Here is a 72,089-nt window from a genome sequence, read left to right as displayed (position 1 = left end):
AATATCAAGATTTTTTTCTCTAATTAAAGTTAGGTGATGGTTTCAAGTGTATTTGATAATCAAATTTACATTTCCAACTTTTACTTTGAAAATTGTAAATTTTTAAAACCATATTTACTTGGTTTTATGTTTTAAAATTTTGAACCATTATGTTGTGTGAGTGGTTTGGAACAGGGGAAAGGGTCTAAATTGCACGAAGACAAAATTTCACGAGGACAAAAAACTGCACGAAGACGATTTGGCACAAAGGGTCAATTTTGCACGAGTTAAATTTTTGCACAAGAGTAAAAAATAAATAAATAAACAGAAAAATAACTAAAACATAATTAAATATAAAAAAAGTTACTGACCGAGAGTAAGGGTTAGGGGTAACAGTGGTAGTAAAAATAATTAATAAAAAGTAAAAAAAATAAAAATTGATTAAAAAAAACTACTGACCGAGGGTAAGGGTTAGGAGTAACAGTGATAGTGAACAAAAATGTAAAAAAAAAAAATTTACTGACCGAGGTTAGGGGTGATAGGGATAATAAAAAACAAAAAAAAATATTTTAAAAATAAGAAAAATTTATAAAAAATGAAAATAATTAACCCGTGCAAAATTGTCTTCGTGCAAAATAAACCCTTCGTGCAATTTTATGCCCTCGTGCAAAAGTATCTTTGTGCACTCGTGCAATTTTGTCCCCTCGTGCAATTTAGACAGCTACCCTTGGAACAGATACTTTTTTTTTCTTATAATACACAAACATTTTTATGTTTAAAAAATTTTGCTCATATAAATAAATAAAAATATTTTATAAAAGTTTTTGTGCAAATTTAAGTTCATAGGAATGAAACTTTAAGTTTTACTTTTATTAAGTTTTTTTATTTTGGATGTGTATTCATTGTAGTTTTGTTTAAATAATACAAGTTTGTAAATGAATAATAATTGTTGTTTTTCAATAAATCTAGTGTCAATTTTTTTCTCAAAAGTTTAAAAGTTATGTTGATTGAAGATGACAATTCTTCATTTTTTATTGAACGACAAAAAGCGCTCACAGTATTTGGTTCTAATACCTGGTGCATGAAAAAACCTTTCGGTTATCGAGTAGCACACCACGGATACCTTTTAACGTCTTTCCAGGACATTGCTCATTTAAATAAAATGGTTTCTAGTTTATATACCAAACTTAACTGATAATAAATTCAAGTTTTTTTATTCCAAGAGTGAAACCAAAAATAGAGTCTAAAAAGTATAAAAAATTTTAGCTTTGTCTGATAATTATTTAAAACAGTAAGTTTTTTAATTATTACCAAACCTATTGTACAACTTATTATAAGTTTTTTTTAATCTTTATGCTTTCAATTTGCTTGCAAGGAACTTTATCATATGATAAACAAATTAAAACAATACATGCATTCAATTGTATAGAAATGATAAAATTATATAAGCTCTTAGGATGAAACCTGTAGGTATAAGTTTCATGAAAGACTATTAGAAATAGTAAGATAATACTTGATTTAAAGAAAAACTTTGAAATTAATTGAAATTAGTTTTCTAAGTTTTGTTTAACCTATGTTTACGCTATGTTCTTTAAAACTAGCTTCATAACTTTACTATCGTCCATTATATACAGTATTTATTCACGAATTTGATATTAGCTCGCTGTTAAGTGTCTTTTATAATTTATGAGTTGCACATTATAAAACTTGTGACGATTTGAAAAAAATAATACATATGAACTAGTATAAACAAGTTAGACCTTTAAGTTTTATTTTATACTGAAAAACAACACAACAGTTTCAAAAAACTAAGTATAATTTAAATTGGCAGCCAGTACCTTGGTATACAAATGTTTTTTTTATGTTTTATTAATTAAAATGTATTACTTAGTGTAAAAATCAATGTGTTTTAAAATATTAAAATGTTTTAACTATTAGTTATAACTTATACTGTATTTCTAGTACTTAAAACTTTCTTTGCTTTAATTTTATTCAAAGTCAAATGTTTATGTTAAAAACACCATCCTGACTTTTCAAATAAGCCTTTTTTTCATTTAAAACCATTTTATACTGTATAAGGCATAATAATACAATTCTACATCCTACCTATAACAACTTTATTTGGAGACAATACATAATAAATTTTGCATTGTTTATATAAATTTTAATTTTGTACAACAACCTAATTATCAATTACATGGTATTTAAAATTACATCTTTATTAGGTTTTTATCAATTTTTGCACAGTATGAAATTTTGATATTTTTTAATTGCAGAATAGCAGTTTGATAATCCGTTCAGTGGTAAAACTTAGTAACTGCTCGTTTTTGTAATAAATACGTTTTTCAATGTTTCAATTTTCAAATTTAAACAAATCTCTGAAGAACAGCATCTATCTCACTTTCACTTAACTAACACACATTTGTTGTTTATACTTTTATGATCATTTGCTTTTGTACAATCTTTAATCTATCACTAGTAAGATTTTTTCAGTTATATAATTTAGAAGCTTTTCCGTTAAAATACTTTTTTAGATCTACAGAATTAGGCTTGTCAATTTAGCCTGAAGCTCATAAAAGATTTTATAAAATATTTCGACTAAACCTTCATGAAAACGTTGCGACTTATACAAATATGAAGTCATACTGAAAAATTTATCGTTTTTAACTTTGTTATTTAATTGTTACAAAACGATCTTGACTGTTGTTTTTTGTAACTCTTAGAAAAATTTTGAGTAAAACAGTTACATGATACTAGTTTTAGTTTAATAAGATCCTGATAATGGTTACAACATAGATCTCTTAAAATAAAAATGTTGTGTTTGAACTGGACAACAACGATCCTAATCTAAGTCGAAATTCAAATAGTAACTCTTTGGGCTTTTAACTATTCTTTTATACAGTATTTTTTTTTAAGAAAAGTATAAAAACAATATTTTAAAAACTTTTTCTAAGTTAGCGCATATCTGCTATCGAAGAAAAAAAGGTCATTTTGGCAGAGCATTTTAATAAGTAAAAAGATTTGCAGTCGGTGAAAAAGTAAACTTTTAATTTAGTAAACAGCCAAGACCTTTTCTAATATTTTCTTTCTTTAATTCAAATTTTACTACCTGTTTTAAAGTTACTGGTAAAGTAATCTTTAAATTTGTATTTCAAAGTTATAGATTATTTGTTATACTTTTAATTTACTTAAGCTTAATCTAAACATGCTATTATTTTCTCAAAAAATTATTTAGCAAACCAAATTTTGTTTAAAGAGCTAGCCAGAGCATTAAATAAAAAAGAATTAAAAAATTATTTACCTATCATGAAAACTAAGTTAATAAATGATTAACTTAGTGATATTAAGGAAAAAAACAAAATAACCAAGCTCCTTTGTACATTAATATAGTACTACAAAGACTGACTAAAAGTATGTATTGAAAACATAAACGTTTTAGTGTACTAAATTAACTTCGATAGTTTTTAAAGCATTCTGAGAAATATTATTATTAAAAAAATGAAGTTAGAATCTATTAAAGCGAGCTTAAGGCTAGTGTTTTATAAAAGTACGTTGAACATAGCAAGTTATTCTTTGTAAAAATATAAAACAAGCGTATAAACTTGTGTTTAACTATGAATAAAAATGACATAATTTTTCATTTAAAGTGTGTTATATTTCTTTAATATAAAAACTTAAGTAAATCAAAAAAAAAAATTTATTTCAACTCATAATGTCCATAATTAGTAATTAGAATCATTTCCTTAACTTTTAAGAAATATCCTACTGATATTTTAGTAAACTTTATCTAAAATCCCTATTATTTGAATTTTAACAATTAAAGAACTAACCTGACTAAATCTGATAAAAGTGTTGTTTTTAAACACTAATAATAAAAAAGTTAACCGCCTTAATTATGTGTAATATTAAAACTATATTTTCTTTTAAAATTGTACAAAGTACAATGTGCACGTTGATTATTTAAGTAATTTTTTCAGAATATATTTAATTTGTTAATATTTTCAAATACATATGTTCATAGTATTTAATTTTAATTCATGATATTAAACCATGAACTTTAGTATGTAGACAAAACGTAATACTGATCTTTGTTTAATCAGCATAAATGTATTTAAACGTGCAATTCAATCTTTGATTGGTGATAAAAAGAAGATAAAGAACTTAGAAGTAAAAAATAAAATGTAAATATTATCTATAGCAGAACTGTTAAAGAACAATCGAACCTTAAAATGTGGTGATAGTTTCAAAATTTTTAGGCTTAGAACTTTGAGATATTGTTTAAGTGGGAACGGGTCATAATTGCACGAAGACAAAACTGCACGAGGGCACAAAATTTCACGAAAACAATTTTGCACCAAGGATCAATTTTGCAAGAGTTATAATTTTGCACTGAAGGTCATTTTTGCACAAGAGTAAAAAATAAAAGAAAAAAACTAAAAGATAAGTTAATATCAAAACAAAGAGAAGAAAAAAATACTGACCAAGAGTAACAGTGATAGTTAAAATAAAAACAAAAAATTAAGTTATAAAAGTTATTATAAAAATAAAAAAAGAAATTTATTGTTTAAAAAAATGAATGAATAAAAATTAATTAATTTAAAAAAAAGCTACCGACCGAGGGTAACGGTTAGGAGTAACAGTAATAGTAAAAACAAAATTAAAATTAGTAAAAAAATTTTAAAAAAATTAATCCGTACAAAATTTTCAGCTCGTGCAAAAGTGTCTTCGTGCAAAATTAACCCTTCGTGCAATTTTGTGCTCTTAGGCAATTTTGCCCGCTCGTGCAAATTTGACAGCTACCCTGTTTAAGTGTTGAATATACTTGAAGCTGTGTTAATCTATTTGAAATTAGACAAACCTAAGTTATATGAAAAATAGTTGATGTTACTGTTGCCTTATTTAGTTAAAATTTCAACACAAGTTGCACAACACTTGGATACCTTTTAATGTCTTTTCTAGGACTTAACTTAAAAATTAAGTTTGTACCAAATATTATAAGAATTTCATAAGCTTAGAAAGAAGGTTTTGATGACCTTTTTAGCATGTAATTAACTTAAAATTAAGTTATTTCTTTACTCTCGAAATGAAAAACTTATATATTTTTGTCCTGGGCATAACCTTAAACTGTTCTGGTGTATGACTCGATAATCGAAAGATTTTTTGTATACCAGGTCCTTGGACCAAACTTTTTGAGCGTTTTTTTTTTTAAATTCAATAAATAATAATATTATAATATTACAACTTTTTGAGTCTTCAAGTAGTTTTAACCACATTAAACTAACTAACTGCTTTATTTTGAACTTTTATCTAGAAAATACTAAAGTTTAGATACAGGTGGCGCATAGGTACGCAATAAAGACACAATAAACATTTTTATTCAAAATTTGAAAGTATGGTCTTTTTATTTTCAAATTACAAAAGTCAGCTAAAGTTCGAAAGCTTTTATGTATAAAAACAGTATTTGGTAGTTTTTTTTTTTACTTTTTTTACTTGGCGTTATTACTGATTGTCAAAAAACTTAAGAGTATATTTAATTAACATTGATATTTTAAATAAACAGCTTTTTATGTTTGAGTTAAAACTTTTAAAACCTTGTGTTTTTAGTTTTTTCAAACCACAAAGATTACTATATAAGTATCTTATTTTGGAAAGTACTATTTTTAAGTTTTAACTATTTACAGTAACTAACTAAACAACTGTTATGTATTAATAATAACCATTAAATTGCTATATAACTACGGTCGTTAATAGAAATTCGTATTGGTATATTTGTTCTTTGAGGTGTAATCAGAATAAGAAAGTTTATAACTTCTCTACAAGTTTGCACTGATTTTGACATTAACTTAAATAGATAGTTATAGAATACGATAAAAAAAATTGAAGTGTTAATCATTGTGAATCCTGTGGCAGTTTGTATCTTTTTTATTTGTTTATCAACCAGCTGTAGTAATAATATTGACGCAAACAGGGGCGTGTCTAGATTTTTTCAGTGGGGCACAATTGTTTTTTAATAATAAAGTACTTTGTGAAGTAGCTTTTAATAATAAGTTCTATAAAATTAAGTAACTATCTTAAATTTCTATTTATACATAGAGTTTTTAAGCTTTAAACAATTTGATAATACCAGTAAAAAATAATTCAAAACCTTTGTAAGTAACATTCAAAGTTGCCAATAAAAAACTTTTTTATCTTCAATTCGCTCAAAACCATTTCAAAAGTAAGCAGTAAGCTTTGTAAATACTTTGGTACTTAATAATACTCAAATTATTCTAGTATACTTAAAGTCAGTCTGAGCTAAAAAAACCGAAAAATAGCTAAGTAAGAAAAAAAGAAGCTTTTTTTCATGATATTTTTAATTTTGTTTAATAAATTTTTATATGTTTGGGTAAGGTGGGTTAGGGATAAAGGCATATAAAATAATTATTTAAAAAAATTTGATAACTCAAATTTTTTCAGCTCAGACTGTTCTTTAAGTATACTTTCCCACAAGTTGTTATTCTAAGGGAAAAAATTAAACCCACCTACCAGAAAGTTCGACAAAAGCATATTTAAACTTTATAAATCGTAAGCAAAAGGTTGTGTGAATGGATGAAAAATGTTAGATATTGTTTTTTTTGAGTCAAAAAGTTTTCGTTTTTGTAACATTTAAGAATGTTATAAACCAATACATCACGTAAGACAATTGAGTTGAGCTTGAGATTCAAGCAAAATAAATTTGATTTCAAAAACAGTTTTTAATAGTTATAAAATAATTAAGACTTGCAGTTCTTCTTGTTTTTTCTAAGAGGTTTCTAATTTATTATTTAATGAATACTCAATATTTTTGTTTACAATTGTTTTAAAACGACTAACATTATAAATAAGTATAATTTTAATATAGCTTTAAATAAAATTGTTTTTAAATATTAGAATTGTACACCAGGTCCTTAGACCAAACTTTTTGAGCGCTTTTTTTATCGTTCAATAAACAATATATATTTACTTTTAAACTAAGTCAATAATAATATATTCTTGGACTAGTATATTTAAAGTTCAGTTTGATTTGGAAATTTTCTAAGTCAGCAAAGATTTTTGTCATGTTATTTTTTATCTTTAGTTATTAGAACTTTATTTTTTTTATAAACTTTTATTATTTTTGGGTAAGGTGGTTTAGGGATAACAGTATAAATAAAAAAGTTAAAAAGCTATAAAAAAAATTCTGTCTCAGCAAATGTGCAAATTAGACTGACCTTTAAATATACTAGCCGAATGTTCTCAAATGATGGTCACCACTATTACCATAAAAAACTGCTGTAAAATCTAATAGCTATTGGTAAAATAACACATAAATCTAAATTTAAGGGTTCAATCTGTTTTGTTAGTTTATTATAAGTAATTATATAAAAGTTAAGTATAAATTATTTTTGAATATTGTGGATGTATTAGTAACTAGTTGCCAGATTTTAACCAGCTGTAAGCCACTTATGTTAAAACAAACAAACCTTTGGAATAGCAGCGTTAGCATTTTGGTAACTTAAAGGTAGAAACCAGGTTGAAAACTACAACACTTATAAACTTTACAGTGTAAATTTTGTATGAAATTATTTTTAAACAATAGTTATTGACAACTAGTTACCAAAGCATGTTTATAAGTTTCTTAAGAAATTTTTATAATTATTTTTTATTAGTTAAATGCTTTTAATCAAAAACTAAGCTACGTTACTTATAGAATGCTCAAGCAGACTTGTAAGAACAAACTATTTCCATATGTTTCGGAATTTCTCCTAACAAATTTTATGATAAAACTAAACGTTAAACATTAAAAAAACATGCTTGGCTGAACAGCTACAACTAGTGTAATTTTATTTCTGGCAAGTGGCAACTATTTTGAGCATAAGGATGACTATCAGTTTCTTAAGTCTTCATAACGAACTATTTGCAGCTTAATTTTAAATAAATAACAAAATTCAGTACTTTTGTTCTCTTTTTCTTGTATTTTTTAGTTTCATTTTTTGGTTTTATTAGTCATTAAAATGTTCTTTTTATTATAAACTAAAAAGTATAATACCAATTGTGGCGATGGGCGTAAACGAAAAATGTTTTAGTATGAAAATTCAGTTAGATTAACAAATTTTTGTTAAGCATTCAAAATTGTTTTGTCTTGGGTTATAGGAAGTTTTTTTATTATTATTTCTAATATTATTGTAAAACTTAACCCTGCTAATAATTTTTAATTTGAAGGGCGAACATAAGTAGAACTCCATATTGTTAATGTTTTGAAATTTTTGAATATATCTCTTCTTTAGTTGATATTCCAGTCAAAAACACCACAAACAGTTAGTTTTTGTTATTTATAAAGTAAATTTTACCAGTACCCTATCATATTTCTCTACTTATCAAATTCTTTAATGATTTGTACATAATTTTGGTTTTAATCTCAGAAATAATTTACTATATTTTTGTAGATTTATTTTAAAAATCATTGTTAATTTGAATTTAAATCATTTTGACAAGCCACTTAAAGTAAATAAATACGTTAAGTTTAGATTCAAATTTAACTTAATTATTTATTCATAATAATAAATCTAGCCATATGTTGTACCATGTGAAAGATTTATTTTGATTATAATTTGTTACCACCATATAATTATTATATTCAGTGCCAATCTTGTTTTGATTATTTCAAGGCTTGCTTCTTAAGATTCTTATTTAATAAAATATACAATATAACACATTATACAGTAAATGTAAAATGCTGTTGAAATTAGATTTGAAAAAAGATAAATGTGGGTTTTATGTCAAAAACAGTATTAAGGTAAGGCAGGTTATATTATTGCCACATCATTATAAAAATAGTTTATATATTCTATTTAGTGGATTTGCCTTAAGTCAAACTACAAATTTTAAGATAATACATATAGTACTTTTTTAACATTTGATAATTTTGACATTTAGTGTAATCTTAATCCATAAATTATATGTCAGTTTTAAAGGGTTAGTATTTTTAACAATGCAAAATTCAAAATCTGTTTCTAAAAAATGAATGAACTCTGTGGTGATATTTTTAAAATACTTTTTACATTTTTGTAATAAATTATTATTAAGTCAAATAACTAAACTCTAGATTAAACCATAGCAGAATATCACATGTTCAACTGCATATTTCAGTTTTATTTATAATTTTAATCTTTTACTGGTTATTGTTATAAAATAAATAAACAGTAGGAGTTTTATTTGTACTATGAAATTGGTGATGGTAAGTCAACCACCTGTATTAATAAAATTTAATCTAATGTTTTTAACATTTTATCTGAATTCCAGTGTCTTTTGCTTAATATCTATGAGCAATTTATGGTGGTAATTAAATGTACTTTTTTCTAATATTTAGGGCTGCCACATTACGTGGAAAAATAATGAATTTGACAATTAAGGCAAAAAAATAAAAACCAGGAAAAACCTGGAATGTTCAAAAAAAAGAAATTGTACATAAATTACTAAAGAACCTTTAAAAACTTAGAATTTTAAACAATATTTACATGATAAGCATTTAAATATTGATTTGAAACAATGATCTACCATATATTTTATTCTACTTAAACTTTTTTATTTTAAAAAGCATTTTAAACTGAAAATAGACCCAAAAATTAGTAATATTACAAATTTAGATAAAATTTTGAAAACCTAAATTTTTTTTAGAAAAACAAAGTGGCATTCCTGAACATTTTATTATTGGTTTATATTTAAACAACAGTCACTCATAATCCAAATAAAAGTTTCTAAGAAATGATGTTAAAAACGTACTTAATTTTATTAATACTGATGGTTAAATTACCATTATCAATTTCATAAGTACTATATTTGGATTGGTATGTTTTTTTTACTATAATCACTTAAATCTAACAAGTATCAAACTTAAATATGGAGTTGAACATGTGGGATTCTGCATGAATTAACTCATAGTGTATTTATTTAACTATGAAATTAATATTTACATTAAATGGGAGAAGTTTTATATAATAAAAGTTGTTAATTGTTAATAGTTAAATGAAATATTATTTTAAAAACACTAAAGAAAAGACCTTGAAAACAATTATCAATAAATTGTAATTCAATTTAATTTAAATAATATTTAAACTGTTTGAGCCATGATTACATTTTGTGGGTATTGGGTTCTGAAGAGATAAAAATGAAGAAACTATACCACAATGAGCTCTGATCTATAATTTATATGAAGAAAATTAGATTAAATTAATCCTAAATAAGTATATTAACACAGTCATGCAAAACGACGCCGGTGAGGTAGTAGATATGTACATCCCAAGGAAATGTTCTTCATCTGGAAAGATCATTGGTGCCAAGGACCACGCTGCTGTCCAAGTTTGTACATGTTAATTAATAATATAAGTATCACACTTTTTTTTATTATTATAAAGTGGATTCTAATCTCTAAAGTTAAATAATTTTTTTTTTTTGGTTTTTCATATATTTTTTTTTGTAATTACTAAAACCATTATGACGTCAAATCTACATATCTTTAATTTTACCAAGTTTTAGGCTTGTTTTTATTACTTGAAGTTGTATTTTAAAGTTATTTTGTTATTATTCTGGTTAACTGTTTTTGAAAGAACCAAAATTATTTTCTCACCCCTTGACTTATATTTTTGGAAATATTTCCAACACAAACTTATTTTCTACACACTTGTTTTAATTTTTTTTTGCAAAAAGCACCATTCCTGATAAGAAAGATAATGCACCTCTCAATCAAATCAGAATGCAAATGACTATCAAGTCTGCAATGTATTCAATAATAAGGAAAATTTTATGATATTTAAGAAATTAAATTTTATTTGGTATTAGTAAATCAACAAAAAAGTATTTTTTTCAAATGTAATTTGTTTCAGCCAACCCATGGGAAATTTTCAAGGAATTATTTGTAACATGATTAATAAATGTATTGCAAAAAAAGTAATTGAGAATTTACCTTTTTGGCTTGTTCAACTTTTGTCTATATAAACTTGAATGAATTATCACTATTACATTGTAACCAGACACATGCCAGTGATTATATTTTTATAGTATTAAATAAATACCTTTTGTATATCTTTTATGTTCATATTTAGTCTATAAGTTTATATTCTATTAGAAGCATTAAATAAAATCATCCAAGTTCATGCTAATGTGATTTTTTTACATTATATTCCTGTTATATACAATTAACTTCATGTTGTTATATTTTTCTTATTATGAGCTTCATTAATTTTAAGTTATAAGGGATACTAACTTTTTTTACAATGTTTATATCTTATTTAAGTTACTTATTTAAATCATCATAATACATATTGGAATTCTTTTATTTAAATTTTTATTTACATTTTTATTTGTAAGTGATTAGATTCTATTTGTTAAATTTAAGACAATAAACAATAAATATGTTAAAAGAGATTTTTTTTTCAAAAATATCTAGTTCTCTCAGTTGCTTCTCTATGTATACCATTCATAGATCAGGTTTTCAACAGTTCCAAGTTGCCACACACTCAGGTTCTCAGGATAACTCATAATATTTTGAAGTTTTTTAAATGTCTAAGTATGACTCAAATTTTTTTTTGATTAGAGTGGCAACTTTCATGTTACCAACACGTAACTTATGAATTTAAATAAAACTTTTTGCCCTTAGTTTAAGCAGCAAATCATTCTAATACAACAAAAACCTTAGTTAGCTTACTAATATAAATCCTAATTAAAATGTAGTACCCTTGATCTTTTCTTTATTTACTATTAAATAGTTGTTTTTATTGATTTCAGTTTTTTTTTTGCTTGATATTTACATTTCTTAAAATCAGCTCAGTAGGGTTGAATAAAACTTAGAATCATGGAAACATCTGGAATTTGATAACTAAAGCAAAAAAAAAACCTAAATAAACCTGGTAAATTAAGCTATTTTTACATACAAAACTTTGTTTAGATACAAAAAGTCTATTATGTAAAGTAGTTATTTTCTACCAGTTTAAGTTTTTTTTTTTAAAAAACAACATTTAAGGAGCTTAAAAGTTTCTTTTCATTTTATTTAATACTAACTAAGAAAGTTTTTCACCCTGGGTGGCCACTAAACTTAAATCCTGGATAAAATTGGAAACTCTAAAAAAATCTGGACAAACCTAAATTTTGAACAAAAATCACTAAAAACACTAAATAATTTTATACATCTAAACAGTGAAATTTCAATTTGACACAAAATAAAATCTATCATACAGATAAATTTTTTTGTAGTAGACAAAAAAAAAAAATACACATTTAAAGTAACTTTACAGTATCTTTTCAATGTTATTACACCATTTAACACAGTTTTTACTTAAAATTTAACTGTAAGCTAAAAATAGACCCAAAAAAAATATTGTCCTGGATAAGACGTTTAAAGGTATGCAAGTGTTGTACTACTTAATAATAGAAAGGTTATTTCTTACACCAAGTTTTGGACAAACTTTTTGAGTGCTTTTTTGTCGTTCAATAAACTGTTTCAAAAACCAAGAAGAAAATTTTCAAAAATCAGTGGCCACTCAGCTCACCATAACCTCAATTTATAATAAAAAACCAAAAAGCTTATACTTTTTAAAACCTAGAATAAATTAAGAAAACTAGTAAAATTTATCAAAAAACTTTTGGCAACCCCCTGGCTAAGTCAATCCTTCAAAGTATGTTTTAAACAAAAAGGAGTCCCTACTGATTAAAAAAAGTTTAAATTCAAAAGTTTGGTTAGTCTTAAAGTTAACTGTTTAGGATTAGTTGATTACAGTATTTACCCCAAAACTACTGCTGATTTATAATTTTGTTGTTTTTAAATTTTACATGTTATTTAAACATTCAATTTCAAGTATTTGATGATATTTACTGTTAACCAGCTTGTTGAAAAATTTCCTTAATAAGTTATATAAGTGGCCACCTTTTTATCTCGTTTTTAGATAAATTATCAATACTGTTAAAAAAGATATAAAAATACTTGAATTTAAAACCAATATTTTAAAACACCTTTTGTATGGCATACTTTATAAATTCAAAATGCTAAATTACATGTTGCTATATAACTTTCTTGTTAAAACATATTATCATTTTTGACGTTAATTAATTTATTCAATAGGTGCCTTATTCTCATAACATGTATATTGTTAAGTTGATGCATAATGGTATTATCCTAACAGATGACCATTTTTATGGATAAAGCTAGTTAATATTTGCGTATAATTTATTTACCAGCCCATAACAAACAAGTATAACAACAGATGGCCATTGTTGACGTTGACGAGTCCGGACGCGCCCTTCCATCATGCAAGCAAGTAACCATCTGCGGTGAACTGAGAAAGATGGGCGAATCCGACGATTGCATCAACAGGTGGTGCAAGGGAAATGACATTGTTAACAAGTTAGTCATTGATTGTTGTATATTATCATTGATTTCATATATTATGTTTACCAACAGTTTTGATATATTTTAACATTAACTAGTTAGTTTACAATTTATTTATATTAATATATTGCTACACATCATATTTATATCAATTATCATCAACTCACAGATTTCCTGCTCTTATAAATTTTTCATCTCAAACCTTAAAAGTTTCTTTGTTGTTTGCATATATTATGTTTACAAATGGTTCTGTTTCTTGATTCATACATAAATAATATTATTGCTTAAAATCATTTAAAATACTATGTTTCAATTAAATTTAGTTTATCATAGGTTATAACATATTATAATAATAATTAATATACTGAATATCACCTAAGTAAAACGGAATTGGCTCCTTAGTCATTGCAATTTTACAATTTATTGCTAATGCACCAAAATTCCAAAATAAAAGAATTCTACTAGTTTTAGCATTTGGGTAGTAGAAATTGCCATGTTAGCTTCAAACCAAGAGTGTGTGGTGAATTTGATGGCTATCTGGCATTACAAAACAGTTTTGTCAATTGATAATTATTATGGTGGTATTTAGTTGTATAATTTTTAATGACATATTTTATATTATTTATTTGAAGCAATGAATTATTTCTATTTTTGAAATATGTTATATTTTAATTATTGTTTATTAGATAAAATAAAAGTAAATAATTATAGATTACTTGAATTATTATTTCTGCAATTGTCTGCTAATTTCTTTTTGGGTGATTAAACAGAAACTATTTGAAATAAGTTTGAAATTTCTGTAACAGTTTCAAAAATTGTTCATTTTAGAGATATATTAATTAATTCTAAAAAATATTTACGCCTGAATGAATGTTTAACAAAATTTATAAACATAACATTTTACCTTAAGTTATAGTTCAAAGCTAATGAGTTGAAAGAACGTTATATTTTTTTTTATGCACTTCTATAATAATACTTTACTTATTTTAAATGTCTTTTTTTTGAATTTATCCTATTTTTATCTATTGTTCAAGTTTTATATTTAAAAAAAATGTTTTAAAAGCCAATAGTTGATTTACTTGAAATAAGCTGTGTTTGAAAATTTGAAGAAATGTAAACAGTTCAGAAACTTCTGTAATATTATTGTTGATATAATTTGCCATGTTTATCTATTGTACAACCGTAATTTATGTTTTAAAAAGTCCTTAGTTAAATTACTTAAAATAAGTTGTGTTTAAGAATTATAAGAAATGTAAACATTGAATAAACTAGTAAAAATATTTTATAGTAATTGACATAATAGCAGTTTTGATACAAAATTTTATATAATATATTTTTTGAAATAAATTAAATTTATATTATTTTGCAGGAACTTCTAAGAGGTTGGGGATCTTTATACAATGGAATACTAGTCAATTTTCAATAAATTTATAAAACACACACCGCTTTGTTTCTTTTATATAAATATAAGTTTAATTGTAGTTTCATTTTACTCAGTTTTATAATTGTTAACCCGTTATAATTTAATGTTAATCAGTTATTTAACAAGTCAGGCCTCTCAGTAATATAACTACGACAAAGTTTATAGTTAAAATGTTTTTTTTTTGTTAAGGTTAAGGCGATCAAGTTTATATTGCTACTGTATATTCAACAATTTTAGTTAATTTTTTAACAAATTTCTGTTATGCAACTTAAGCTTGATATTATTGGACAATGCTGTACGATAATTTATTTTTTTTTAAACCATATTTAATTTCTACCACGCTAATGTTTTTATGGCTCTATGGGTCTAACATTTAGATATGGCCATTTATTAAAGCTCAAATCGTACTTCAATACTGCAAAACGCTAGAAAATTTCAGTCTCGTAATTACACGTACGGAAAATTAGTTGAAAGCTTGAAAAAATCCTTTATTTAATGCAGTCGTTAACTTTCCTTGTAGTTTAAGAATACTAATTATTGCTAACTTTAAGCCTTTAAGAAAGAATTATATAGTTAAAAAGGTCCTACAATTTGTACCACTAATAATGATTACACTGGGATGAATAGCAAAGAATAAAATAAATGTTATGTTTATTAAAGAATTATAGGTAAATAAATTACTTAATGGTAGAATTGAGACGATTTTATCTTGCTCATACAGTAAGGTACGATTTAACTCTAACCCTTACCTTTATCATCTAGGACTGTAAAAGAGTTGTAAATAAATACCCGCTACATTAAAGTTAAGATTAAGTTGTTTTATATGTCCTCTCATTGGACTTATACACTTATGTTTTGCAACAGACCTCAATTTCTACAAGAACTTTGAAAATATCTTATTAGGCGATCTTAGTTAATAACCAGTGTGTGCACGACTATTAAAATTCTAAAGATCCACAATTAAACATTTTAAATTTGTCATAAAAAACTGTTGGTCGATCAATTTCTACAAGCCATTTATTCTTTTTGCATAATAATTTTTGAGTTGTAGCTTAAATAAGGCGAGTTTAAGATATCTTAAATATTTAAGTTTTTCGAAAAAGTAGCTTATAGATATAAATAAGTTCAACGTGTGTATTTTTATACTTATCAAATTTATATTCCTCTTTGGTATAGTCTCAACTATTTATCAAGAATTTGAATTGTCACCTTACCAGTAAAAATAAATAAGGTTAGACTGATAGATTTTCAAACCGCTGACAACAAAAAATGGAGTTTCTAAAAGGGGACTAGTTTTGAGAAACCCTTATTTGGGACTAGGCTAGAAATTTCAAAACTAGATGACACAGTATCCCTATTATTTAGATTAGCTTAGAAGTTTTAACGTTATAGCTTATTGAAAAGGCTGTTTATTAATTTGGTTATTTTGGACTTAATAACTAAATATTATAAATCTTAGGTTGTCATGTATATGGTACAGACCTATTATTTCCAGTGGGCTAGTTCGCTTAATTTTAAAACTTACAAATTACGTGGAATCATTGAAAATACTTGGTATTCCTACATGCAAAGTAATGAAATTTAAATACGAAGAAATAATTATTCTAACTTTATTCTAAAATATAAGGTCAACGGAAATTTTCTATTTTTATCTGAAAGTCTTCGACAATCTTGAAATAAATTTAAGCGTTGATTGAAAAAGTCAAAATTGGCTCAACTTTTTTATACTAAAAAACAACTATTTTTTGAAACAGATTCACAATTTAGTTGTATACTCAAGAATAAAATTGTTCTAAAATTTATTTTAGAGATTTGATAGTATTTGTACTAATAAATTGTTAATATATGTAAACTAGATTACTCTGAAAGGATATCACAATTAAATTTTTTCATACTATGTTTGAAATTTAGAAACTTGAACTGACGTTTGAAAAAAACTAGGCTGACGCGTAATACATGGTTGCCACTTTACCTGGAATCCTTGAAAAACCTGGAATTTGACAATTTAGGCATAAATAATCTGGAAAAACCTGGAATTTGAGAAATTTTGAAAAAAAAAAACTGAAATCACCTGGAATTTTTATCAAAAAACCTGGAACTTTTAACATTTTCAACAGTAAAATTTCGATTTGACACAAAAATCTATCATATAAATAAGGTTTTTTGTCATCATCGAAAAAATTTTTGATTTAAAAACACATTTAAAGTAACTTTACAGTATGTTTTCAATGATTTTATATAGAAATTAACTAAAAACTAAAAATAGACCCAATAATGTGTACTTTTAAAAACCTGGAAAAAAATTGGAAATAACGAGTGGCAACTCTGGTAATACTTACCTTTAGTTTTATAAGCAGTTAAAATATTATTAAATTATTTCTAAACTAATTCATCATTTTGTAAGAATCACGCGTTTCTTAACAGAAACGAGTACATCACACTTTTTCCTGCATCAAAAAAGATCATTATGAGTATATTATTAAAGTATTGGATTTATTAGGGTAAGAGTTTACATCTCTGTTAGTTGGTTTATTTGATAATCAAATAATAAAGACTGACGTCAACTAAAGATTAAAATTTTGTCACTGTTAAAAAAAAAGTTGCAAACCAAACACTTGAGCTTGACGAGCCGGCCCGCGTTTTGTAAAACTCCCATCCCCAGTTTAGACTCTTAGTTTGATAATAAAAATTTAAGGCTGCTGTAATTTCTAAAACAATGCTTATGATTGAAATCAATTGCTAAATGATTTGTAACCAAATTAAAGGCATATTTCAGTTAAAAAAAATCTTTGTGGATATTTTGTATTTTTAGATAAAATACGTGGTTAGCTTACCTTTATGCTACTATTGTAGTTAGCCGACCCTTGTTTTAATTTAAATGTGTACTTAGTTCGAGTACTGGTTTTCAGTTTACAGAAATTCAATTAGTAATTTTGAAACTTTAAAATTTTATTTGATAGAACAATTAGGAAAGCAAATGCTACTAAGCTAACGACAGCAGACCAATAGTCTGACCGCTTTTCTACGTCTGTTCTTTCGATTAGAGAATTAAAAAAAAAATTAAAACTACTAATACTGTGGTAATATTATTAGTATTCAATGGCTGAGAAATGTTTGAAAATCTAAGAGAAGTTTTTGAAAATAGGACAGTATAAGATTAAAAAAAATAATTTACTTATTTAAAGTCCGATACACAGGTTGCTTATTTACATACACTCCATTCTATAAGCTTAAACAAAAGTTCGAGAATGATAACCTTGTTATCAAATAAAAAGTTCTTATTAATGAAATATTAAACACGATTTCTATGAAAAATAGTGATGCTTTTTTTCAAATAAACTATTTATTTTCTATTTAGGGTAGTAATAAAAGATCCTAATCCTGACTCACAACTTATTTTTACATACAAAACAAAACTTTTTTTAATTCAATTCTTCTTAATTTTACTTTTAACTTGATACTCTGATAAAATTTAAAAAATGATCATTAAGTGCTTTTAAATAGCAAAAGACTTTATTTAAAAGTCCGTCTCGCTAAAGATCATTCAAGTAAATATTGCCAGCCGACTGAAAAAATTCGTACCCCTTGATCTATTTGCTAAATACTTTTTTACAAATTTTGATTTTACACACATTTTTTACTGAATTTTCGAAGATTTATAAATTACAGTAGGCAGCTGAAATCTTTTTAAAATAATTGGAAACTATTTGAAACACTAGTTTTCCTGTTCTTTAGTTGAAAAAAAAATTGTAGTATAATAACTGTGGAGCATAACACCTTAACATTTTTTATATTACTAGTGGTATAGTTATTAAACAGTTACTATATACTAGTTAAACAAGTTATGATTCTTTCGGTTGGTAAATGTATGCTTACTTACTAGTTATAAGCTATTTTTCTGTTAATAACTTTTGTAACAATTAATTTCAAAAAAAAAACTACCAAAATTAATAACAAATAATAATTTTTAAAATAAATTAATACATCTATGGTTTTTAGATAGTCAAACTTGTTATACACAGTGTCCGTTGCAAATTCTTCACTTTTAATTCATTAAAAACCGACTAATTCAACAACCGGTCTGAAAATGCTACTAGACTGAACTCTATTTTTAAGTCCTGGTACTACTTTAAGATATTTTTTAGTTTTTTTGCGTATAAGTTAATGATGGCTGATTTTAAATGGTATACTCTGCACATATTTCATATTTTTAAATATAAAAACAGACTTTTATATCTCTCATTTTTTAATTAAAAGTTATTTAAAAACCTAAAAGAAGTTATACACCTTTTAGTTTATGATAGTTCTAAGTATAAATAAAAGCAAAGCTCAATTTTTGAAATAATTTTCAAGTTGTTCAAACTATTACCTTAACGGTTATAGTTTGAAGTTGTTGTGTACAACTCAATAACTAAAAGGTTCTTTCATACACCAGGTTCTTGAACCAAACTTTTTGAGCGTTTTCTTTTACCTTTTAATAAAAATATTTTAAGTTTGTTTTTACTGGAAGTCAGTTGTAAATTTTTGTACTAATATTCTAAAACCGACCGTCAAGTCCTAAAAAAATTCTAAAAATTTGACAAAGCTATTCAACATATCATTTATCTTCAGTTTATGAACAGATTGTTAGCTGTTAGAGGCACCTAGATTTCAGATCTAAAAAATATGCTTAAGTAAACGTTTTAAAATTGTAGACAATTTGTTGCGGAAATTATTAAAGAGATACAGTTTGAAATTATTACATACTTTTAATAACATTTTGTTAATTTTTTTTCTTAAAAAAAGTATTATTTCTTAAAAAAAATTTAAACTATAAGTTTTCAAATTTAACAAGTTGTTCTTATTTATAACGTTAGCATCCTGTACTGTAATTTTATGAAATGCATTTTATAAGAAGTGCTTTAAGAAATTTGAGTGAAATTAGCAAACTTTCAGTTGAAATAAACTAGTTTAAGACTTATACTTAGCTGCACTTAAGAAAACCAACTTAAATAATGTAGCTTTTAAAGAAATCTCAAACTCATTAAGTAACCCCTTTTATAACTTTTAAAACAATCATAAATCTAAATAATTAATTATAGAAGATTAAAATCATAAAATCTAAACGGATCGTTTTAAACCTATTTTGTTTCTTTAGCTTTAATTTAAAAGTTTTGAGAATTTTTAAATCATTAACTATATTTACCGTGTAGAGTTGTTTTATGGTAAATAATTAAAAATCATAATTACAAAGAACAATCCGTTTTCCTTTATTCTAAAAGTAGAGGTTTATTACTATAAAATGTATTAAAAAACTACTAATTTTTTTATATTATTACTAAACCTGTATAAGTTAAAGTAAATTTCTTGTGCCCTTGTAAACTTCAGTATTATAAATAACAACAATCTAGGCACAAAAGAAATTTTTTCCAAATAAATTAAGGACACATTTCTTTTGAGTTATCTTTTTGTCACACGATTTTCTCCGAATAAGAATTCAACAGAACTAACCTAGTGAGATCTATGATAACGAGTTCAATCTGTAATGTTAAATAAGGTTAGGTTTGTAAGACTATACTAAGTAATTATATAGAAAAATTTCAACAGAACTTTTACAACTATAGTTAGTTCAAATTGCTTACTTTGCTCCACTTAATTAAAACAAAAACATTGTTTTATTCACATTTTAATGTGAAGGATGAAGTTTACGGCTAACTTTTTGCTTCCAATAAAAGTTAAGTTACAGAAATAGTTGATAGTTTGTAGACCTTTTGTTTTGGTTAAAAAACTTCTTCTTAAAATTTGATTTCAGCTTTAATCTAGAAAGTCTTTTGTGTTCAACAAATTAAGTTAACAGCTGGAAAAGAAGTTGAAGTTCTTAATTTGTTTTGAAGCAAAACTTATTTTAATGCGCCTCATTTTTGATAACTGTCGGATTTCTCAATGCATCTTAAAGTTGTCCACCACTTAATCACTCTCTTCTTAAAGCTGTTTATAATAAAACGATTTAATAACAAAGTTATTTTAGATTAATGTTTTTACCAATTTAGTTAAGGAAGTAATTGGTTGCTAAAAATTTTCATAACCAAAAATACGATAGAGATATTTATTAGCTTTACGAAGATAAGCCTCACTTATTTTATTTCGTTATAAACGGTATCACAAACTTCTGATAAATTAATAAAAAATTATACTGTTATTAACCATTAAATAGATAAAAATAGCTGAATCAATTTGTAAACAATCTTTAATAGTATAAATTTGCAAAAACTGTTAATAGTTTTTATGTTGAAAAACCTTGTTCTCTAACATTAATAAAGATTTTTTCAATGAAAGACAAACTTGAGTAACTACTATTCAAGTTACTATTAAGTATTCTAAAGTTAAACCTAGTAATTTTTAACATTTAATATTTTCTTCAACATATTAAGATTTTGGTAACTCTTAGGCTCGTTGAAAAAAACTTTACTTCTTTAAGTAATACCTAAAGAGCTGCTTACCATTTTAAAAAGTTTATTTGCTTTGCAAACTATTAATTTATTTTTCTCACTCATGACATATTTAAATGGATATAGTTGACTTTTTTAAAAATGTCAAAATTAAAATTTTAAATAACAAACTTCTGAAGTTTTTTCTAGGCAGTAATTAAACAAAAAGGTAATCTTAAAAACGGTTACTTCTTACTTTTTATTTATACACAAAAACTCAACTATCTACTTAAATAGTTACTTTGTTTTGTTTTTTAAACTTACTTTAGAACGTAGAACAAAAACCGCTCAGCAGAGATATTTGTTACAAAATTTATTATATATTTTTTTAAAGCAAAACTTAAGGTTTATTTGACTACTATTGACTTAGTGTATATTTCAAAAGTCTTATTTTTGAAAGATTTTATTATCTTTAATACCTTTTAGCTCATGTTTTTCGTTTATATGACTTTTTAGTGTACAAGAACTTTCTTTATACTTATTTAATTCAAAATATGTTACACTTGACAAAATTTACACTTATACTATAAAATTTATTTGATTCTAAATTAAAAAACACAGTCGACAAAGTCTATGATGAGAAATTGTGTTGATATTCTAATTAGTTAGTAAAATAAATCAAAATGTCTGAATTAAAACGTGAGACTAAAAACATTATCAATAATTAATAAACTGAAGAAATTAATTTTTCAAAATGAATTGACATGAAAAAAAATCAAAATAAAAACATAAATTTTAAAGTAATTGCTTAATATAAAATTTGCTGTTTTAATCATATCAACTAAAAAAAAAACCTTAACAGACTTCTTTCAAGCCTTTGTAGGTTTTGAAAAAGTTAAAAATATATATTTCAATTACTATTGTCAAAAAACAAAGTAGACAGATGAAAGCAGAAATGATTAAGAAATCATTCAACGTAAAGATTGGTGATCGCTGTGTAGTCGAACAAAAATATTTTATTTACTGAATCAGCAAATTTCACAGAGGCCCTTGTATACTTTAGAACAAACATTATCGTTCAACGCGTTTAAATGAAGGTAAATGTGCGCGCAATCTTCCACGCCACCGGAATTGTTCGGCTCATCCTTCTTCCAGTAATACAAACTACTCTGTTCTCTGTCACCCGCATCAAACATCTCCCCGTTTACCAGTTTCCAAGTTCCCTCGGTTTCCAAGTCCGTATAACCGACCCAAACAATATCTGTGTTCGGGCCGGCCTCGGTCTTAATGTAGCTCCTAATTCTTCTGTTAAAAAATAATACATTTGCACAGCTGTTTAAAAATTTAAAAATATATTTTATTGAAAATAAGGAAAGGCATGAGACGTCTTTAACAAACTAATGTTATCAAAAACTTTAAAATTGTGGACAGTTTCTTATCATATTTAAGTGATCCTGCCAATGCTTTAATAAAACTTCATTTTTTGGAAAAAATTGACTTACAAAAACATTTATTGGTGTTAGATTGTCTTAACAGTCGGTTGAAATATCAAGATAGATCTGTTACATGACAGAAGCAAGTCCTACAAACAATTAGTACTACAAAATTTGATAACACGACAGCAAAATAAAAAACAAAACAAAGCAAACTCATGGTTGTCAGAGCCGGAGGGACCTAAATTCCTGTGAATTAGGTCCCCACCGTAAGATTGGCATTCAGATCTGGCATCTTGGAAGGTTCCGACGTCTGTAAACCTGAATAAGCATTTTCCTATTTTTCTGCCTTGTACCATGTTTTCCATCTGTGTGGTAAGCCCTGTTGGTGAGTAATAATAAAAATAAACAATAATATTATAAAAAAATAAATAACAATATTATAATGTTGTCTATTCGTGTAGTCAGGTTTAGAAATGTCATTGTACTTTTAGTTTTAGTGAGAAGGTCGTATACTTAAAACATTTTTTACAAAACTAAAATTCATGTACATTGAACGTTCTGCTTCAGTAAGTTCATTTCCTGCTTAAGTTGAACTATTTCACTTTTGTCGTGGTCTGTTCCTTTTTCTCCTTTTTTTCCTGGTTGTCCTTTGATACCTATTTTTTAGAAAATGAATTCCATCTTTTTAGTTTTAAGAATTTTTCAGTATTTATTCTGAAAACAACGTATACGGTACAAACCTTGCGTTGCTTCTTTTATTATAAACAAGTTTATTAAAAAAAACATGTGAACTAATTTAAGCTGGTTATGAATTAGAAAACTGTACTAAGTGTAATACTAGTGTACCACCTTTAAATAGTTTGATTACTAAATTATAAAAAAAAATCATCATTACTTATATTCAATAATAAATAATGAGCTTCATCACACGACCAACAACAACAGCATCCGAGACAACCTACGACCAGTTTCGTCGTTATTAGGACTCATCACGCAGGCATAGTCGCGAGAAACTGTTGTTAAGATCTTACCAAGCGCGCTTAAGTACAAAGTACTGGAGCGACCGTTTGTGGATAAAGTTTAAAAGTTTGAATTAAATAAATAATTTAAATGAATTTGATTTCAATTTAAATAGTCATTAATGCTTAAATTTATCTCCTTCAACTTCAATATAATCACTTTGATACCTGAAAGAAGTTTGCAACCTAAAAATTAAAAGAATTGATGATAAATTGCAATTTATTTATTCACAGCATTCTATCTGACGTATGATTCTACCATATTTTCTTTTATAGGTGCCATAACTTAGAGCTTTTTCGTAGTTTAGCATGTAACTTACATAAGCGCAAACATAAAAGCTCTAAATTTTGGAAATTATGATTGCTTCTATTACTTTTTCAATCAATACAGTCCTTTAAATTGTTTTTTTTGAAAGTTTTTTTTTGCAAAGGTTGTGTTTAACGATTTTTAAAAAACTTTTAAGTATGCTTTTTTGATTACCCCAAAAGTTTTATGTTTTATTTTTCTATCCCTTTAAAAAATTACAACTGATATTTTAATTTATCAGCATAAACATGTTGTGACCTCAAAATCTAGTTTGCAAAATCTTAAAACAAAACTTTGTTTTCACCCATAAAATTTCTGTAAAATTTGTTTTTAGACTTGCTCCTATATGTACTTAAGTAAGAAATTAACTTTCCAAAAGGGATGATGGGCACTTTTCCCGTTAAACTTTCAAAAATAACCCCTTGATGTTTATAAATTTAACAATTTATAAAACTAGAAACATCTGAGTCTCAAAACAACTTTTTATCATTTCAACATCCTCTAACTAAACATATAAAGTTTACCTTTAGGTCCTGGTTCTCCATAACCCGGTCTCCCTGGGTTGCCTGTAATAAGTATGATAAATGTTATCAAACATATGTACGCACAATGCTTTTAATGTAAAAACCATAGACAAAGCATTGAAAAAGCGTAAGCTTATAAGTATGTTTACCTTTAACTCCTTGTTCTCCTTTAGCACCTTCGATTCCATTTACTCCTGGGTTGCCTGTAATAAGTATGATAAATGTATTTAAGTAAACGTACACACAATGCCACTAACTTAAACACCATGGACTACATAGGATAAAAAAAGCATGAGCTTATAAAACATGTTCACCTTTTGCTCCTTGTTCTCCTTTTACACCGATCCCATTTACTCCTGGGTTGCCTGTAATAAGTATGATAAATGTATTTAAGTAAATGTACACACAATGCTACTAACTTAAACACCATGGACTACATAACATAAAAAAAAACATGAGATCATAAAAAATGTTCACCTTTTGCTCCTTGTTCTCCTTTAACACCTGCAGCTCCATTTGAACCTGGTATCCCATTTTCTCCTGGATAACCGCGGTCTCCTGAAAATCATATAAAGTTTTATGCACACAAACTGTTTTAGGTTTTATTGCAATAGTATTAAAAAAACAAATTTTTTTTATGGTTTATTTTGATCTTGTTGTTAGTATAGGAATTTTAAAGTAGCTATGTTTATTTGTATAAAATGAAATGTTTTTAAAAGTTTTCCAAGATTAAAATAAATCAGTAAAATAACTACAGTACAAGTATTATACAATATTATGTTCATTTTAGTATTAAAAATTATTATTATTAAAAAAAATTTGTTATGACAAAAGAAAGAAAAACCATTGTTTAATAACGGAAATATTTTAAATAAATATTTATGCAATGAAAAATTATTAGAAAAGAACTTGTGACTACCCTTAGGGCCTTTCTTTCCCCTGGTAATCTGTGAATTGTGTGCAAAAACTTCTCCGCAAGGGGTCGTTTTTGTGACTTGACATTCTTGGCAATATACTGATGAGATTAGGTTAAAACAAACAGAGAGACAAAAAATTACCACTAAACTTTTCATGTTGTTTAAATACTGTTGCCTTTAAAAAATTTACAATTGTTTAAAGTTTTATATTTTTCTGACTGTAAAATTACACTTAGCTTGAAAAACTAAAGCGTTATGTTAGTGATTGAACTTATCTGAAATATTATAGCTTGTTTTAACTCACAGAGATTAAATATACAACATATATTTTAAACCAAAATAATAAGTTTAGTATACTTCTGTTTAGCACAAGTTTTTATTTTTAAATTAATAAAGGCTGTGAAAATCAAAATATAATAACTTTGTTTTTTTTGTAACTAAGTATTTATTTTTAGCTATTTTTTTTACAATTTAAACTTATTAAAGAAACACATTAAGCAGTTACATTAATAAAATAAAAGTAAAATAGTTAAATTTCTTCAAAGATAAAACTAAAAGACGGTTTAAATAACATCAAAAGTGTTTTTGATTCTCTGGGTTATCCTGCACTAATTATCTCCAAGACGGTAAATAACAAAATCTATAAAATGAATAAACAAACTATCCAAGGACCTAAAAAAAGTTCTGTTTATTTGAAGGTATGTTGTGTGTGTATAAAAGTTCTGGGTAATAATGTGATTAAAACAGTTAAGAAAACCTTAACTAAAAATTAGTCTTGTCACAAGAAAACCACTAAATATATATAATTTATACAAATGTCAAATTCAGTAAAAAAAAAGCATACTTAAAAATTAATAATAAATGTTTTAAAGTTTAAATTTACAACCTTTAAGTTAGTAACTCTGACTAAAAATCTAAACAAAAGATGAGTAATAAAACAACCAGTTATATTTTTTTTACATTATCTTATTTCATTATTTTAAACAAACTTCTTAACTTCTGTCTAAGTCTATTGCAAATATAAAACTTAAAATAGTTTATGCGTTTTCAAAACTTCTCAAGTTTTTACATTTAAAAATATCAACATTTAATTAAAGTATTTAACAAATTGCTAATAAGTTGTCGGTGCGAACTACAGAGGATTTTAACAAGTTGTTAGTTTGCTGTCTTTCTATTTGTAGCAAGACGTCAGTAAACAGGGTTGCGTTGAAATAAATAAACAAATAAATCACGCGATTTATCGTATGTTGAAACTAATTTTACAAAAAGTTTAAAGTACAAAGTGCTTGTTAGTAAACAAACATTTACCAACGTATAAACAGTACGGACTTTATTGAAAAAGTACGAAAAGTTTTAAGTTGGTATTGTATTTTTTTATGACTAAATATTGACCATCGTGATTCCTAAGATGAGCAACTTTACAGTGTACTTTTTTCCTTTGAATTTTACTTTAAAAGCTAAAGTAAAATAGTTGTAATAGTTTTTCAATGGTATTCACTTCAACCTATCGTTATATTTAGTTCTATACAAAAAAAAAAGAATTTGTTCAAAACAATTTAGCTTATAAAAAAAGACATTTTAAACCTTAAAGCAGTTATAACCTTTTTAAATTTTTATTTTTAGTGTTTTTTGAAAAATTTGTAAACTTTTCTAGCTCCAAAATTACCATTTTGGATATCTATGGAAGTGGTTTTAACAAATATGAAGAAATAATTGGACTAATGTTGGACTGATTTTGGTTTCAGATGAAAAACTCTGAATACAAGGTTACCATAGCAACCCTTTAGTGGGGAAGCTCGTATTGCTTAAAGTACAACAAAAAATCAATGCGATAAAAATTTGAACTGACTCACTTAAAAATTAAAGGCAGTGAGACCTTTTTATTTGAAAAGATTTTATTATTTCATTAGAGTTGTATAATTTTTTTAAGCTGTTAGAAATACTCACAAAAGCCTATTACTGCTATGTTTTAAACTTTTTGTCTTTTCAAGTTTAAGCGCTGTTGGTTAAATAGTCAATATGTTGTCATTGTAAGAAAAAATTCAAAAAAGCTATATGAAAATTGTTTATTTTATTTAAACCTAGCATTTGAACAAGAGTTTACCAATTTTTTTTCTTAAGGACCACTTAGAATAAATTAAAAAGCAGCATCATGTCTCCAACAGGATTTATGGAAAAACTATCTAAATATACCAAGTCTTTTTTACTCTTCATCATCAACTCAAGAATATCTAGTGTAAGTTTTATGTGATGGCTTTATGACCCTCTTAACTTTCTAAACTGGTCCACACTGGTAAGCACTGGTCTGGTATAATTTTCAATTTTTCCTGTTTCTTCTGGTCTACGTTTCAAAACTACCCTTGTTAATGATTTATTTTTGCTTTTCATCATCAGTTCCAGTATATTTAGTACAAGTTTCAAACTATGGGTGGGTATCAGAATGGCACAGCGACACTTTATTGCGTAACTTTTGCATGGCGTCACTTTATCATTGTGCGTCACTTTTGCACGGTGGGTTACTTTTACACGGTGTCCTTTTAGCACATTGGGTCGCTTTAGCACGGTTCGTCACTTAAGCACGATTGGTCACTTTAGAACGGAGGGTCTATTTCGCACGGCATCACTTTAGCATGGTTCGTCACTAAAGCACGGAGGGTCACTTTTGCACAGCATCATTTTAGCACGGTGCATCACTTTATAACGATGAGTCGCTTTAATACAGAGGGTCACTTTTGCACAAATAAACACATTAGATTTAGCTCAATGCAAACATTGCAGCTATAAACAATGAAACTCTATTTAATGCTAGTGTCATAGAAAATAAAAGTACTTAACTGGACTAAAACTTATATTGCTAAAACACTGACGGTATCAGGGATAATTAACAACAAATGTTTTCAGTTACATATGTTTAGTATACTGCTAAAGTGCAGATCTTCAGGTACAAATGAGAAAACAATATTTTAAATCATACACATATATATTTATATATATATATTTTTATACATAAAACAAGTCTTTTTCAACAACACATATATATTTCAACAATTTTCTTCAGTGTGATTACAATTGTAACAAGGTAAAACAAATTTTAAACTTATATAGCCTTTTTAATTATATGAGAAATTATCAATCAGTTAGCAAAAAAACCCTAAACTATAACAAAAAAAAAATTAAAAACAACAAGGAAAACGTAATTAACTGTAACATTTTAAAACAAAACAAAATTAGTCTAATTTAAACAAGGATAATGAGTAATCAAATTCTCTTTGTTTGCATAATTCTGGCTTGTTTAAGTGAATATAAATAGCTTCTATTTTAATTAAATCAAAAATGTTCGTGCAACTTCTTAAAACTTTGAACTTTGTCTCACTGTAATTATTACCACATTAAGGTTTTTTATAAAGTGCTCTGAAATTGATGATCTTTTTGTTGCGTTTAAGGTTGCAATACTCATTTTCTTCGGTTGATTTTTGATATGGTCTTTCACGCACTTAGGTACGTGCTCTTTTATTCTTGTTTCTAAATGCCTAGAAGTTTGTCCTATATAGCTGTTTGCGCAACAGCATTTATACGTGTATACCACGCAACTTTTGTGTTTGTAGGATATTAGATCTTTACCTCTAGGATTTAGGATAGCAGCAGAAGTAAAAATTACTCTTGGTTTAGATGCATGGTAAACTTTTTCTGTCATATTCTTGATATCTCTTTCAACTTGTTTTGATTTTTCACCCACATAGGGCAAAATTAATAGAACAGGACATTTCTCTGGTCCATAAGGTTTTGTGTACTTTAGTCTTTTCAATTCAGTTTTGAATACCTTATCAATCAACGGATTAGGATATCCATTCTTTATTAGTAATTCTTTTATAACCTTAAGTTCATTCTGAAATACTTCTGGCGAACATATTTTATTTGCTCTATGAAATAGGGTTTTAATCAAACCAATTTTTCTTCTTTTACTGCAATATGATTGAAAGTTAAGGTATTGACCAGTAAATGGTTTTCTGAAAATAGACGTTATGAATTAATTATCCTTTCTTTTGATTAAAACATCTAAAAATGATATTTGATCATTTTCTTCATTTTCTTTTGTAAATTTAATAGCACTATGCAAAGAGTTTAACCTCTCAAACAATAAATTACTATTTTTTACACTATCACTGATAACAAAACAATCATCCACGTATCTCATGTACTTACAATTTGAATCGAATTCTGGTAGAACTTTGTATTCAAGATAGCCCATAAATATGTTTGCCAATGTAGGTCCTAATGGGGAACCCATGGCAATACCATCAATTTGACGGTATAATATATTATTAAAACTGAATTCAACTTCTTCTGTTGCGAGTCTCATTAGTCGAACAAAATTACTTCTTTTCAGAGTCGGATTTTCAAGGTTATATAACATTTCTGCACAAATATCTATCACTTCATTTAAAGGTACACTTGTAAAAAGACTTTTTACATCAAAAGAGCAAAGAAACGTGTCTTTAGCTCCCTGGAGTTTTAAGTCATCTACAAACTTGAAAGAGTCTTTTACAATATATCTAGAAAAATACTTCAACACTGGATCCAAAAGACTATTTAAGTATCTTGCCAATTCATGTTGTGGAGATCTTATCATAGAAAGTATAGGCCTCAGAGGTATATCCACTTTGTGTAGTTTTGGTAAACCATATAAACGAGGTCTTATGGAACCTACCGGTCTAATTAAATTATAATGTTCTTGAGAAAGTTCATTTTTTTTTCATATTTCATATATATATTTGTAATTAGTAGTACTTAGTAATGACATACAGAAATAAGTACTCACAAGTATTTTTAAGTAGTAAGACAAAATTCAATTAAATTATGTTGTTTATTCGTGCAGTCTATATAAACCTAGATACAAATATCCATACTGCAGTAATATCTAAAGGACCATCAAGTACAAAAAACTAGTCAACCCACCGAAAAACCTAGAAACGTGTACAACATGTAATTTTAGTATAAGCAAAATTTTAAAGTTTTATATTATAGCACTTAAATTTTGCTTATGTTAAGTAGATTCATGTACTTATTTTGCTATCATAATTCACTAATAAAGGTTAATACTGTTTTAATTTTTTAATTTATTAATTCTTATAGTTCATGAAAACTGAGACAATGACGTCAATGTAGTGCAGGGTTTCCCAATTTTTTTTCATAAAGTCCCCTTTAAAGAAATGAAAAAAGCTATGGTCTTTTCTAGTAAGATTACTCAAAAAAACTAATGTTAAAGACGTCTAAAACCTTTTTTTGCTCTTTAACATCAACTCCAGAATATTTAGTGTTAGTGTAAAATCATAGCCCCTTATGGCCCCTTCACTCACAGCCCCATCTGTTCCTTTTTTACTTTGTGACCCCGAGGGGCCGTATGACCAACTTTGGGAAACCTATATTTTAAAAAATAAAATTTAAAAAATAGCAAAGCTTTTTAAAACTACATTCATTGCTTAAACAAAACTTATACAAAATTGACTTTTAATTTTTATCCTAGTTCTTAAAATATTCTAAGCAATTTTTTTACGAAAATAATGACGTGATGACTGTTGAAAAAGCAAATTTTTTTCTCCTTCAGCAGGTTCGGTAAAGTGAAGCATTTTAAAACCACCGACACAATTGCTAACAACTCAAGAAAGGATAGGCGACTTTTCTTAAATGTTAAACATGAGCCGCGAAAAATATCAGTAGAAATGACCTTGTAGGTGGCCTTGTATAATAATAATAATATTTGTTGAACGACAATATAAAAAGCGCTCAAAACAATCGGTCCAAGGTGTACGAAAAAACCTTTCGGTTATCGAGCAATACTCGAGGTCTAGGATACAATTTAAGGTATTTTAACATGGGCATTGTGTTTTATTATGGATTAACTAGTGTATTTCAACATGGACATTGCGTATATTAGCTTAGTAGAGTAAAACAAGGACAATTTGATCTATCAGTTTTTTATACAAAGAGTAACTATAAAAAAAACTTATTAGTTTAACCTAGATTTAAATTAATTTGTTTCTTAATTAGTGAGCACTAAGAATACTTTTATGGTTTTTATTTCACTTTCAAAAGCTGTATTTGGTTTGTCATGAGCGGGTACAAATAATTATTTTTTTCAAAATAACTTTACTACATTCATTTTCTTAAATTTGTTTTTTAAATGTTTCAAGTTTTGTCTTTAATCACATTATGAATTCTCACAAAATGGAAATTTTTTTGAAAGATTTGTGCTTAGAACTAAATGTTGTATGTTGTTATGATTGTTTATATGTTAGCAAATGTAATGATTCCATCTGAATACAAGTTTAAATGATTTTCATTCGTGTTAGCAGTCTACATAGAGCTATGTCTTGCTGATCGAAGTAATGTGATCAAAATAATAATCGAAGTAATGTGATCGAAGTAATGAGTGTTAATTTGATCATTTCCTCACTGCACTGAAAGTCCATTCTGAATACAAAGCCGATTTTTATATTTTAAAATAAACTTTAAAATCAATAAAAAGTTAAATTTATATATGTAGTGCAATAAAAAAAAAAAAGTTTTCAGTTGTTTTATCTTTTTATAATATCTAAAGTAAAAAAAACACCAGCTTTAATTTTATAAAAGCCGCTACAGAATGTTGGTCTATTATATTTTTTAAAATAACAACTTTAAGCATACAAATCAAGCTGATGTTTAATAAAAATCAGCTATGAATTACAGCTTGTACAAAAATGTTTTCAAAACTTCAAAAAATAAAACACAATAAAAGTATAGAACAAAAAAAAATATTAGCTCTTTTTGGTATTTGGTAGACTTTATTATCTTTTTAATCATAAAATTTAAACTATGATAACTCAAAAGAGCATATTGGTATCAAATTAAATATTGGCTTTATATTTCATTAAGAGTTCTTTATTATAATAACTTTTTACATCCATTAAATAATTATATGTCATATAAGTTTTTAATAAAAGAAGGTGACATAAGTATATGAGTTTTATCAATTTAACTTCAAATGCTCATACAAATAAACTTTTATCAAATAATATTTTGTATAACATAAAACATATATATAATTCCTAAACTAAGTGTGTTAATAGCAAAATTCTACCTGGTAAAAACTTGCTTGTTTCTTAAACGATTTTCAATGATAAGATTATTTTTTTATATAAGTTGGCTATGAATACTTCGTATGAAGAAGCTTCATATGTACTTATTTAATATCTCTACAAACTACAAATTTAACAATATGTTTTGTTTTTGCTTTTAAAAGTAGCTTTGCAACACAAATTATATAATTTGCGGTATAAAAACAAGTTTTTTTTTGTGTCGTTTAATACAGTAATACAAAATAGAAAAATTACATACACAATACCAATACTCAGTAAAAATACAATGAATAACATTATTTCATTAATAACAGTTTTATAGTAGTTGTGGATATGTTGAACTACAAAACCAATTTGAGAAATTTGAGAGAAATATTGTATAGAAACAAAATCACATATTGCAGCACTTTGAGTAATTAAATATAAATAAAAATAAATAAAGTTCATGGTATGTTAAATATCAGTGAGTTTGCTTTTAATCTAGAAGTTCAAAAAGGTTTCAGTTAAAATTAGCAAAAACAAATTGACAGGGTTCGTAAAAAAGTTTGTAAACATTTTTATTGTCTTTGATGTTTTGGTTTGTTTTGTTTTGATTTTAAACAAAAATTGCCACGTGTAAAAAAGAAAACAAAAAATAAACAACAGTTACTTCATGCGATACAATAGTTAAATTCACGATATCAAAATTAAAAAAAAAGCTCCAAGTAATCTCATTACAACGAAAACTGTTGATACAAAAATATGTAAGAAACACTTAAGAAGACAAATTTGTTATTTACAATAAGTAGCACTGTATAAATTTTACAATGGAAGACATGTTATTACAAGTTAGAAGAATTTTTTTTTATTCACAAGATGTTATTGTTTAAAATATCAGTTTCATAAAATGTTCAGTGAAATGTTTATGCGAATTTGCCGATCGTGCAGACTGTGTTGAAAAAAATTCAAAGAAAATTCAAATAAATTGTTTTGACTTGTTCAAGTGCAGACTGCAAACCCAAGTTCACACAAATATCAACGCAGACTAAAGTTTCAAGTGTTTTTGCTTTTCTGCAACTTAAATAGCAGCATACACACCACATCTACATTTTGTTTAATCTTTGAAAATGTTTAATCATTTTATATAGAAACCACAAAAAACAACCCTCTCCGAAAATGCCAACAAATTAACTGATGTTCTAGGGTCAAAGAAAATGTTACAAATTTTAGAATGCAAAAGAAATATCTACAAACACTTCATTATTGAACATTCAAAGTTTTAACGCTTTATATAAAAACCACAAAAAACAAGTTCTAGACGTTGCCGATTAGTAAAACAATTATCAAGAGTTTATACTGAAATTATTATTTATGGTGGCACAAATTCAAAATAAAGCACAATACAGACTTTAAAAGTTTATACAAAATGTGTTTACAAAGATTAAAACTATTTACTAAGATCGGGAAAGTGTCGATATATTTAAATATGGACGAAATGAATGAAAAGAGTTACATCCGGGAACTGACGTTTTATTTATCGATGCTGTAAACTTGAAGAACAAAACTGTTTTTAGTTTATCTGTTCACTTCTTAATCATTTTTTTGTTAACAAAACGTATTTGAATTAGAAAGAAAAAATCAAAACAGCTTAGTTGACACAACCATGATAGTTACAAGAAAAATAAAAGCAAAACTTGTAGTAGAGAAGTATAGTTAGTTAAGTATGTAGTGAAAGTTTGAGATTTGACTTGTTCTGTGTAATAACTTTTCCGAAATTCTGGTAAGTTAAAAAAAAAGAGAAAGCCGAAAACTTTTTGTACAAAAGTGATTAATAGACATAACATTCATAAAGACTACAACAAACATTCTGTTTTAGTTTTAATTTGCTACAAACAAATCCGAACCTTTTTCTGATTTGGGTTTTTCTCTCAATACTTGCAACGTATCAAACGAATACGTACAGTGAGCTGGTATTATGACGTCATAAAATCCTTCTGCTGTTATGCCCTCATTATGAAATAATAAGAGTCAAAGTGGGGACACAATTTAAAAGGAAAACAAAATTTTCAAAACAGCAAGCAAGAAAACCTAATTTTTGTTGCAGATTTTAAAGCAAAATTAAATTTTTATTTTAGTTAATATTTAAAAGATAACTCATGACTCATTTGTCACCATGTAAATTTTTTCTTATAATCTACTTTACAAGTAATTTACAGCTTAAGTTTGTAAGGTTGAAATTTTTTTCAAATCAAAAACAGTTTCAATTTTTTCAAAGTTGCACACATATATTAACGTGCCACGATGCATAGAATGAGTCAAACATAAAACAATGAGTCATCTTCTGCATAACCCAGCAGAAATATCTTGACCACTCTTGTTTCTTCTCTCTCCGATATATGACTCACATTGTTCTTATGTAACTTGTTTTTTTTCTCATTTCAAGAAAACAATAGTTATATAAATGCACAATTTTTTTTTATTTGCGTAAATATTTCAGTAGATGTGATTTTTCGCGTTGAAGTATCTTGATATAGTTGAAAAAAAATGAGAAGTAGCTTATCTACCAACTCATTCTTTGAAAGACAAACTGTTGTTTAATGTTTTGGACAACCAATTTTTTTTTGGTAAATGTCTAATGTGAAACGACACAGTAAAGTCTTTTTTGTGTGATTTTGCAACTATAAAATCAATTTAACAACTTGAATACTTTGCAATGGATTGAAAATTATCAGACAAAACACAGAAAGTCTTATGACGTCACAAACCAAATTTTTCCCGGCATATTTGAACACAAACACCTTGTGACGGGAAAGTTCTGTGGTGAAAGAATAAACAAAAAACTTCTAATGACGATATTAAACCACAGTAAACAAACGCAAAGAAAACACAAAATAAATTTTTACTTTCGCCAAGGTGAAAGTAAAATCTCGAATTTGATTTTTTTCTGTGCGAGCAAAAACAACCAAGAAATTATTGATTATCTCGTTTATTAAAAGCTTTTCTTTGTGGTCAAACTTAATGCTATTAGATTTTAAAATATTTTTTTTTACAAAAAAAAAAATTATAATTCTTTCTACAAATTTTGCCGTTTTTGGGTGTTTTTGCAATATTTTTTTCAATTAAACTTAATAACTTTATAACATGGATTTCAACTACATTGTTACGTCACAGGAGACTGTCGGGACCTTTCAACCTGCTTTCGAACCTCCTCTGGGGCTTGACCACTAGGAGCGGTATTGTGGACCTTAATATGTCACCTTCGTCTCCTGATGAACCTTCCGACGTCTTCTCGTCAACCGTGTCAGGCGACTCTGTATCAGGTAAAAAATAATTGAAAAATGTATACTTAAACATGATGGAGGTATATGTTCATCATACGTATACAGAGTGTTTTAGTAATTACTACTATCTAGTAATTTGTTTGTTGAATAACAAATAAATAACGAAACTAAAACAATTTGCTTTAAGGACCTGGTGCACGAAGAACCTTTCGATCACCGAGTCGCACACCACGGATACTTTTTAAACGTCTTACTAGGATTTGTTTATTAAACGACATAAAACGTCTTGGTCAGCACTTGTCAAGTTTAATTAACAGTAATGATTTTTAATATTATTACTTGTTTTAATTTTTTAGGAACATCTAGTATAGCAATTAAATTATATTTATTCTGTTATAACACTTCTGTTATATGAAAAGTAAAGAACGCTTTAAGTAAAGTTGAAAAATAGATAGCTGGTTATCTATCTTATACTTTTGTTCAAGTCTGTCTACTAAAATATATAGGTAGTTTTACTTAAGTTAATCAGTTTTGAATAAAAAACTATAGACAAAGATAAATTAAAATAAAAAATTCAATTATTAATAAAATCTGTCCACTATAACACAAAAAGCGTTTATTTATTCATACAATCGATTTGTTTAAATGAGGTTCTTTGAAGTTTTTTTTGCAAAGAAGAGGTTTAAAAGTAAAAAGAAATTATAAATTTTATCAGGAATATGTACTAATAGTCTAATAATACAGCTTCATATTTGTATACTTAAAAACAAAATTTTGTTAGAAGATTAAAGTATTGTTGTACCAACTTCGAAAAGTAAGTTAAGAAGAGAAACTGCATAAAATACCTATTGAACTATAAAAATCTTATTGAAACCTTAGAAAAATATATGTATACATTTTGATTAAAGTTATTGCTAATACAAACAGTGGAAAAATTTTCTAATAACTTTGTTATTAAAAAAAAATGTTATAAATTGAATTAAACAAATATCAAATGCTTACTTTTGGACAAATATTGAAATGTTTTGTTCAAGGTTGTATGCGTCATTTAAAAAATATTTTTCTTTATCATAATTAACATTTAAAGCATAATACAAGTTGAGTAACTAAGTTGTATTTATTTGTGCTTTAAATATTTTTTAGTTTGAATTGCACACTGTATTTTAAACTATGAATATTTCAAAAATACTAACAATCGCTTTATGCATATGAAGGTACTTTTATGCTGTACATGTAATAAGATTTAGAGAATGAACGTGGAATTTAATTTAGATAAGTATGAATATTTAATTCATTTAAATTTAATGTATTGAGATTTTTGAGAAGTTAAACTTAATATGGTTTAAATATACTCAACACTTATAATACCGTAGATATTTATGCAACTTTGCTTATACTTTATTAAGAACACTCTTAAAATTTAATAAACAAAAATAAAGTTTTTGTTTCTAAAGAAACTTATGAAACGATTGATTTTTGTCACAAATAATTTATAGATTTAGAAGATTTGAAACACAAACATTTGGTAGAAAAAGCTGCGACGCGTGTTACATTAGCTGTGAGTCAAAATAAGCAACAACTGGTTCATTTAACATACTCTGTTAAATTTGCAAAACATTATAAATAAACTCATAACTTCTTAAACTTGCTAAAATTGCTAAACTTGCTTAATGCACTCAGTTTTTTGTTAAACTTCAAAAAAAACAGAATTCACAACTTGGCTTTTAAATTAAGAAAATTAAAAAAACGATTATTATTTATATAAAAATGTGCAAATTAAATATTTTATTTACTACCATGTTTCGGTAAAAAAAAACTAACGAGACTTTCAAGTAATAAAATCGTAACTGCACATAACAATCTTTCCTATCTATATTTAGTTTGCACATTTTTATTTAAACAAGCTCGTTACATTTCAGTTAATCGAGCAATCGTTTTTAGTTAAAAAAATAACTATAAAACAAAAATTACAAAGAAGTTAAACTATTAACCGTATAATCTTTATAGAAATTCTCAAAATATATATAGCATTTTAAATAAATGGTGTTGTAATATTTACAGATAAGTTAGATTTTCGAGACTTCATAAAACCGAAAAAAAAAGTGTGTTTGTTGCCAGAAAGTGTTAAAACTAGAAACGTTAAAATTAATTGAAATGAAGGTGCCTGTTTTGCTAAACTGTCTGTTTAAATTGTTTTAATATTTTGGTTATGAAAATGTAAAATAATAATGAAACTACCGAGCTCTAACTTATATATAACGATTATAGTTGTACAAAAGAAAACATTCGCTATATAATTTTCATTAACTCTTGCTTTGTTTTTTGAAAACGGATAATAAAATGATTAATGAATAACACACTAAAAAGCTAACGAGAATTTTCTGAAGTTTGAAATTGAAAAATTACATTTATCATTTAAGCTAAGATGTATTAAATTTTAAATCTAAAATTCATTATTGTATTGTTATACTAAACAAAACAATACAGACTAGTCTATCCAGAAAAGTGTTAATTTAAAAAAAAAATGTGTTTAATTATTAAAACATGCAAGCTTAAAATAGTTACTTGAGTTCATTTATATAAATCAGATATGTGAACAAACTTTGAGGATAGTTGCAAGTTTCGTTTGAAGATTCGGTATTCGAACATTCCTCGTCAGTTGTCGATTGCTGGGACGAATCTTTTGAAGTTGTTGGGAATCCTGAACAAGTTTGAGGCGTCTCAGTTGTTATTTCTAAAATATTCAAATTTGAATTTAATTTAAGTTAAAATAAAAATAATAATATTCTAGTTGAATAAGATTTTAAGCACTGACGAGGTCTTTGACCGAAACTTAGTTTGTAAAATAAACTCTTAAAAGAATAAAATCATGAAAATGATAATTAAAGAAAAAAAAGAAATTTAAATAAAACTAAGATTAAACAATCAAAACAGAACTTTAAACAACTTAACTTAGAAGATAATTTATTATAAGCTTATAGTTAACGCTAACCTTAAGTCCTTGTAAAATATAGTAAACTTTAGTTAAGAAAAAAATAAATTCTTGTTGTAATACTTCCATACCTGTTTCTATTTGACACTTAAGTGTACTCAGAGTTCAAAAGAATATTAAATATTGATTTGATTAAGTTCAACGTTTTCAAATTTTTTAACCTGAATACTAAAAAACACAAAAAAAAGTCTTAGCATTGAATGTTTAAAAACAAATTAAAAATTCAAAACATAAACCTTGAAAAAATGTTAGAGTTGCAAAACTGACATTATGCGTATTAGTGAATAGTAATATATTTAATAAAATATTCCAAAAGATAATCAGCGAGATCAATCGATATATTTAGTCAGCTCGTTATCTAGACAGAAAATTCAATAAATATTAAAATATTAATTAATTGATTAAAAATTTTCAATGATGTATTTTTAGTTTATTTTTTGTTTTAAACAGTTTTTAAACTTTTATTTTTTAATAATCAAAAAAAAACTTTCTGTACATCTTATGAGTTTTTGAAACAGGGTTAAAAAAAAAAAACCGTTGGTCAGTTAAAAAGTTTCAATTTTATTTAAAACAAAAAATCTTAATTTTTATTTAACTAAAAGTTTTTTTTTACTGAAAACATTAGTTTTAAAAAATTATATTATAATGCAATAAACGGAGAAAATCTTACTTTTAAACCAAGTACTTTTTATTTACAAACACATTTAAAAAGTACTTCCTACTCTTATAAAATGTTGAAAATAAAAGAAATTAATTTTAAAATCGATTTGTTCAAAGTAATAAAAGCAACGTTAATACTCTATTTTTGGTGCGAATGTGAAAATTTTGCGAGAAAAACCAGTGTAATTATATCAAGTTGAATTTAAATTTTATTTTTCAAACACAATGAGCGTCATGGGTGTTGGTGGAAAATTTAAAACAATCGTAAACAAACACCAGCCTTGAGATTGATAAACAAACAAGAAGCTGTCACTTCGCATCCATATCAGAGCGTTGGTGAGAAATTGCAAAATAAATTGTTCTAAATTGAAAACAAAAATCAATGAAGGTGGTTGTTGGAAGTTTTTGGAAAAGTATTAAAAACTTATAAAATCCAGAGGTGTTCCGCAACCTTTTTTTCTTCACAATTCAACGTTATTGTTGAATTGTTACGTAACAAAGATTTTATTTACCTGGTTTTGTGCAAATTTCAGGATGGAAGACTTGTTCAGTTTTTTCTTCAACTTTGGACGATTCGCCCATTATCACGGTTGACAGGTCGCAGTTTTCAGAAAGCAGGGCCGATTTCTCAACTGCGGATTAGTAAATTTGATCACAAATACAAAAGTTACCCTAAAGTTTAACTTTTCAATAGTATAAGTTCAATATAGTTTGTTTAGATAAAGCTTAATAAAATACTATTTGATTTTATTGTATATTAAAAAAAGAACATCGTAAGATTATTAAACTTGATTGTATGCCTGATTAGTAATTTTCGTATAGCTATTTCATCAGATGCACTTTATTTTGATTTTAAAGCCATGAAAGTTTTTAACATCAAAATATAAGTTGAAAAGTTCACCTAAAGATATATTTAAAAAGCCTATCATTTAGCTGCAAGATAAATCCAAAAAAGCAAAAAATTAAGATTTATAAAAGTATTTTTGTCTTTAATTATATTTATACAATAATGTGTAAAATTTCTAATATTTTTCTATAATCAATTGTTAGAACAACAACCTTCATTAACAATGTGTATAACGTCATAAACGTTGTGGTGGTTTTGCGACGTAGTGTTGGTTATGTCTTTCAGAGGTTCTTTTGTTACGTCATCATCAAATTTGCTATTCATTGTTACGTCACCAACACGTTTGCTGCTCATCGGGTCGCTGATGAAGTCTTCAGTGAAATCTGTGAAGAAATAAAACTATAATAATAATGATTTTCAGATCCATGAATTTAAAATGAGAGTTTTTATACAAAATAATTTTTAGTTACCAAGAAGATACCTTGTTATAACAAGAAATAACTTTATGAAGCACCATCGACGGAGTTTTTTGATGAAAATATTTACTTACTAGTTGTCCTATCTTAATTCAATTTATTATTCTACGAAGGTTTACATTCTGGTTGCTACTTACTTAATATTACAGTTTCAACCGAAAACTTAGGAGTACATTATTTTAGACAAGCTTTCCTGCTGTAAAGTAATTTTCGTAATATTTAAAAACAAAATTGTTCTTTTACGATGTTAACGAATTGAGCAGCTTGTATCTGAAAGTGTTATTTTTCATCTATGCTAAAATAATTCAATTTAAACCTCTAAAACTTTGTAAACGTTTAAGAGTTGATAGAAATTTTTTTTGAACATTTTACTTAAAAATAAAATTTTTCTATTAACATGGTTTGATGGTAATTTTTTAAGATGCATGATGTATTAAAATAGTTTAAACATATTTAGTTAATATTTTAAGAACTATAATATATAGCTTAAACATTTTTTGTTTGTTTTTTAACAAGAAAAAAAGAATAGTGCGAATTTTATATACTATCTCAAAAAATTTGTTTTAAGTATTTACTTATCAAATCCTTCTACAACCTTTAATTAAGGTATATTAAAACCAAAAAACAGTTATGTTAGAGTATATTAAGATAACAAGCATATTTTGTAAGAGTTTTTAAAATCATTGTTTTTGATTTTTTTGTGAAAATCAGACCTTTAAACTCAATTACTTCTTGATCATAAAATTTGTTTATCATTATTAAACAAAATGGCTTTTTGTCAGTTTAATTTTCACTTCAAAATAAAAACCGCAAACCTTTGAAGTTTATGCTTTTATGATTATTAAAAGTTCGCAGAATTTGACTTTTATATTATTAGGTTAAAATTTGAATACGAGAATTTGTTATTACCATTTAATTTTGTTTAATGGCTTAACGTAGATAGTTTTTTGCTAGATCAAATTAGTTAAGTTGGTATATATGTCATGAAAGGAAAATTGAACAGAAAACAAGAACAAGTTTAAAGCTTAATTATATCTTAAGTTTTTTGTATATTTGTAATTAAAATTAAGAGCTGCGTACTTTAGTGTAAAACTTAAAAAAAAAAACATAAATCAAAAAAAAAAAAGCATGGCTGCCAACAAACTATAAAACTTTAAGAAATAGTTTTGTTCTTCAAGAAGTTTAAGGTTTTGCATAAACTTTATTATTGACAAACAAATCTTATTTGGTATTTAAAATTGCGTAAAGTGTTGATACGTAAACTATCGGTGTCATTCAAGATGCTCAATGATGTTTACTTATTCATAGGAAGCATCGATGAGGAAGTATGGAGCTGAAAGTCTGGAGCTGAAAGTCTGAATACGTTGCTTAAATTGAATACTTTAAATTGGCAAACTAACTTGTGGAATTTTTGCTTTTCAGGAAAGTTGTTTCGGTTATTTCAGTGCATAACGCGTCTGTCTCAGCTGTGTAAGAGTATCAAGTATTTGATTTTAATATAAAAAATATGATTTGTTTTAATATGCAGTGAAAAATGTGATTTGTTTTAATATGCAGTGAAAATTATGATTAGTTTTAACATGCAGTGAAAAATATGATTTGTTTTAACATGCAGTGAAAAGTATTATTTGTTTTAATATGCAGTGAAATATATGATTAGTTTTAATATGCAGTGAAAAATATGTTTTTTTTTAATTTGCAGTGAAAAATATGATTTGTTTTAACATGCAGTGAAAAATACGATTTGTTTTAACATGCAGTGAAAAATATGATTAGTTTTAACATGCAGTGAAAAGTATTATTTGTTTTAATATGCAGTGAAAAATATGATTTTTTTTAATTTGCAGTGAAAAATATGATTTGTTTTAACATGCAGTGAAAAATACGATTTGTTTTAACATGCAGTGAAAAATATGATTTGTTTTAACTATTGTTGAATGTTTACACAAATGACTACGATAAACTTTAATTGGTATTTGTTTAGACTTAAAATTACAAAATATATTTAAATGCAGAAACCTAATGGTTAGTATTTATTTTACAAAATGTTTTTACGACAATCTCATAATCTTGATTATGCGATAGTATAATCTCCTAGTTATACTAGATTGGAAAAAAATTACTAAAGAGTTATTTTGTTAACAAACCAACCTCTGGATTGGATGCTGTTTAGTTCGTTGCCATGCAACCTCGTGGTAAGCGAGGCTTCGTGGGAAATCCCCGAATCTGAAAGGGGGAGGTGGGACTGCTGAGAGAAAGTGGTAGAGTTCTGGTTCTGACTGGATTGGTGGTTGGGAGGTTTGTACTTGATCTTGTGCTTAACGAAGATGGCTATTACCATGGCAAACACTGCGACACCTAGTGAAAGTACAAATATTTCAGTTGTAATATATTAACTTGGTGAAGGATAATGTTCAATAAAGATTGCAGATGTGAAAATGTTTAAATAATATGTAGGTCATAGTTGCTGTTTGACTTTATTACTTTATCAAGTGTCAATTTGATTTTAAACGAGTCACTTATAATGTCTGCATCTAGTGGTTCTAAAAAAGTTTTTGTACTTAATTGGTTGAAAGAACCTCAAAATATTTGGTCCTAGGACCTGGTGCACGAAGAACCTTTCGGTTATCGAGTGGCTCACCACGGATACCTTTTAATGTCTTGTCCAGGACCTAATCCTATGTTTATTTGTTTTATAGTTATAATTTATATTGCAAAAAACCTTAAAGTATTTCGTATTTGTATTGATAATGACAGTATATCAGTTAAGCAAATATTTTGAATAATATAGTAGTTTAAAAAACAAACCTAGGAACATGAATGCAACCGTTTTAAAAGCTTCTTTTCTTTCTTGATCTGTTTCGTTGAAGATTCCTAGAAAATTTCTTATCAAACAAAAATAGTATAAACAGTAATAATTTTTATTATGATAGATGTTTAGAAAATACTATTAATAAAGAATTGAATTTTAAGTTAAGCGAGCTTGTTGAAAATGTTAGTTAATGTTGAACTGTTGAAGTTTCTTCATACATCTATAAGTTAATTTACTTTTAAAGACTAAACTTGAAACAAAGTTAAAAAATATTTAAAGTTAGAAAACAGTCGTATCGTGAAAAACTGTTTTCATGGATGAAGTAAAATGTTAAAGTTTGTTATTAAAACGGGAAACATTTGATTAAGCTCAGTGAAAACCTATGAAATGCTTATCAAGCATTTAATTTTAAATTAAAATAAAACCTGCTGTAGTGACTTCAGTAATTTGATTAGTAACTTCATCTAAGGTCCACCAAGGTTTGCAAAATCTAAAAATAATAGTACATTGTATGAAAATAAAATTGAATTGTTTTTATAAAATATGTTTGTATAATCAGAAACAGAAAGTGTTTCACAATAAGCTATTTTAAAAGGTTTTATTTTATATTCTAAAGTACTTTCAAAAAAAGTAGTCTTGAAAATATAGAACCAAATATTAAAAAGTTTTTACAGTCAGCAAAAAACAAATTTTTATACCAATTCTATTTTTATAAAAAGCCTTATTTTTAAAACGATTGTAACTTGATAAATACTATAACTTAAAGAAAAAAACAATTATACAAAGTAGCAAACCTTAAAAAAGTATGTTTCATATTTTAGTAACTAGTTAAAAAGATTCTCAAATAAAGGAAGTATTTTTTAACAGTCAGTTTTAAAGTAAAAAAAAATCCTGTAATAAAAGTGTCAGTATTTTTTATATTATTAGACTTCAGTTAATAAAGTTGACCTTGGAAATGTTGATGTTAATATTGATTATTTGTTAAGTTTTGAATAATTTATGTATATTACGGTTTCTTGCTTATAAGGTATATGTAGTTTTTCGGATAAATATACGATAATAATTAAACTAAACTGGAATTTGTTCTAAAATGGTTATACAACTCTAAAACTGTGTTAAGATATACTTACAGTAACAAAAAAAAAAACACTATTTTGGGTTAAAAAAATTAATACTTAAAAGCAAGTTTTGATCTTTTAACAACTCTTTGTAACTGATATTGGTAAATATAGCTTTCAATATCAACAGCTTTCATTAAACTTTTAAAAGCTACTGGAAATTAAAACACTGCTTGTTTTTGTATTTATAAAGTTTTGGAAAAAAAAATGTATATGTATTGAAAATTCTAAATACTAAAATAATAAATTTAAGTGATAACCCCTTCGCAGTAGTTGTTGTTTACTTGTTAAATTTTAAAATAAAAAAACCAAGTGCATCATACAGTAGAAAAATGTAGTACTTTTCTAATTAAAATAATAATTATCAAATGTTTGAGAAAGTTTTTACTACATTTTTATTTGCTACAAGGTTTTTTCTTGCGTATAAGAACGCGTTTAGTCTTTTAACTATATCTTATTAAATTAAAATCAGTCCTGGACAAGTTGTTAAAAGGTGTCCGTGATGACCGAAAAGTCCTGGGACCAAACTTTTACTTTTTTGTCTTCAAATGAACTCTATTATCAACTAACGATATATTTTTGGCGTTGCAGGCAAAACCGTGCTCGATGTTTCCCATGTTAGCTTGCTCGAGACATTGGGTTTTCTCCAGGTTCTCCTGATCGTGTTCCAGGATTGGACATTCCGAACACGGACAGCAGTTGTCTTTGAAAGCTTCATGTGGGTACCATCTAAAATAATATTGTTAAAACTATCCTTAAATGTGGAAGCAAAGTTTTTTTTTAGTTTTATTTTTTCACAGGTTTATAAGGGTGTCCATCTAATACAAAGTTGTATAGTGTTTAGTTAAAAAAAAAACTTTACTTTTCCCAAAGAAAATAGAAGAAGTATGATGGAAAATTATACCTAAGTTGTTTTTTTATTGTGTACTAAATAAAAATGACATTTAAGCTGTAAAAAAAAATTTCAAGAATACTAGATTCTATTTAATTTGCTAGTGAGGGTTACTAGTTTTAATATGTTTATTTTATGCTACAAACTTTTTTTTCAGTATTTTTCTTAGCAATTTTATTTAACCGTGTTTTAATAGTAAAGTGAATAAAAGTTATTTTTATATATTCAAGTGTTTTCGTACTTCTTAATTTACTGAATAAAAGTTGATTTTTTAGGTGTTTAATAATCGTACTTGTTATTCATTTCGTTTTAAAATTTTGGCGATAAAACTTTGTAAAACTCTTGGTATTTCTAAGAACTTTTGAAAACTTTAAATAAATACAAATACTTGTTTTTATATTATCTACTTAACTCTTTGAATAAAATTTTTTAAGCTTTACTGTTAAAATCAGGAAAAAATTAAGATAAATAACAGTATATCGTTTGTATGTATAGAACTAATTTTAAAGAATTCGTATTTTTATCGATTTTAGAATTAACAGTTAGTAAGTATATTAAAAACTGGTAAAAGATTAAATAAAACTAACTTATCTGGGCACTTTCTAATTTCATCCATTTTATTTAACTAGAACATGCTAAAATAAATAGAATATATAAACAGTAGTATTTTAGGTTAATCAAAAATATACTTAACAACTATTTTTACACAAAAAAAACACATGTAAAATTCTTGTATAACTTTTAATAAACTTCCCGATCTCTTTTATAAATTACAAGCTTGTTTTTTCAATTATTAATTGATAAAAAATATTGAACAAAGTTAAACAAAAATTATTTTAAGTATTTATTTAGAATTTTTTAAAAGTTTTTTAAGCTAGTAAATTTTTTTACAAAATATAAAATTTCTTAATTATCAATAGTTAATATAATAACGGAAACAAAAAAGTCTAATAAATTTTTTTAATTAAAAGTCTAAAACTTTTCTTGTTTATAAAAAAATATTTTATAATTTTTTTACAATCATTAAAAAGTTTATATAAAATTGTCTGAAGAAGAAAAAAAACCTATAAAGAATCTTAAAACTGAAAACAATATACAATATAAACAATTTTGAAAAAAAAGTAGTTACAAGTTAACTCAATGGTTTCAATCTATTGGCTAATAAACCACTCAAAATGAAAGTTTCAAAAAAAGTTGTTAAAATGAGAGAAGTTTGGAAAAACGAGAGTTATGCATGAGTGGCTCCGACATAACAATTTTGACTCTTATGTTACAAAACTCCTAATAAATAATGAATTTATAAAAATTTTCATAGTTTTTTAACTCGATAGCAATTAAAGCTATTTTCTTAAAAGTTTTCAAAACTAATACAGATATTATTTAAAAAAAAAGTTATTTTAGTAAATGAAAGTTTATCTTTACAAATTTTTGTATTATTTTTTATATTTGTTTAAATTTTAAACAAGCATAAAAACAAAAACTATTTCAATGAAAAGTAAATTTGTTAACATATCTGTAAGAGATATGTTAACAAAAAAACATGTTATAAAAGATTTCTTAATTTCAAAAACTGAAAAAGGTTCAAAGTTTGTTCGTACAAGTTTCGATCAAATTGTAAAAACACTTGAAGATCGTGATTTGAAATTACTCTGTATAAAGTTTCGCAGTTTGAAAAAAAACGGATAAACATATAAGCAATCATCATGCATTAAAACCTTTAGGCTACATAAGCGCTAAGAAAAAATTTGTACTTTTAAAAATAGGTATGATTATAAATTAAAATATTCAAGTTGGGTTAAAAACAAAAAAAAATATAACGGTTTAACACCAAGTTTAGATATTTAGTCGAAACAAAACTGATTATTTGCACTTTTATTTAAATAAGCTCTAAAACTTTGTAAAATAATTTAAGTTATATTGATACAGTGTCTATAACAAATTCATCATGTTTAAAAATGAGATTGAATGTTTTCAAATAAACATTTCAATCAAACTTTCTACGAAAGCTAATCAAACGCTTGTAATAAATAATAAACAGAGTTTTTAAAACACCAAAACAAGCTTATGACTTATCTTTTGTTGTTATATTAAAAAATATATTTTAATGTTTTTTTGGCGGTACACATCTAAGTTATAAGCAAATTTTTTTTACAATTTAAAATAAGTTCTTTTTTTTCGGAAAAATACTGTTTTACTTTGCTACTATTTTGAGATTTTAAATAGTTTGAAAAAGTTTATAAAAGTCAAGTTCTCGAATATTTATTAAGCTGGTTTAAAAAAAAGTTTTGTTTTTTTACAAAAGTACAGACTTGAGTTTTCAACGTTTGTCGAGACTAGAACACCAAGAAAAATTAATTAAAGTGGTAAATGTTCATTTTTACGACAAAATATACTAAAAAACTTTAATACGTAAACTCAAACGCTTATAGAAGTTTACATTTTACTTTTATCATTATTTCTATCTTATACTAGAAAAGTTAACAAGTTTATTTAATGTTAAACAAAAATAAAAAAAACATAATCAAAAAAAGTAATAAAATTTAAGAAGCCTGTTTTCATCTTTTAAATAAGCACAACAAGCACTTTTGAACAATTGTCTTGTACAAAATGTTTATACTTAAAGAACATTATACCCAAATATAATACAATTAAAAGCACAAATTTGTCTTATTTCGGTTTAAGTAGACAAGTTTATATACTTTATATAGTTTTACACAGAATACTAGTAAAAATACTTATATAAAAATACACTTATTTAGTAAACACAAAAAAGCAATCAGAAATATTGTTTAATGACCTGATGTATAGAAATACTTTTCGTTAATCAGATGTTAAAAAGATCATTTAACTAAAATTTCAAAATTGCAAAAGTACAAACTTCAAAACAGTTGTTATTTAGAAATAATTTCATTCTTTTGGCTTTAAGTTAAACAACTACAGCTCTCAACTTAAATTTTTAAGTAAATTAAAGATATTATTAAAATAATTGTTAAAATAGTTGCAAAATACAAGTCCGAATCGTAAAATTTAACTATGTTATTAAGATTTGTTAAAAAACAGAGCAAATTTATTCCTAACTGTTTATGAAACGACAAAAAACGCTCAAAATATTTGGTCCTAAGAGCTGGTGCACGAAAAATCTTTCGGTTATTGAGTCGCACACCACGGATACTTTTTAGCATCTTGTCCGGGACAAGATCTCTTTTTGCTTGTAAAGACGAAGTACTTGTATTTAATTTTATGAACAAAAATATTCTGCTGCATTAGTTATATTTAAATTAAAAAAAGACAAGAAAAAAGTTTTTACACAAATAAACTGAGCACTTACTAAACTTTTACATCTTACTAAGTTAAGAAAGTTTTAAGAGGGAAACTACAAAAAGCAAATAATCTCATTAACCTTTTTATGAATTACAAACGGGTATCATACTTAATTTAAATAACAAAAGTGAAAAAAATGAATTTTGAAAATAAGAACCAAAAAAAAAAGTAGTATAGCTTAAAATTAGTTTCCAATTATAAAGCAAGCCCTGCTTATGTATAACTTTAAATAATAAATTGGAGCTTTATGTGTAATTTACAGGACTAATATTTAATTTTGTTTGCAAGCCAAAAAAGATAAAGATTTTAAGAAACCAGTATTTACAAACTTTACTTAACAAAGACAGTTTTATAACGAAGTATAAATTGTTAATTATTTATTACCTCGATATATTGTATCAAGTTATCAGTTAGAAACCATTTTTAGTGCATCAAAACAAGCTGTTTTATGTGTAACTTCTTAATCCAGCAGCTAGAGTAGCTAAGTTTTCAGATTAAAAGTATAATTTCCAGTGGAATTATGCCCAAGAGTAATTATTTTCAAATACCAGGTCCTTTGACCATAACTATGAACGCTTATTTTTTGATGTAAACCTTATTGCAAAACAAATTTTAGTTACAATATGCTTTACTTTTTAAAACAAGTTTTACAACTCTTTACTAAAAATTGAGAATTACTAATTAATGTAGCTTACTATGTAGTTAAAAAAAAGTTTTAAAATATTTAATTCTATCAGAGCTTAAAGAATATCAAAATAAAAGCTTATACTTATTGTTTATTGAACAACAAAAAATACTCTCAAAAAGCTTGGTCCAAGGACCTGGTGAACAAAAAAACCTTTCGGTCATCAAGTCATACACCAGAACAGTTTAACGTCATGTCCAAGATAAATAAAAAGTTAATTAGTTAGAAAGTCAGTATTTTATTGTTTTTTTTGTTAATTGAGTGTTTTAATTATTGATAAAATATTCTTTAATTCAATTTGAAGTTTTCAAAAGGTCTCTTATTTAGTTTCAATTATAACTAATTAACAATGATTGATAGCATTTATGTAAAAAAAAATATCTTGTGAGTTATTGTTTTGTATAAATAGTTTAGAAAGGTTTTAAAAGTTTCTACTATGCAAAGTGCTTAATAAGTTATTATTAACTAATAACTTCTTTTGTAAAAATGACTACCTACTATACCTGTGTTTCTTGGCTTTAATTGAAAGAAACTTCTTTCAAAACTTTTGTTTATTTATTAGTTTATTAATATTTTTAGTTTATTGATAGATAAAAAAACGCTCAAAATGATTGGTTCTAAGACCTATTGTACAAAAAAGCCTTTTGGTTATCGAGTCGCACACCACGGATACCTTTTAAGGTTTTGTCAAGATATAAATTGCTTCTAACAACAAAAGTTTAGATAAAATAATTTGCGTACACTGTAACCTATTTAAAGTTGTTATTTTAGGCCTTATTAAATTTTAATTAGTACTTTAAACTAAATTATCAAACTTTTATCCATCAAGCTTTTCATAGTCCAAAGTTTATCTTATTTTTGAATAAGTGTTATTACTTATAATTTGTATACTAAAAAGTTTTATAAAAGTTGTTTGTGTAAAAATCTTTACCTCATTTAAGACTTTCTGCAGGTTTAGTTTAAGGAGTGCGAAAAGTTAGACCTTAAAGGTATATATATGCTTAGATATAGTTCTAAAAGATTAAAATTTTGTTTTTTAACAAGAGTATTTCATTCAAATATGTCCTAAACTTTTTTAAGTCTTTAGAGAAAAATAAAAACTTTTAGAGTTTCTGTTTAAACTATACTGGAAAGCTCTATTGCTTAAGGAATTATAGACTATTACACATTGAAGCTAGTATAAAAAATATTGAACTTAAAAAAATAAAAAACATATTCAATATAATAAAGATATCAAGTAATTAAAGTTTAATCGAAATAAAAACCTAGTATTTTCTATGCTGTTTTTTTTAGTTTAGTATGTGTAGAAAGAATGAACAGTTTATAATTATTTCTCTTCATACCTTGAGAAGTACGCATTTTATTTAGTTTATTTGTAGATTTAAAATATCTGCTGTTGCTGCAAAATTTTTTAGTTTTTATTAACATAAATTATTCGAAACTAAGTTAATGTTTTAAAACAAACAAACCCATGTAGTTTATCTTATTAACTAGTTTACATTACCTGTTAGCTTTTAAATTCTTAACCTTGTTGTTTATTTTTATTTACACATAAGGTTATTTATTGTAGTGCAACAGTCGAATACATGTTTTTAAATCAATTTTTACAATAAAAACTTGTTTAAAGTTGACGCAGGTTGAAGTTTAGTAAAGTAATGAGTTGACTACAAATAACTTTTAAAAACAAGATTACAAATTATCTACTTTGAGGATTCTTGTTGTGAAATTTAAAAATATATTTTTGAACATTTGTTCATGTTTTGTTGTTGGAAACAGATTCTATTTAAAACAATATATCTATTATATCTGATGATAAATATCATTAATTGAGTGAATCATTGTTTTATAAATAAATTTGTAGTATATTGAAGTCGTTACAAACACATTTTCTGTTTTATACCGTTTAGAGATTATCAGCCTCATTTGTAGAACAGTTTTGTATGAGAAATCAGTATCAAAATTTTACTTTAAAATAAGTACAGTATTACCAAACAAGTTGTATTAAGAGGAATGATGATTTAATCTTGCATATTCGCATACGTTTACAAATTGGAAACTGTTAAGCCTGTAATCTACCACCACCTTTTCAAAACCTTTTTCCTTTTGTTTTGGGTTAATTGTGTCATGCTTAATTGTATTTTCAACCGTTTTGTAAGCAAGAAGTAGTTAAATTATTTCAATATAAGGCATCAATAGCTACTATGTGTTCTGTAAACTAAATCAGTAGATCAATAAGACAAATATTATTTAATAATAAGGCCAAGTGAAGTAAAGATTTCCATTGAACTTGTTTCAATAAAAAAATTTAGACTTTTTATTAAGGCACTAGTGATTAAATGTACATGATGAAAAAATTCTAATAGTCACTACTAGCTCGATGATACAAACTTTAGTACATTTCAGAAACATTAAAACTCAGTAAAAAATATTTCTTATAAAGTTTAACACTTAAGATACTAGTAGAAAGTTAATAAGGTTCGTAAGAGTGTTCTTAAAACTCAAAAACTACTAGTATATATTTGATACCAACCGCAATTTACACAACGTAAATAATACGAACATTTAATGAACAATACAAAAAGAAGTTAAAAATAATTGGACTATTTAGGAATAAAGAAAAAATTGTTAGAACTCGCAGAGCTTTCAACAATGGAACTTTAAACATAACTGAGGCACTTCCATTTCTTATCACGATGAAAATGCAATTTTCACTTATTCCCTTAATAAAATCTGGATATCTTCTATGCTAAATGTACGAATGTTGTAGAGAACGCTAGTTTAAGCAATAAAAAATTGTGTCCGTTTATTTCAAAAGCCTGGGCATTAATGTAAAAAATAATTTGTTGTGGCAAGCAAACACGGTAAAATTGCCACAGTCAATATTACAGGGTTGCCAATTTTTTTGGAGAAACTTCTTTCAGGTTTTGTCAATATTTTCCAGGGTTTTAAAAGTACACGTTTTTGGGTCTCTTTTTAGTTTAGAGCTAAGTTTAAAATCTGTGCAAGTAGAATAACAACATTAAAATGATACTTAACTTTTTTTTTATAAAAATTAATTTAATGGTAACATAATATTTTTTATCTTTGTGGTAGTCTTTTCATATCCAATTCAAAATTTACTACTTAACATATAAAAATAGTTTGATATTCTAGGTTTTTTAGAATTCTTTTTTTTTTAATTACAGATTTTTGTTCAAAATTCCAGTTTTTTTTCAAAATTTCTTAAATTCCAGGTTTAGTGACAACCATGATATTAGTTATTAAGCAACACTAATTACGATTGCCATAAACAACATTTATAAAAAAAACAACCGAATCATATTTGGGAGCACAAATCAACTTTATAAACTATACAGTAAGAGAGCAAATAGCTTTCTATGATATAACAATATTGAATACGTCAGAAAATATTGATCGTTGTATTTAATAAAAAGGACTATCTACTTGAGTTATTACACCCAAGTTAAACACAATTTAACTTTTTAATTTAAAACTGTTTGAGAAAAAGCTAAATCTACTTATTTTGATAATTTACAAACACTTTTTGAGTTTATACATTTTTCCTATACATCTACTAGATGATTTATTATACACACTTGTATATTAACGCCCATATTTAAGAAAATAGACCTTTTTTGTTTTTTAAAGTTTGGTTCAGAGTTTTCTTGATCTAAAAAAATGTTTTCAGAAATGAAATTCTAAACATTATTGTTGAGAACTATTTAAAATTACCTTAACATACTTACTAGAAAAACCATTTATATCAGTGATAAATATCTTAATTGCAATTAACTATATATGTACTTACATTTCAAAAAAGTTATAATACTTTTAATACTGTAGTTAAAACACTGCATAACAAAAGAAAAAAACAAAAGAAAGTTAAGTTTTTACCATAACATATAAGTCTACTAAAATGGATAGCTCTACTAAAATTTATTTCTTTGCAAGTTAAAATTATCTGTGTTGAGTTGTTGGTATGAAAATTGTAGTATAATATGAAACTAGGTTTTTTATTTTACAATTATTAATTGCTAGTATCTTAATAATTTCATTATAATGTGATTTAAAATTGTAATTACTTAACATTACAAATATTTTAAATAGCTGAGACCTGTGAGGAACTTTTGGAGGAAAATTGACCTTCAACTTGTAAAAGACTACCAACTCCTGAGTTAAATGGACAATTTATTTTAAAATTCAAAATTAAACATAACTTCAATCTGATCTAGTAGTTTTTATTAACCTCTTTTGGTTAGGTGATTCTATGTCAGGGTTTACAGAACTCATTTTCAAAGCGCCCGTTTTTTAGAAACTAAAAAATTATTGCCCTAATTCATTTGAAAACCCAGAATATCAAAAGTTAGCTTCGAAATTATTGTGAAATTTATACAAGAACATCTTTACAGCTTATAACCCCCTCACTAGCTAAGATGGTCCATTTTGGGAAACTCTGTTTTATATTATGTAGCATATAGAAACTAAATTATTGAAATATTTGCAGGAATGAAAACTACTTACCTGTGGTAGAAAAAGATAAAAAACAATAAATAACACTACTAATATATATTGCGACAAAGTATACATGCTAATATATTTAAAACATAATTTATTTTCTATAAAATGTTCAAATGAAATTGTCTATAAATACTACCTACTTAAACTAATTTCACTAAAAAATAAATTAAATAATTTAATAAAGTGCAATTTTAGGTTTATCACTATTAAAAAAACATGCCTACTTAAGTTTAACTAGTTTCACTAAAAATAATTTAAATAATTTAATAAAGTGCGAGTTTAGGTTTTTCAGTGGTAGCAAAAGATGGAATGATATGTTTTGTAATCAGCTTCATCAGTGGTTCTTTTACCTGGAAAAATGTAAAACAGGTGTAAAATCAAAAAATCAAAATTTTAGTGTTATGTTTGTAACTCTAATAAAAAAAAATTAGAATTTTTATATGAAAACGATGATCAATCAAAATGTTTTGAAGACAACTGTTCATTGTTAATAATTCATAAAAATCATTAAAGAGAAAACTTAAAACAGTTGTACAGAACTACAACTATTTTTGATTGTATCTAACAACTTAACTTATCATTAAAAAAATTCAAGTAAAAATATTACAAAATTAGTTGACAGAAGTGAGAGTTTATAAATTTTTAAAAGTATGTCATTCAACTTTATAGGGTTTAGCCATAATTTGTATACTCAATTGGTTATAACCATAGTATTTAAGTTCAACAACTATATTCAAAAAAATTCTGTTAACTCAACATAAAAAATTTTATAATTTAATTTATTTAATGAAAGTTCTAGAAAATTAAAGCAAGTTTTTTTATTTTAACAAATTATGTGCAAAAAAATGTTTAAATTTCTTTTTAAAATGTGCAATTACAAACGGAGTGTATAGAAACTAAGTAGAAGTTAAATATTTATATATATAAACTAAGAACAACCTCTTTGATATCGATAATTCTCTTGAATTTAACATTTCTTTCATTGTAATCAATTACAACTAGCTTCGTTTGTGAGAAGTTTAAGTGTCCTGTTTGTATACTTGTTTATTTTAAGTGTTTAAAATACGCACTCTATTGTTTTAAAACTTGAAAGAACAAGTAAGTGTATATGAAAATAACAGGAAAAGAATAAACAATCAAAACAGACTTATAAACAATCAGAATAAGTGTTCTATAACTTCAAAGAGCAAAAGTGTAGCAGTAGTAAATACAATTCACAAAAAAAAGATCAGCATAAGCAGAACAAACTTATAGCTTGTCAACAAGTAATTAAGCAGTTAATATTATGAAATTCATCCTAAGAGTCAGAAGAAAAAGTTATCTACTGCATGATTTAGTATGTATCACTAAGATCTGGACCCGACCAGATCCAAATTTCAAAAATAGATCTGAATCTTAATTTTGTCGATTCGGTAGATCACTAATTTTGGCATATGTTATATATATCTCGGCAAGTTTTACATATCTCACGACTAATGTCCAGGCTTTGACCTGATACACTTGTTTTTTTGATCGTAACACGCGTACCAAAAAAACAACACTCAAGCACACTTGTGTTTAACTTGTGTTGTGTACACAAAATCTTAAGGTTCACGGAATCCAATTTGAAACTTACACTAGATATTAATGTAGTTTATGATAGAGAACAAAACAATTTGGCATATTTGTGGGGAGTTTTGATTTTGGGCTGCACTGATTATTTTAATTTAGTTAAAAAGTTTTTAAAATCTAAATACAGTGAATCCAATTACAACAGAGTCTTGATCTTAAAAACGGGTTATAAATTTTTGGATCCTGTAGATCACTACAAAAAAAAATCAATTGAACCTGGCCCATAAAGAAGTTTTTATTAAATCTTGATCACAACTATAAAACTTCCCCACTTCTACAATACATCATCAACAAACTAATATTACAAAACAATCATTTAAAAATAGAGTATTTTAATTAAGATTAAAATAAGGTATAAAAAGTTTAAACTATTGTTATATATAACTATTGTAATATAAAAAACTCATACAAGTCAATAAAAAATATTGAATAAGGTTTAAGATATATCTCATTCATTTTTCTATTAAGAAAAATCTTTGGAAATAAACAACATACATTCAGTATATAAAAATTTATCTTTAAAACTTTACACCTGACCTTGTTTTAAAAATCTACTTCAGAGATATGTCATGTTTAACTATTGTAATATAAAAAACTCATACAAATCAATAAAAAATATTGAATAAGGTTTAAGATATGTCTCATTCATTTTTCTATTAAGAAAAATTTTTGGAAATAAACAACATACATTCAGCATATAAAAATCTAACTTCAAAACTTTACACCTGACCTTGTTTTAAAAATCTACTTCAGAGATGGTGCACTTACTAATGAATACAATTAACATTTTATCAATAAACCAACCAACATAATAAAATAAAATATACCAACCTTGTTCACAGAGTTCCAAAATTCGCGCTGGTGTTCCAACTGCGAAGTCCAATTTGTCTTTTTTCAGTTTTACCACTTGATCTTTCAACTTCAAATGTTTTGCAAACAACTTTCCAGTCCTTTAAATAATTATCATAAAAATTAATAAGTATATGATTATATATCAAGTTTGGTTATAATAAAAAATTATAGTTTGTATTGTGATATATGTTTTATTATTACAAAACATTAAGGTATAATTATTATTATCTTGTTCTATAAAACTTAAATTTGTTTCAATGACATTTATTTTGTTAAAATTATTTATTTTACTAGTATTTTTACATTGCTTTAGAAACTTCAACAAAATTTCAATAACATAATGTCTACATTTAAGTAATTATTGAGTAGATCAGGATTTCCCAAAGTGGGCCTTTACAGAAATTTAGGGGGCCATGAGCTATACAAAGGGGAAGGGTGCGTGAGTGGTAAATTATTTGAAATTTGCACCAGATATTCTGGAGTTGATGTTGAAGAGCAGAAAAAAGGTTTTAGGCGTATTTAATGGTGGTTTTGAAACTTATACAAGATATTAAAGGGAAAATTTCAGAAATTTAGGGGGCCATAAGCTGTAAAAGGGGGGCCACAAGACCATAACTTGAATCTTACACTATATATTTTGGAGTTGATGATGAAGATCAAATAAAAAGATCTTAAGCGTATTTTAAAGTAGTTTTTGAGAAATATTGTCGGAGGGGCCATCGCTTTTCCATTTCTTAAAAGGGGGATTTACGAAAAAAAGTTTGGGAAAAACTGGTTTAGAGGCTTAAAATAGTTTTTTTTTATACACATAATACAGAGGTATAACTAATTTAAAATTTATACGTCTTGCAATTATATAAGAGTTAAAGTTGATTAAAATAAAATTGTTTGGGATAGCAAGAAACATCTTTATAAAAACAAATATTTTTTAATAATTTTAGATATTCGAAAAGGTGCGTGCAATGGAATCAATGGAAAAGTGAAATCAATGGAATCAAATTTTAGTTGAACTTATAATTAAGTTCATCAAAAATGTACTTAAAATTTTCAAAACTTTAACAAGTATCAGGGTTGCCACTCTTTGAGCCAAAAAATCTTCCCTGAGTGACCAAAGATTTCCCTGAGTAACCTTAAATTTCCCTGAGTTTCCCTGAGTATTTTTCAAATCTTAAAAAAAAATTTTCACTTCTAACACAAATTATTAATACCTCATTCTCATTTTTCTTCTTTAATAATAAAAGGAAGGTTGTATGTGTATGCTTCTGCATTAAATTTATGAAAAAAACTTATTTCAAAAACTCAATCTTAAAAGGTTTAAACCAATTAAAAATTAAAAACTAAATTTTTGCACAACTTTGTGTAAACTTGTTAGTTAACTTTCTACATAAAAGAATAAAGTTTAATTTGTTTGACATTTTGATTGACAAAACTTAATTATACTATAATAATAATTTCACATGAAGAACTCACTTAAATGCATACATAATAACTTCATTATGACTTGTATGTCTTTCTTAGCAACTGTTCTGAATGCAGTAAATAAAACTTAAAATTAATTACCATTACTGCTACTACTTTTGAAATTATTATTTATAAACAAAAATTTAACCTCTATTTTTTTAACAAAAGTAATACAACACTAATCTGTATTTATTTTATTTTTTACTGAAAACAAGTAGTTGTAAACAAATAACAAATAACTTTATTATTTAAAAAATAAGAACTAATAGTACAACATAGTGTTTTTTAAACTACATAAGTAACTAAAAATAAAAAGTTTATTAGAACTTTTCAATGAATAGTTAACAACAACTTTCATTTCTCTAGACTGTTGTAAAATATAAATTTAAAACTTAAAAAAACTACAATGTTAATACTAAGAATATTGAAGAACTAGCCGCAAGGCTAAAAAAATTCGAAATAACCACTTAAATAATAAAATTACTACCTTTGAACAAAATATTGAAACTGGATTAACTAAACCTCATTCTAGATCTAGAAAAAAATTTCCCTGAGATTTTCAAAAACTTCCCTGAAATTTAGAGAAAAAATCAAAACTTCCCTGAGTTTCCCTGAGTTAAAAGAAAAATGCCAAAATTCCCTGAGTTTCCCTGAGATTTTCTAAAGTTTGAAAATTCCCTGAGATTCCCTGAGTGTGTGGCAACCCTGAAGTATTTATAGCAGTGGCCTTAATATTATTCTAAAATACGTGAACAGTAGATGAACAAGAAAAAAATTTCATAAAACACTATACTTTTACTAAAAAAAATACAACACCTAATTCTATTATTATTTGATTAATTTTTAGTAAAACGTTTTATACATAAACATGTATAATTTAAAACAAGAAAAGTAAATTCTATACTTATTAATGTACAAAAAAAAAGGAAGCGCATCTATGCATTAATTAGATGAAATTCATTTTTCTAAGATCTAAATAAAGACTTAATAATATTTTAGACAAGTTTAAAAACTGTTGTAAAAGAAAACATCCATTTACAGAAAAAGTCAAACTTGATAAATTAATTAATATAAAATAAATTTATCAAACAAAGTTACAAACTTGCATTCGTCCCCCTTGTAATTTTTAGCTTCTTTAATCAACTGACAACACCTGATTGCGGAACTGCTAATAATTAATATTATTGGTGAATTCCTCTCCGTGTGTTCCTTCAATTGTTTCTTCCACTTTGGTATACCTGTTTTTACAAATATTAACTGTTAAAAAAACAAACTTTAAATCAAATGATATTTGTGGGGGTTAGAACTTTTTTAAATGTATTACCATAAGTAGTTTTTACCATATCAAGTATATTTTAAATGTCAGGGTTGCCACTGGTTTTGGAGAAATTTCTTCCAGGTTTTTGAACGTACACATTTTTGTATCATTAGATACTGTAACCCTACTTTAAATGTGTTTTTGAAATTTTTTTTTTTTTCATGATGACAAATTTTTTCATGTATATGATAGGTTTTTTATGTCAAATCAAAATTTTACTACTTACATATAAAATTTGTTCAAAATTTCAGGTTTTTTCCAAAATTTCTCAAAATCAAGGGTTTCCCTGTTTTTACAGCTTAAATTGTCAAATTCCAGGTTTTGTAGCAACCCTGATACTAGTTTTAGAATTGATACTTAGAAAAACCATTATTAATTGCAACTACGGTTAAAAAAAATCACATCTGACTGTGAAATTGATATCTGGCTTTGTTGTACATAGTTTGAACTAGTGCTCATAATATAGAAGAAAAAAATCAACAGAGGGCCATAATTGAGTTTTGAAAATATTTTTAAAAAAGCTACAAAATAACCATTTGGTTTAGAAAGAAACTTATAAACAATTAAAAAGGGTTGTTTTTAATACTACATGTTAGATTGCATGTACATTGAACAACATACATAACTTTATTAAGCCAACAAACAATGAAACTTATAGTTAATTAGAAAGGGTTATTTTCAATTCTACATGTTAGATTGTATGTACATTGAACAACATACATAACTTTATTAAGCCAACAAACAATGCTTTTAAAAAAATCTTATTAGCCAAAAAGGGTAAAGGCAGAAAATGTTTCTTTATCATAATAACTGCTATATTTAGCAAAAAACAAATGCTGCAGTTTATATATTGCAAGCAGAATCTGTGCCAACTACATTTCAAGTTGTTGGATGTTTATTTTAACAACTGACATTTAACAAAATGTTTATGTACAGAAGAAATATCAAATGTTGCACTTGTACTGTGGATTGTTTTTTTTGCAACAATTTGACACTAAGCTGTTCACCTTGTTTGAAGGCATGATAACATGCTATGATAACGACACAGAATCAATCAGAACTTTAAATTTAATCGCTCTGTCATTCACAGGTCCATACTCATCGTCAGCATAAACACAACTCTAAGTTATCATATCATAATTGCATAATGAAAAATTAATATACTTGGAATGATATTCCCTCAACAAATAGATAAATTGCCACTCATTTGAAACACCCCCAACTCACGATTAAGAACAATGTGTTGATGTGAAGTTAGTGTACTCTTTTTACGGAAGTAAATACTGAACAAGAAAGATTATATTCAATATGTGCGCAACGAGGTTGTTTGGTTTTATGGATGAACAAAAGACCACATACAGTTTTGATGTGACAATTGTGTTCATTTTGTCAACAGTTTGGCTGTGCTAACTTGGAAACGCCGTTGATGGAAGGACAAACAAAAACATATTATAAGGATTAATTCTTGTTAAGCTAGAGTATTTCCAACTTTGCTATTGGAATTTGTGTAAGTCCAATATAAATTGGGTAGGTGTCAAATTTGCACAAGCGTACAAATTTGCCCGAGGGGGCAAAATTGCATGAGTGCACAAAACTTCACAAAAACACTTTTGCACGGAGGGTCAATTTTGCACAAAGACATTTTTGAAAGGGTTAAAATAAAAAAAGTTTATTTTTTAATTATTTTCTTATTAATCTTAGTCATTTTTTTACTAACATTGTTACCACTAACCTTTCCCTCGGTCAGTAAACTAATCTTACTTTTTATTTTATTATTAATTATTTTCTGTTTTTATTTTAGTTATTATTTGTTAAAAAAAAAAGTTACTGACCAAGGGTAAGGGGTAACAGTGAGATTAAAAACAAAAACAAAAAACTTATATAAACTATTTTTGAGAAAACAACAAAAAAGAAAAAACAAAAATAAATTTATTAAAAAAAAGCTACCAACTGAGGATAAGGGTTAGGGGTAACAGTGATAGTAAAAAAAAAAACTAAATTAGTAAAAAATAAATAAAAAATTTACTTGTCAAAAATTTTCTTTGCAAAAGTGTTTTTGTACAATTTAGTCCCATCGTGCAAAAGTATCTTTGTGTAATTTAGTCCCCCTGAGCAAAAGTGTCTTTGTGCAAAAGTATCTACGTGCAATTTAGTCTCCTTGTACAATTTTATCCGCTCTTGCAAATGACACCTACCCCATTTGAACACCTGAACAAGAAGAAGTTTCCGTGTGAAGAAGATACTTGCATGCCGCTTTTAAAAAAACTTAAGAAAAAAATCATTATTTCTCCCTCTAATGTCATATGGAGACTCAAGATAGAAAAAAAGTTTTTCAACCCAAATAACTCAACTATAAAGATACTGTGGTTTCAAGTCATAATAAACTTAGTATGATTAATATTGTATTTTTATATGCCTTAGTCAATATAATCTCTACTAGGTTTAAAAGTTATTAGTTACTTTCATTAGGGGTGTGTTATAAGTAATAGTAAGTTTGGTAGTAAGTAAAATGATAAAAAAAGTATTCTAAATAACTTTCATATAATAAAATGATCTGAATCTATAAATTTTACAGTAAAGTAAAAACTAAATAGAATTTCTTTATAATTTGTGTAGAAGTCTACAGGGTTCGTGCGCGAATTTTTTTTCATTTAGCCTGACTGAGACCAGTTTAGCCTGACATTTTTTAAAGGAAGGAAAATCCCCTTTAGAATTTATTTTAGGTATTGGGGGTGTTGATTAGTACTATTGTAGTCTCCGGCTTCAACCAGCTTTATCTCAAAAATATTTTGAGCTTTAAAAATGTGCAAAAAGCACCTCATAGCTTAGTTACAACTCAATAAAATAAGACTAAATTGATTGACCCCCTATGCTCTTAACTTAACAAACTAATGATAAGTTTTAAAATAAGTGTTACATCTAATCTATTACTAGTGTAAAAATTTAATATACATTACTATACACAATTGTTCAATTAAATTAAGCACTAAGTAAAACCATTATAACCAGAAGATTTATAATAAAACAACGTGCATTGTTGTGTTTTATTAAAATTTTAAATGAAACGCTTACACGAGTATTAAAATAAGTAAAAAAAAATTATTATAGTATTTTGACTAATACTTAAAACTAATACATAATTATAAAACCGAAACTCTAAATAAATTCAGTGATCGATTGTTGATGTCGTATCAGATTTAAAAAGCTTAAACTTAAATTAAAAAAAACTTTAATATTTTGTTCTTGTAAAGAAAAATGAATTGTACATAAAATTTGTACTCCCACAAAACTTAGTACTTGTATCTTAAAACTAAGTTTTAGTGTTGTGAATATCTCCAAAAACTTAAAACAAACAGTAAATATATGAACAAACTTCTAAGAGTTTTAATCTAAAAGTATTTGGTATAAAGCGTTTAAATTAGAAATTATAACAGTTCAACCAACTAAGCTCTGAAAAACATAGCTGATGTAAACAAATTTAAACAAACAGTTGTTGAACTTAACTGTAATGTTTAAACCATATTTTCTTATGAATTTTCATAATTATGACATATATAATCTACTCAAAAAAAATAATTAAGATTATTAAAAAAAATTTAGAGATTCAACAAAAGGTTTTTAGCATTTATTTTTACAAACACTGACTGATTAGGTCTTTAATAATAATAATTTTTATTTAGAAATAAATTCACATCTCAATTTGATCTTAAAACGATTTCTCAATTTTTTTTAATCAAAAATTTTCAAGCATTTGAACTGAGAAAAACTGAGATTCTCAAATTTCTAAATAAAAAAACTGATTTAGCCTGACGTTTTTCAACTTTTTTCAAAAAAACTGATTTAGCCTGACGCGCACGAACCCTGAGTCTATCTAAAATCAATGTTTAAGCTTGTTTGGTGCAAAATTAGTAGTTATAAAAACTTAGTTATATTTAATAATAAAGGTGAAGTTAGACTAGTTTAAATGCAGGAAAAATATAAACTTGATTAAAAATAAATAACATCATAATAACCAACCAGTTTTTAGAAAACTTCCTAAAGTGTGGTTGAGTTCTACATTGCAATAAGAAACAATTCCATCTGAAAGCAACCATATTATAAACAAACTCAAAACCATATAAATATGTTTTTCTTATAAGCTTAATATAAAAATGACTAAACATACTTCTATTTAATAAATGTATATAAGCTAAATGTTTATACAAAAACTTATTTTATTAACTTATAAAAAGATAACAATTTTTGACATTTTCCTAAAAAAGTGGCACAGCTTAAATTATGTTCAGAAAAATGTCAAAATGTTTTATTACTCTGCAAAATAGTAATAAACTTAACTTTTCATCATAAATTGCGACCATGTATAAAACTTAAACAGTTAAAATTGAAAGTAACAGTACAGAACATATTATTTACCCTTTTTCACTAGAAAAAACACTTAGTTACTTTTAAGTGAAAAACCACTAATTAGAACACTCAATTCGTATTAAACATCTGTGAGGTAATCTTTATAAAATTATTTGCAACAAACCTGGTAGCAGTGTTTGCTCAAAAAGTTTTCTGAAATCTTCTTCACTTGTGCCAGTTTTTGGTAACTCACTTAGTGTAATTTTCTGTATGATAAAATAAAAAAATTAAAAAAGTTTAAAATTAAAAATTGAAACAAGCATGCAGTAGTTTTTAGCACAATTATCACTTGTGCTAAAAACTGCTATATAAACTTAAGTTTTCAGTGTAGAAACAAAAAATGTCATTAAATTTAAAGGTTAATCTAAGTTCTAATAAGTCAATTATTTGTAACACAATAAATATTTATATTTGTTGATATTTGTATTATAAATCACAATGTAGACTTAAGGTTGAAAAGTTAAATCTAAAACTTTATTGACAGATATATACAGGTTTTAATTTTGAAGTTTTATTCCTTATACTTCATAAAAATCAGATGATACAATCTAATTCTAAAATTTTAAAACTAAATTTTTAGACTTTTGTACTTAAATAACAAAAATGTTTAAAATGCTGGATTAACAATCTAAACAGCTATAAATTTTTCAAAAATTTAAAACAGTGCTTCAAAAATAAAATAAATATCATAAATAATTTTGATTTACTTTTCTCAACTTCTTTTTCTTCTTTTTAATTGGATCAACGTTTTTGGCAACTTTTGGTACCTTGTTTGCCTGTGAGCTTTCTTTTACTTTCATTATTGTATTTATTTCTAAAAAATATTTTTTATACAAAACTCTTAAGTAAAGTTCTTATTGTTAAAAGAAAAAAACATTTATTTTAACATAAAAAACCTTTAAAACAAATAAGTAAAAGTTTAAAGCAACACATACATAAGAAAACTAAATAATTACATACAATATAAGGTTTTACTAGATTACACTATTAGTTTTTCAAAATGTTTGAAATGTATATATATTTAAATACACTAAAAATTAATATGTAAATGTTGCAAATTTAAAGCAAAAAAAAAAACTGCTTAGTCTATTTGTAAATGGTAAGTCTACAATAAGAATTTCAAAATGTCCTTTCTGTAATTCCTTTGAAAATCAATACTTGGTGATCAGAAAAAACCGCATTTAAAAACTCAAAAGTTAAAAGTACAGTTTAAAATTCATCCAAAATAAGACTCATAAGATTATTTTTAGGGTTTTTTGCTTAACCAAAAAATTGGAAAATACAAACTAGAAAACAAGCACTGAAAAAACAACCTAAACTTCAATGACATTCTTTTTGAACTTATTTTTTTCAAATTTTAAAAAGATGTTTCAAAACTTGTTTGTTATTTAACAAGTTTTTTTATATCAAATAAAAAGAGTATTTTTGTCAATTATGCTCTAAGCTTGGTAAACCTCCAAAGGCTCTTAAAATTCAACATTATAGAATATATAACTCCATATCAATAAAAACCTATAATCAGTATAACTTGTATACATTCAGTGCTAAGAACATTATTAAAAAAGTGTATCACTGTTCAACATTCATAACTAATTATATTCATAACTTTCATATTAATATAATTATGCTTGAGCTTTCCTAATAAAAAAGTACAAAATAAAAATTTGATACATAAGGTAAAGAAATTTGAACCACTTTTTTTATTAAATTTCTTTTATTTTATGCGTACTTTTTTTTATTATGTCTTTTAACTCATCTAGTAAAGTAAACAAGTAGCCAAACAAATACTTGATGCTAGTCAAAGGTTAGTCTATGAGTCAAAAACTACTTTGAATAACTTAAAATTATCCTGAGTGACTTTAAACTGTCTTGAGTCATCCTGAGTATAAAAATATCATTATTTTAAATTCAATAAAAATCAAGTTTTTAAACAAAATTAATTATACAGTTTCAAAATACTGAAATTGGAACAAATAATTGCTATTAAAGATCTTGAACTATCCTGAACTTTTAAAGAATTTCAAACTAGCCTGAGTTATCTTTAGTCTCTTGAGTGTGTGATAACCCTGTAGTCAATGATAAATAAAAAATGTCTATTTTTCAACTAAAAAAAATAAAATACTTAACTTAAAAAAACTTATGTGTTAGCTAAAAATTGGTTTAAATATAACTTGATTATAAACACTTATTAATCGGTATTTTTACTTTTTTAAATAAAAAAAATATTTTGAAACTAATAAAAGTTCAGTGAAACTTAAAAAGTATATAAATTTAGATATCTAAAAATTTTTCTTTTAATTGAAGGGTGTACTATGTTTGTGACTATAGAAAACATAAATGTTAGAGAAGTGAAATTTACAGCTAGAAATATATGTTTTAATAAAATTATTCATTTGAGTACCAGTATTAAACAATAGTAAGAACTTAAAACTTATTCTAACTTCTTGGATTTACTACAACCTTATACAACAATAAAATTTTTTAGTCAAGTTAATTTTTTACAAAATGTTTCCAATTACCTGTGCTACCACCACAAAAGTATACTAACAATCAAACTAACATACTAACAAAAACATACAAACATGAATAGCTGTATATATCATAAATTTTGGTGATCTAAATTCAAATCTATTGTTGCATAAAAGGTTATTTTAACTTTCAGTATTCATAATTATAACATAAAACTAAACAACAAGGTAAAACACAAAATAAAACTAGTTATAGAAATAAATCTAACTAAACCAAGTAAATAAAATATAAAATAAATGAATAAAAAAATCAAACAAATGTGAATAAATAATGAACAGTAATACTTAAAATAAGGTTGGAATTACTCAAGTCTTTTAATACTATCTGCACCAACAAAGACTTGGAATTCAGTAATTCTTAATTGTAGGAAAATGTAATCTCTCTAAATTGCAAACTAAGCAAGTTTAACCAAGCCTAGCTTGACTTAATGCGGGATCTTCCATTTAAAAATTATTTTTTCAAAGCAGTATCATCAAATTGAATCTTATATTTACAATTGGTTAATTTTGTGCAGTGTTTTTTAACTTGTTTTTGATAATTTGGTTCTTTACTCTTGGCATCGTTTCTTAAACTGTCTCCAGGTGGCTTTACTGTTCAACTGTGTTTAATAGTTGTCCAATACACAGCTGAACTTTTTGGTAACTAAAAAATTAAAGTGAGAATTTTATATTGCTGATTTGAAGTTGATTGCTTCTTTTCAAAGCTTATTTTGATTATTTTTTGAATTAACTATTTTAGAAGTTATGTAAGTAAAAATGATACCAATTTATGTTAAGTTTCTGTTCAAAAAATACTTAAATACTTATTCATTTTATGTGAAAACTAAAACTTGCAACAAGTACACAGAAATATACCTGAAATACTTAATTTTTTGCCTTTTTATGTGATTTGGTAAAATTTAAATTGAAAAATGAGATAAGTTATTTAAAACTAATTATATTTGGATAATTTTTTGAATTGCTTTTTTTTCAATTGAAAGAGTGATTTTGCAATTTTAGGGAACTTAGAGGGTCATATACAACCCAAAAACTTTAAGGAAGCTTGACTAGTTTTTATAAGGCCAGAGCACATGTAATAGACAAGTTACAAAAAATTCAGAAACTCTGAAATTTAGTAACAAAACTTTTTTTTAAAGGTTTTGCAAAATATGTTTTAAAGACTTAAAAGTTAAAGAAAAAATAATAATAAAAAAAGTTTGAACATTTAAGTTTTAAAACAACTTTTCTTTTTTTGATAGACACTATACCATATTGAAATAAAAATTATAAAAATATTTGTGATAAATTAGTATTTTAGATATTTTTGTTTAGCTTTTGCAAGCCACTATTTGACAAAATTTATTATGAAATTTTTAGTGACTCTTGAACTGTTAAACAGCAAAAAATGGTTGCATTTCATTTTACATAACTGCTGGAATACTTTAAGCAAACAAAAAACAAAACCAGTTTTTAAAACAAGAAATTCTGTTCTATTCAACTAAATGACCACTGGTTTTTGAGAAAATATTTCCAGGTTTTCTGAATTTCTTTTAGGTTTTTGAAAGTACACGTTTTTGGGACTACTTTTAGTAGACCTTAGGTTTGTATTTTTTTTAGATGATGAGAACAACTAACTTTTAGCTTACATCAAGTTGACACTTGTATAAATTTTATTTTGTACTTAATTGCAAATCAAATGTCAGAAAAAAAGATGATTTTAAAACGCTCTGAAATGTTGACAGTTGAAATAAATGAGTAGTATAAACTTTATTTTATTTATAGTTTAGAACTTTTCTTGTGTTGGTATTCAACCCACAAGTGAAAATTTAGTACAATTTAACACAAAGTAATATCAGGGTTGCCGCAGATCAATTTAAGAACAATTTCCTGACTTTTCCTGATTTTTTACCAAAGTTTTCCTGACTTTTCTAAATCAAGCTCTTTATTTAAACCTTTTGTAAAATACATAATTGAACACTTAAAACTGTAAAAAGCTTTCAATCATATTTTTTATAGAGGTTAAAACAACATTTTTTTGCTGATTTCAATCATCTAACTTCCATTACATAACTTGAATTATCTATGTATGATTGATGTATTTGCAATAAACAGTTCTATCAGAAAAATACTTGTATTTTCTAACTTATAAACACAACTTGTTTGAAAAAAGCGAAACAATATTTTAGCATTTCCTAACATAAATGTATCTACATAAATGAAAAGACATACAAGTAACTTTTACAATTTAAATCTTAAAACAATGACAAACTTTTACAACTAAAACCTTTTAACAATAACGAACTGTTACAGTTGACACCTTAAAACAATAAAGAAACTAATCAAACAGTTTTTTTTACTATATGTACTAAAATAAATTTTCTTTGCTTTTTTATTAGCACTTCAACCTCTTCATCTAATGAAGATATAGTTTGCTTTATCTGGTCTGCATCCTGCTTGAATTTTTTGGCAGTTGAAACCATTTGCTTCATTTTACTTAAATTGTTTTCATCTACTGCTCCTACACTTGTTGGAGAGAATCTTTTGTCTAAATCTAGCCACAGCTTGTGGACTTCATTTCTTTTCTTTTTGCACTCATTCAATTAATTTTTAATAGATGAAGGCATTGCAAATTATGTAATTTTGTAAATTTTTAGGAACATTTTGCAATTTTAGTCTGTCTTTGAAGGGTTTTTTAAATTAACTTTTCACCATTTGAAGGCTTTGGAAAATAAGGAATTTTGTAAACTTATACTAACTAAGTCTAACTTTTTTCATATTTTGTCAAATTTCCTGACTTTTTTTTTCAAAAACTCCCTATTTGTTCCTGACTTTTGTCATTTTTAAGTTTTTCCTGACCTTGTGGCAACCCTGTAATATGTCCATAAGTTGGTACAATGATAATAAAAAATTGCTTTAAGCATTACTAGTAAGATCTATAGAAATTCAGTAATTTTTTTTAATGCAATTATCCTGTATTCAGTACATTTCAAAAGTTTTAAAGTGTTATTATAAAAAGCCCACTTAAAATAAAAGTATAAATAGAGTTGCCAAATGTTTTTGGCAAATTTTCTCGAGGTTTTCAAAAATTTTATGAACAGGTTTATTTTTAATTTAAAATTAAGTTTAAGGAAAAAATGTGTTAATGGTACAACAGCATTAAAAAGATACCTTAAAGCTTCTTTAAAAGTGCTTTTTAATAAAAAAATTTTAAGATGGTAGAAAAATATTATCTGTATAACAAATTTTTATGTCAAATCAAAATGCTACTACTTAACATGCAAAACCTGTATAAATTCCAGGTTTTTAAGTGATCGTTGTTCAAAATTCCAGGTTTTTTTTAAATTTTTCTAATTCCAGTTTTTTTAGCTTAAATGATAAAATTCAAGGTTTTTTGGCAACCCTGTATATATTGGTATTTGAAAAAAAGCCCACCAAACTTTTTGGTGAATTTGGTGAGGATTAAGGGTACAAAACTTATATAGTTTTATTTTTCAGTAAGCTTATAATAGTAGTAATCTATGGAATGAAATACTAAAATATCTAATAACTAAAAATACCAGAGCCACTTTAGAAGATTTTAGGTTGGACTAAGAGACATTTTACTAGAAAATCAGATTTTTGGTAAAAATAAATAAAATATCAGTAGGAAGCATGGGTTATTGTTTCACTTGTTTCAAGACATGTTTAAGGTTACTATTATTACGGCTGCTACTATTTAAAAAAAGCCTTTTTGTACATATGATTAAAAAAGACTCACTTTTCCAAAAAAACTCTTATTGTTGCAAGGGGTAAAGTTTCAGACTGATGTTTTATACCACAAAAAAAACTATCTGAGTGAGCATGAGTTAAAAAAAACCTAGACTGAGTTAGACAGCTATTTTCAGCTTAATTTTCTTAGGAATGATTGCAGGGTTGCCACAGATCAAGCTGAGAAAAATTTCTTAACTTTTCCTGACTTTTTACTAAAATTTTCCTGATTTTTTAAATAAAACTCTTAATTTAAACTTATTCCATAATATATAATAAACACTTGAACTATATAAAGCTTTCAATGTTATAAGCTTGTTAGTTTTATACAGGTTAAGACAACTTTTTTTTTTCTAATTTCAATTTTCTAACTTCCATCTGTGTATGATTGATGTAATTGCAATAAACAGCTCTTTCAGAAAAATACTTGTACTTTATAACTTATAAACACATAGAAGTTTACTGGCCACAGATCATCAGTACTAAAAAGCATACAAAAACTGCTTGTTCTAGTAGGGTAGTTGTCCAAAATGTTAATAGAAAAATTTTGCAGTTTTAATAAGAACATTTTATTAAATTTTACCAGATAAAGGCATTGGAAATTAGGTAAATTTGTTAATTTCTAGGAACATTTTGCAATTTTAGTCTAACTTTAAAGGATTTTTAATTAATTTTTTACCATATGAAAGCTTTGAAAAATAAGGAACTTTGTAAATTTGAACTGAAAAAATATGATGTTTTTTCAAATTTAGTCAAATTTTCTGACTTTTTTTCAAAAACTCTAATTTTTCCTGTCTTTTGACATTTTTTTTAGTTTTTCCTGATTTTCCTGACCTTGTAGCAACCCTGCAATTGTTAAGGCTAACACTATTTGAATGAGTGTGTGGCATCCAAGTATTACAGGCTGGTAATACTTGATTATGTTAATTGGGTTCAAATGACAATGGTTTTTATTTTGTGAAAGAAAGAAAGAAAAATGTGAACGCTCACAACTAAGGTCAATGGATTGATGTGGAGAAAGACCTTTCGGTCATCGAGCTGCACACCATTTACTTGTAACTAATTCTTTGAGCTAACTTTAAAACAATAATGAAAAAATAAAAACAAAAACTTAGAAAGTAACTGTATATACAAATATTTTTTTTTTTTTTTTAAGTTTAAAAATGGTAAGCACCCTTTTTTAACCCATTACTGCCAATATTGACCATGGAAACCATAGTCTACCATGGGCTCCACACCGTCTCCTCCCCTAGATTTCTATTTTTATGATCATGTACATTCACATTTTTCTTGTTGCCCTTTCTACAAGAGCAACCACAAAAAATGCAACAGATATCTCAAAATTGAATAAATGGGGAGAGTGAGCAGTTATTGGTAAACTTCTTTTACATTTGTTTTATTTTTACTTAATTAAATTTCTCATATACATTTTTTTAAAAACACACTTGATTAAATTCTATAGTGAAATTAAATTTAAATATAATTTTACTCTAAAACATTTAGTTTAAAAACTGCACACTCTTAGAAAAAGAATAGAATCTATAAAAAATAACAGTTTCAGCATTGGGAATTAAAAAAAAAACTTACTATTCAACTACTAAAGCTGGTCTTTTAATTTAACACATGAATTGAAACAGAAATAAGACTTTTATCATAGATCTCAAACTCAATAAAAAATGAAAATATTGAGTATCAAAAAGAAATATAAGTTAACTAATTTTTGCGTAACTTTATCAGATAACTAATATAGGTAATTAATGTAAACGTACAAATTTGAAAACAAAATTTTCTTTTCAATTTTAATAAGAGCGTGCAGTAGTTATATAAGCTTTTGAGTTGAAATAAAAGAGTATTTTAATTAACACCGATAGTTAAGCATTCGCACAAAGACTAAAAGTTTATTGCTCCTGTGGATGCAGTACTCTGCTGTACGGTAGCGAAACATGGACATTATCAAACCTTAAAAAAATAAAATCAACACCCTCTGCCTAAGATGTCTTCATCGCATCCCTATAGTTACATAGCAACAAAAAACCACCAACTAGAAAATTTTGAGACGTAATAGTCTTAGCATCATGTCCTTTACCCTCAGTCAGCGCAGGC

At 25.8% G+C, this 72,089-nt stretch overlaps 4 protein-coding genes across 4 annotated transcripts; 1 reads left to right on the top strand and 3 right to left on the bottom strand.

Moving 5' to 3' along the window:
- Positions 1-8,234: 8,234 nt before the first annotated feature.
- On the top strand, positions 8,235-14,797 carry LOC145835744 (small ribosomal subunit protein eS21-like). Its single transcript, XM_082943453.1, has 4 exons — positions 8,235-8,294; positions 10,235-10,335; positions 13,233-13,372; positions 14,727-14,797. Exons 2-4 carry the CDS (start codon positions 10,237-10,239, stop codon positions 14,734-14,736), a joined length of 249 nt encoding a protein of 82 aa, XP_082799579.1. The 5' UTR covers positions 8,235-8,294; positions 10,235-10,236; the 3' UTR covers positions 14,737-14,797.
- Positions 14,798-22,215: 7,418 nt separating this feature from the next.
- LOC145835535 (C-type lectin mannose-binding isoform-like) lies at positions 22,216-22,979 on the bottom strand. Its single transcript, XM_082943180.1, has 2 exons — positions 22,837-22,979; positions 22,216-22,492 (listed from the first exon to the last, which is right to left on the bottom strand). Exons 1-2 carry the CDS (start codon positions 22,977-22,979, stop codon positions 22,216-22,218), a joined length of 420 nt encoding a protein of 139 aa, XP_082799306.1.
- A 9,859-nt stretch (positions 22,980-32,838) lies between these two features.
- LOC145835581 (uncharacterized) lies at positions 32,839-46,199 on the bottom strand. The gene is made up of 10 exons (XM_082943247.1): positions 46,150-46,199; positions 45,241-45,399; positions 43,978-44,042; positions 43,549-43,614; positions 42,892-43,098; positions 42,141-42,206; positions 40,477-40,647; positions 39,930-40,049; positions 38,368-38,499; positions 32,839-35,795 (listed from the first exon to the last, which is right to left on the bottom strand). The coding sequence occupies exons 1-10, from the start codon at positions 46,176-46,178 to the stop codon at positions 35,650-35,652; spliced, it is 1,161 nt and encodes a 386-aa protein (XP_082799373.1). The 5' UTR covers positions 46,179-46,199; the 3' UTR covers positions 32,839-35,649.
- An 8,103-nt stretch (positions 46,200-54,302) lies between these two features.
- Positions 54,303-64,532, bottom strand: LOC145837106 (uncharacterized protein C3orf26 homolog). The gene is made up of 7 exons (XM_082944876.1): positions 64,440-64,532; positions 63,857-63,938; positions 63,346-63,408; positions 59,113-59,248; positions 56,529-56,647; positions 55,026-55,114; positions 54,303-54,436 (listed from the first exon to the last, which is right to left on the bottom strand). The coding sequence occupies exons 1-7, from the start codon at positions 64,530-64,532 to the stop codon at positions 54,350-54,352; spliced, it is 669 nt and encodes a 222-aa protein (XP_082801002.1). The 3' UTR covers positions 54,303-54,349.
- Positions 64,533-72,089: the final 7,557 nt, after the last annotated feature.

This window comes from Thalia democratica, chromosome 5 (genome assembly GCF_965202585.1).
Source record: "Thalia democratica chromosome 5, ktThaDemo2.hap1.1, whole genome shotgun sequence".
NCBI lineage: Eukaryota > Metazoa > Chordata > Thaliacea > Salpida > Salpidae > Thalia > Thalia democratica.
Note: the sequence above shows the minus strand (reverse complement) of the source record. Positions and strands in the feature narration are given on the sequence as shown.

Coding starts and splice junctions, on each gene's coding strand:
- LOC145835744 (XM_082943453.1), top strand. CDS start 10,237: ATGCAAAACGACGCCGGTGAGGTAGTAGATATGTACATCCCAAGGAAA. Junction 10,336..13,232: donor AGGACCACGCTGCTGTCCAA/GTTTGTACATGT, acceptor GTATAACAACAG/ATGGCCATTGTTGACGTTGA.
- LOC145835535 (XM_082943180.1), bottom strand. CDS start 22,979: ATGGTACAAGGCAGAAAAATAGGAAAATGCTTATTCAGGTTTACAGAC. Junction 22,493..22,836: donor TCCGGCTCTGACAACCATGA/GTTTGCTTTGTT, acceptor ATTTTTTAACAG/AAGAATTAGGAGCTACATTA.
- LOC145835581 (XM_082943247.1), bottom strand. CDS start 46,178: ATGGATGAAATTAGAAAGTGCCCAGATAA. Junction 44,043..45,240: donor TGCAACGCCAAAAATATATC/GTTAGTTGATAA, acceptor TATTATTTTTAG/ATTTTGCAAACCTTGGTGGA. Junction 42,207..42,891: donor AAACAGCATCCAATCCAGAG/GTTGGTTTGTTA, acceptor ACTCTTACACAG/CTGAGACAGACGCGTTATGC.
- LOC145837106 (XM_082944876.1), bottom strand. CDS start 64,532: ATGAAAGTAAAAGAAAGCTCACAGGCAAACAAGGTACCAAAAGTTGCC. Junction 59,249..63,345: donor AGGAAGTTTTCTAAAAACTG/GTTGGTTATTAT, acceptor TTGTAAAAACAG/GTATACCAAAGTGGAAGAAA. Junction 56,648..59,112: donor TACAAGGGGGACGAATGCAA/GTTTGTAACTTT, acceptor AATTATTTAAAG/GACTGGAAAGTTGTTTGCAA.